This window comes from Athene noctua, chromosome 1, assembly GCF_965140245.1.
Source record: "Athene noctua chromosome 1, bAthNoc1.hap1.1, whole genome shotgun sequence".
NCBI lineage: Eukaryota > Metazoa > Chordata > Aves > Strigiformes > Strigidae > Athene > Athene noctua.
This window is the reverse complement of record NC_134037.1, coordinates 122,947,224-123,019,312: the sequence shown is the minus strand read 5'-3', so window position 1 is coordinate 123,019,312 and position 72,089 is coordinate 122,947,224.

Genomic DNA, 72,089 nt, shown 5'->3' with positions numbered 1-72,089 from the left:
CAGTTACTTTCAGACACAACTGCAAACAATCACAAAAAACTTAATAGTTCTTTTAACCGGAGAATAATTGATTTATACAGGTCATGATTCAGCCAAGCATTTAACTACACAGTTAACTTTAAGTGTATATTGAAATCAACTGCAACTGGTTATTAGCACATATGTTAAATTAAGTTATGTTTCCGAATTTTGTGAAATCAGTGCCTACCATGTGAAGGAGAAAATATATCTGTGATGTATAGATAGCTGCTGGACTGTAAGTCTGAGCCTATTTGGTCTCAAGTAGGTTTGAGCTGGGATTTAAATTAGGTTTGAATAAACTGGGACAGTGCTAAGCTGAAGTATCCTAGATCCCACTTAATAAAAAAAGCATTTCTACTAAATATGGTTAAAAAAAGTCATTTTTCCCCCAGAAAAGAAGTCATTTTCCCCCCAGGAAAACAGAAACTAAATTAAAAAAAAAAAAAAAAAAAGTAGAAGGAAAAAAAAAATCAGGACATATTTAAAATTAAACATCAACTTCAGTGTTTTTCCAAGCACCTCCACTCGGTGGTGAGGGCAACTCTCCAATCTGAGAAACAAGTATGTTTGCAAAGGCCTTGAATTCTTTGAATTCTGGCAACTGAAGTTCAGAGGTGATGTCTTCAGTCAAACAGAATACTCTCATGTGCCCTTCTATCTTGCAAGACACTTCGCACCTCTATTAAAAATTTCTGTGATTGATTCTGGCCTTCTCTAGTGCCTGGAGTCATATTTTTCCTTTTCTCAGTGTCTCCTGCCAGGGTCAGGCTGGAGCAAGAAAATGATGGCAGCATTTACAAGTTTCTTCAGGCTCCCTGGATTTAGGGCACTTCCCCTATAATCCAAAGGGCTGTTCTGATGAATGCCAGACATCCACAATCCCCTCTTTTGTAGTGCTCCTTACATACGAACTCCTACGCTGACCAGTGCAGCTCAGTGAGGTGCATCTGATACATATTTGAGAAATGCATTAGGATGTTGGGCCATATGCATACTATATGGTCACCCGGGGCCGAAAGGGGCACAGTCCCCCCTGTTTGTCAGATTACTCAAAGTCATTGCTATCACTAGAAAAATATTAGGCGTAAAAATTTACTTATTTAGAAAGCACAGATCTGCAATAAGAGGACCAAGTTGGAGAAGAACATTATTCAGTGTATTATTTAGATCCTTAACAATAATGATCCTCTTTAGCCGTTCTTGCATCTCAGCTTGGGAGTTTGTCTAATTGCTCTCTCCTAGTCACTTGGTGCTGGCTTTCCCTTGGGGCGTTCATAGCATGATGTGTTTCTTAGACTTATGTGTTAGAGACGTACTGGGAGCTCATCAGGCTGTGATCATTAACGAAGGCTTTTAAACCTGCTCAAAGCTGCCGGCTTCAGCTTAAATCCAACCACCTCTTTTTTCCTGCTTTCCTGACTTTTTCTCTGAATGGGCACAGGGTTATCACATGATAACATGAGGCACAGAGCTTTGCCCTCCCTTTTCTCTCCTTAGAGTGTTTTAATTAACATTTCTATTATACACATTCATTACCACATTCCTGGCTTCAGCTTTAAACTGGTCATTCTTGTTACAAGCCCTCTAGGACACAGTGGTAAAACTTTACACATCTTATATTATAGCAATTATTAATCACAGGTACATTTTAGTGATTGAACTACAGCAATTGCTACCAGTCTAAACATAATACTTAAACAGAAACAAATGACAACACTGGGAATGGCAATACCTGCATAGGGCAACACTCTCTTGACCCCATTAGTTTTACAGGGCCCTTTGGGGGCTTTATCACAGCTGCAACTATTCCACAGCCCCACTGTGTCTGGGCAAGTAAAGTGCTTCTGTGGCAGAGCAGGTGTGTTGGATGCACTTATTAAGGAGAGCTACTAAATCAGCTGATGACCAAAGTCTACAATTTGGGTGCTGGTTGTTAGGAAATGCTCCTCTCAAAAGCATGAAGCAAATCAGAAAATATCTATTGGCAGAGGTGGAGATGGCCAGCGTGATTTCTCTTTAAAGCCTACAAGACTAACACCTGCAATAGATTTTGAACATGCAAAAGAGGAGCTGAACTTGAGTAAATCCTTGCGGTGGGTTTCCACTGGTGGTTTTAGCCAAGAAAAAACCACAAGCAGCCACTAAAAAGAGGGATTATATCATCCAGCGGGACTTTGGCTCCTCTGCCCACCTCCTGCACCAACCTGGTGCAGCCAGAAAAGCTATCTGGCTAGAAAGTATCTGTGTTGGTATTACTGGCTAGCTTTCAGCTGGATCCATTCCCTCTCCAAACCTGTGTGGGTGGAAGAAAGGCCTTTTCTGTACTTCCATCAGCTGGAAGCGACTGTAGGAACATATCACTAGCCTAACTATATGCTGGTGGTGTTTCAATATTTTTTTCTGATAGCACTTCACCCTTTGTTTGCCTGAGCTTAGAGGGTGATTAGTAGGCGTTTCATAAGAATGTGGAACAACAGAAATAGGAAGCTGAAAGGGAGGCTTTATATGCAGGCTTAGCCTAGTGGGAATAAGTTCTTTCTTAGATCCCTCTAATTGCTTTAATAATTAAGAAACAATTTTGCTAAGCTATATTATACTTGATTTTCATAAAATCACTCATGTGGAGCCAAGAATTTAAGCAGCACTTCATGTGCATACAAAGAAAAAACACATCCCTCTTCAGTTGTGCCTTCAGGAGAAGCTAATAAAATGTGTGTGAATATCTAAACTGAGTTTTAAAATTTTTTTCTGTGTTTATGAATTCCTTCTATCCTGACAAAATGAATGACATTGGTCAATAAGTGCCTGACACATGCTCCTTTAGGCACTCAGGGCTTTGATGCAGAAAAACACTTGACTGCCTACTTCACTTTAAACAGTTAAGTGATCACATTAAATCTACACTACATTTAGACCTAAACTAAAGCATGTTCTCAAGCAGTTCTCTTCTGGGGGCCTCTACTTTCCATTGTTTATATGTCAATAAATTTTCACTCTAAGTTAAAATTAGCCAGGATTTTCAAATTCAAGACAATAGGAGATCTCTGTTTTGCAAGGGGTGGAGGCTTGGCAGCTTTGTGTCTCAGACTTGACAATCTAGAAATAAGGCTTGAAAACCACCCATATGTATCTTGAAATGAAAGGGAAAAACTCTGATCTCAGTCTGGCTGCCATGAAAACCCAGGGTGGCTCCACTGAAAAAAACCTTAATCCTCTCAACTGATCCCACTGAATTTTCTATGCTTTGGGCTATTTTTTTACATTTCATTTTCTCCATACATTCCTGGGGTCAGCAATACCCACCAGTGCATTCCAGACCTGGTTCAGTTAGGAAGCCTTTATGGAATACAAGATGTTTTCGTGATGAAAGTGACCACTTGAAAAGCATCTACTAAGGCAAAAAATGAAGTGCTATTTATCTAAAGTCTGATGCAGAGAGGTACCCATCCTGGAATACTTGGGTATCCCAGCCACAACTAAGGAAGCAAAGAATATGTATATGAAAAGCATAGGGTTTAATTTTTTGTTTTAAACCTTCATGCTTAAAAAGCATTTTAAAAGCATTAAGTTTTTTAAAAGGACTATTAAGAGTTTCTTCATCAACCTACATGTGGGAAGACTTCCTTTCAGCTGCATGATAGCTCAGACAATAAACTCATTCTCTGAGTCTAGTTATCCAGTTGCCAGGGGTAAAGCAACATCAGAAATAATTGGGGGAAAAAAAGCCCAACAAATGCTGCCACAAATGGCACCTGGAATAAAAAAATACCTTTTGCACCACATCAAGGTAAGAGTGTGAAGTTAGTCTCTATATTTGCAGCCAGCTGCTAGAAGGTTAAACATTAACCTGACAAGGTAGGAATTTCTATGCCTTTGAAAAAAACAAAAAAAACAAAACAAAAAAAACCCCACACTAGTGTCAGGGAACTGCCAAAGTCAAGAATATTTGTACTGTAGCTGTAACTACAGCAGTTTAGATGACTGCCGGGCAAAACGTCCTGCAGACAGCTTTCCACTTTATATTTTCTTTGTCACTAGATGTCACTGTACTCACAAGCGTGTGCCTGGGACTCCAGGCGATCTGGGCATTGATGGCCCCGGGACATGGGAAGAAGGAACATCATATCTGAGCACTGCTGTTTGGCTTTACCTTTGTCATCTGGACTTGCATCCATTTCAGTTTTCACTTAATTTTGGAGCAGAATCAGATTTATTCACTTTTGTAGCAAATGTTTCAGAGTCGATTTGATTTTTTTTTTTTTCATTTAACCTTGAAAATTCCATTAAGGAAAGACTTCAGTATATTCCAGCTCAAGCTTGACAAGCAGAGGAGCTGGCGTTTGAACTGCTGCAGAAAGGGTGTTCCTGCTCACGCCCAGATGGGCCAAACAGGCTGTGTTTAAAAGACACCTTTCCATGAGCTACTGCTTAGCGTGCAGCCAATGAGCAAAACCTAAATTACAGCTTGAGTTAATAATGATCATAACTGAACCAAGGATGCAGTGAAGATACCCACAGCAGCCTCCCAAGCTTGGATGCGCTCACTAGGGCGCCCATTCCCTCCACGTGGAGGTAGTCAGTGACTGGGGTTCACCCTGATAAAACACACATCTTCCCACAAGACTGAAACTCAGCCTAAAGAGAAAGTCAGCTTAAGACCCATCTATCAAGGTGTATCATCAAAGCCCTTTACCCTTAATGAATTATCGAGCAACAGATAGATTCATATCTATCGTCCTTATGTGCATTAGAAAGTAGTTGACAATGTCATAAATGTCTTTCAAACAGTGACTTTTCTGTAAGTATCCTGTGAGATTTTTGACTAAGTCATGTAATTTGTGCACTCTCTGACTGGAGACTGAAGCAATAATAAGAAGAATGTGAAAATCAAAGTGATTTCAAGACAGCTCCACTAATTTCTCATTAAAAGATACTTGAAAATAGCTGTGTGATTTTTACTTTTTGGCAAAATTCCTTTTGGACAAAATTCATTTACTTAAACATCCACAGATATTAAATTACACGAGTCACACAAGGAATTAAAGTGAACACACAGGGACAGATACTAGCTGTTGTAAAGCAACCCTACTCCAGAGACTTCTGATTTACATCAGCTAGGAATTTGGCGAGCAGGTTTTATTTGGTTCTATGTTCATAGATGATTTCCCATTCATCCAGATTTACTACAGCTTGTTAAAATTCTATTTAACAATTTTAGATAGGAAGCTCTATAAACCACTGACTTTATTTTTTTGTAAAAGAGATGACACATTTGCAAAGAGGTTTTTTTATGACTTCAGGATAGGCTCAAGTGTGGGAAAGACTGAATGGCTAAAGGTAGATTAAAGTATCCTGATCCTCGGCATCCACTCAATGTAAGAGGAATAAAGGACTATTTTACAGGTCCACATCCTTTGCTCTAAGAGGTACTTATGGTATCATATTGGATTTGGTAAATAACTAAAATCAAGGTTCACAAGGGATAGAGGACTGCAGGAAAAAAAACCAAACAGTGTCTTCTCTTCACAAGGAAAATTCCCAGTGATAAAATCTGAATTTGCAGTTTGTTTGCACTAAGAAAAAAAATTGGCAATATCTCCATACTGTGACTGGAGGAGTGTCTGAGCATTTCCAGCTTCCTGCAAATACATGTAAATTTACAATGTGGTCTACAAAAACATTTATGCATGTGATTTTGACATTCCCTTTTAAGAAATATTTACACACAGTTAATTTGAAATATTGAGTACTCAGAATATGAATGAGAAGCAGTCATTGCAAAAGTCATTCATGTAGAAATTCCAACATAATACCAATATTTATGCATTACTTGCCCAGATACAGAGTACCAGATCACTGGCTAGGATGAACCAATGTCATCTTATTATTTATGGCAGAAGATGTGATAGAGGCCATCTTTCATCTCTCTCTATCTCTACATATTCCATAGTTTTTATTTTTAAAAGATCTTTATAAACTTTTGGTGGAGAGAGAGAAGTCCACAGTGCCTATCAAGGCTTACCCAGCTTCCCACCGACAAATTGCTTCACATACTTTGCAGGTTTCTTTTTAGCACAATTCACTAGTGACTTTTTGCAATGCTCATCCTGTTCTCCTTAGCAGTCATTTGAATAATCTGTTTTGTTCTACTACAGCTAGAGTCAGCATCTGACATAGTCTACTCTCTTCCTTCCACACCAACTTCGCTCTACCATGGCTTAGTTCAGAAAGCAATTAAATTTCCTGTGACGGCCGATCACATCAGTTCAGCAAGAAAATAATTCCAATTTCAGCAGTATGTAAAATCAAATGAGAACAGTGAAGCAGAATAAATTCTTCAGCAAATCAGATCTTGTTTGAGTATTACTAAAAAGTGTCAGAGGTTTTATCTAATATCTGATGCCTCATAGTAGGCTAGCACTTCTGCTCAGCTACAAAATGATATGGGCAACTCTGTCATGTTAATTTTCTAACTACTTAATTACCAACAGAGATAACAGCAATGGAAAGAAACATACCTAACAAGCCACTTGCAAAAACATTATAGTTCTTCTAGAAATATGAAAACCCTTCAAAATTCGTCTTCATTTGAAAAGAGCGCTGTATAATTACAAATTTAGTGATTTATAAAAAAGGCTTTGAAAATAATTTGTGAAACAGTGAAAAAAACATGAAATGGTGAGAAGGCTGCCCTGGGCTCTCTCCCTGGCAGTCTCCACATCTCAGTCCTGTCTTGTGGCAGGTACCTACCCACAAGTGACATCCAGTCCCTCAGCAGATCAGCCCTAGCACAGTGTGTCTACAGCTTTTGGGGAGCTGACTCTCGGCTGGCCAGATGGTTAAACAGTAATTGGGCTTTGGAAGCTGACTGCCTCCACTCCCCAGTGTCTCATAACTGAGGCACATGCAGCTCCACAGAAAAATGGTCCCACTGGAGATCCTTAAGAGACTTTCGTTACAAAATGTCCGCATATAATATATAATCACACATCCAACAGCAAAGTGCTGGATGGACTCATGAAAGGACAAATCCTAACTTATCCTTTCCCTCTAGGGCACTGCAAAGCCCTCCACAAGTGTTACCCTAGAAGTCCCACCATGGGAAGGCAGGCCAGGGAGACACATGTATAAAGGTCTGCATCGGACACTATGGAGCAACACGCACTAGAGGTGTAATTAAGACTGGCAAGGAACGGGGATTCAGTGGCAGGGTGAGGACAGGAAGGCTCCAGCTGTGGAACCAAAGAGATATCCACGTCCAGATCTTGCACATAGAACATATAACTGAGGTGTGTACTAATTGTACATGGTGCTAGAGCCTAGTAACTAAGGTATTGGTTCTAACAGTAATCAGACAGTTGCTGATACCAGTGCTCCATTCTGATAATGTTGACTGTTGCCCACACAAGACTCCAGCCATTTAAAAGCCTATTTTGGAGGTTACAGGTTGTTATTTTTCTACCTGGGAAGACTGTCAAATTCCATTGCTATTCACAACCCTCAACAAGGAGAGAGAAATTAGGGGTACACGCAGACAGACCAGCTTTCTCCCTCTACCGCATCTGAGGTTTATTTGTCCAGTGCTCTTGTCATGACCTCAGGGTCTAATGCAAATGCAAACGATGAACGGACATCGACCTGTTCCTTGATACTGGGACCTGTTTTGTGTATGAAAGCCTTCTTTCCTCCCCTGTAGTGATTTTTAAGCTAATGTTTTTCACGATCCAAGTCTGGAAATTCAAGTATCCCTTCAGCAGTCAGTTGGCAGCTGTACTGGGGAAAAAAATTAAAGGTGAGCATACTGAACCAGGACTTTGTATGGATGCTTCAAAGGCTGGGAAATCTCTTCCATTAACCAACTTTTAAAAGAAATTTGCTTTCTCCTGTTTGAAGACATCTCCTTTAGCACATTTGCTGATGATTGCTGATGAGTAACCAAGGCAGTAGCTTGTGTTTAGGCCTCAGGGAAGGAAATAAAGGGTTGGGAACCAGAAATAGAAGAAGAGAGGAATAAGACTTCTGATGTTGCTCTGAGTAGTGGCAGTCTCACAGAAGTCAGAATCTGGCCCTACAATGTTATCTTTACTAGAAAATATCATGACACAGGGATCCCAGATATTTTTGCATAGTTTGTTGAATTCACATGATCAGGCAGTGACTGCTTACTTGTCCAGCAAATCAGCAGAAAGATTTCTCAGCTGGTTTGGATAAGCCTTCATCAGGCCCAAGGTCAGCTCTTCTAAGACTGAGTTTAGTTTGCTGGGACATCCTTGGATTTTGTCATAGACGTTACTGGGATCTTGCTGAAGCTGTTAGCCATGTTCCACTGAGTAATACTCTTACAACTGCTTTTCTCAGAAATCAAAAAAGCTCACATTATCTTTAAAACAGGTGCCAGTAAAGCCTATTTTTGACAACTGTTTTTCCCATCTAGGCATGCTGTAGGCTAGGTGACGGTTCACCTGCCATCAACACATCAGGAACTCATTCAGCTGTTACACTGCTTTCTTTTATTGTACTGTAACTGCCCTGTGGTGCATATAATCATCTCCAAGCAGTTGGCCTGAGGCAATTAGTGGAATCCCTGCCCTTCAGGTAGGGAATAAATAATCTGTCACCACCAAATAAGGTGTGAAACAAAGCTCCAAGGATGTTTGCCGAAGCAGGTGACCAAGAAACCAAAGTTGCTGAGCCACTAATGTACTGTGATGGAAATAAGTGTATGATACAACTTGGCTGCCAGCATCCTTAATTACAGGACATGGCATCATTTGATTCACAATGGAATAAATGGATATATTTATATATTTGGAGGTTTGAATGAGGATTTCCTGATTTCCTGATGAAGTCATTCCTTTATTACAGCAGCACCTTTCATGGCACTCTACAGCTAAGGTCAAGTCAGCATTTCCATTAAAAATATCAAACCTATTTTCAGGGCTTTATTATTACTCATTTATAGAAAAACTGTACCGGATGAGACTTGGCATACAAAGCCTCAGTCCACAGCAGAGAAAGGCAGAAGGGAAGATTTTTCTCCATTCTTTGCTTTAATTACACAAATAAATACACAAATGCTAAGTAGTAGCAAATGATGTCTTTTAAAGACTAATAAATCCTGCATAAGCTTTTTCCTATAAATCCTAAACACAGACTTCTCCTCTGGAGTACATGGTGGGAGAATATTAAAAACTATTAAGTGTTTTTGTCTGGGAAAGTAACTGCTTCCCATGTGCAGCAACTTCTTTTCCAAGAGTAATTTTACAATGCATTTGATTAACTGAAGACTCTGCACAATTAACACGAGAGACTGCAGACAAGGACTCAGCACAGTAAACAAACTGAGAGTTTTGTTCCAACATTGCCCTTGTACTGATGTAAATGCAGATAGCTCTCCCAGAAGCATCAGACACACATGGGTGTAAGACATCTGCCAGGGAGAGGAGTCAGGCCTTGTTTGCTTTGCCCTGGGAGCCTTCTAACAGGAGGCTGTAGTGACCTCAAAGGAGCTGTTGTGGTCTTTCATAGGAACAATCAGTGTACAGTGCAACCTTGTTTATCCAAACGGCTCAGGTGACACTTAGGACCTCCTGATAAAAGGTGGTGGGGATGAAGGAGGGAAAGGTCTAGACGAGTGTGACAAGATCACCCTCCAGGGATCAGGAATCACCTCTGATGAAAAGTGGGAGGACATGTCCCCAAATCCCTTTGGCCAGCCCTCTCTCTGCAGCAGACACTTTCTAGAACTCAGTCTAGTCTCAAATGAAAGCTCACAGCCTCCATGCAGAGACAGCATCACAATGATGAGGCTTACTCCCGACGCACACAGCATCAATGCGAAGAGCATGCTTGTCCAGCACTCCGGCAATGTGGCACTGATCCTGCCATGCCCTGTGTGCCCGATAGCACCCACCAACACAGAATCATAGAATCACAGAATAATTCAGGTGGGAAAAGACCCTTGGGATCATTGAGTCCAACCACCAGCCTGACTCTACAAAGTTCTCCCTTACACCATATCCCCCAACATCTCAACCAAATGACCCTTAAACACATCCAGGGATGGTGACGCCACCCCCTCCCTGGGCAGCCTATTCCACTGTCTGACCACTCTTGCTATGAAAAATTTTTTCCTGATGTCCAGTCCAAACCTCCCCTGTTGCAGTTTAAAGCCATTCCCTCTCGTTCTGTCACTGATTACCTGTGAGGAGAGACCAGCACCAACCTCTCTACAATGTCCTTGCAGGTAGCTGTAGAGAGTGATGAGGTCTCCCCTCAGCCGCCTTCTCAAACTGAGCAGTCCCATCTCGTTCAATCGCTCCTCACAGGATTTATTCTCCAGGCCCTTCACCAGCTTCGTTGCCCTCCTCTGCACTCGCTCCAGCACCTGGATATCTCTCTCGTATTTGGCCTCTTCCATTTTGTGGAAGGAGGCTGCATAAGGAACCTCTCTACAGCCTGCCACACCCTCAGCCTTGTTCAAAATGCCATGCTTTGAGAGCCAGAGTCCTGCGCTTGAAATATCCAGGAAGGGTGGAGGAAGTTGAGCTGTCAGAAGGCTTGCACGTTGATTATTTGCTTTCTTTCTGTTTTGTGCTTTCTTCTATCTGCCACTCTTGGGACCAGAGCTCCGGGTCAGACTCAAGCTTGGTTACAATGGTGCTCTGCAAACACCTCCTAAGAGCTTTTTCACAAAAGGCAGACCACCTGAAAAGAGACCTACTTGGCTGAAATTGCATACCCACACACTGGTATTTTAGATTTCCTAATGTCTTGCCCATTGCCTGATCATCCTGTGCACACTGCTGGTAATGGTTTGGCCCCATGTTCACCTGTACCATATTCCTTTTGGTATCTCCTCATGGCTCTTCTGATGTTTCCATCAATTCAAATTGACAGGTAAATCCTGAGCAATAGACTGTTCCTGGAAGGTTGCAGATGGGGTGGAGTTTAGATTGTAGTGTAGCTGTATAAAAGGGGAATGAAGGAGCAGAGATGACAAAGAATTTATCTATGGACAGGGTGAGAATAAATTTGCCACCTATACTTTAAATTTTGGCACTGTTCTGTTTTTACATTTTGCAGAGCCCATGAAAATGGAAGGTGCTGCAGCAACTGGATCTTTGGTCTTATGATGACATAGAGATCACTGTAATTTGAGACTCCGTGTTTGAGTATTTTGCTTTGTAGAGTGAGACTTCTGAAATAGGAAAAAAACCACACAACAACAGGAAAGAAAAAAACAAAACAAAACAACAGAAACCCCCCAGTGAAATATATTATGTTTTTCTCTACTTATTTAGTGACGTGAAGGTGGTATGATGTTTGGCATTAAGGAGCCAGGTGGAGGAAGGATTAGATGAACACTGACTCGTCTTCTGTGTTGCTGTCATTCACAAAGATGAGCTCACAGGCATTTCACTCACAAAAGGAGAAGCTTTCTAATATGACTCTCCTTTTGGCATTAAGGCTGCATCCACTAGACCTAACATACTCCCAGGGCGTGATGAGCTCAGACTTACTGAAAACTGGTCTAATGGAAATCGTGGTTTCAAACTCTGCACATCAATGGGGACCATTTCAGAATGTCTCCAGGACATGAAGTACAGATGTGCCAGAAGAAACTACATGATGACTAACCTCCAAAATGTTTCTAATACAAGCAGAGTCTAGGGTAATTCCTTTCCTTGTGGCATGTTCAGTACTCCTGGCTAGGGATACTGTCTTTCCATCCAGAGCAGTCCCATATAGCACAACCAAACATGAGAAACAAGAACGGCTAAAACAGCTGTTATATCCCCCCAAACTCTACTAAAGTCTTAAATATTGTATCTGTTGCTTATTCAGAACCCCGTATTTAACAGAAGAAACCAAAGCCAACGGAGTTACTACAAAATGGGTTCGCATAGCAATATCAGGCTCACAGTGAAGTGGGATCATCCCTAATCTGCCCAGGTTTGAAATGGTGCTCTGTGCTGTCAGAGCCACTTCCATGGCCAGCATCAGAAGCCAGTGATCATCTACCCTTAGGTCATCACCTAATACTCTGGAAGATTTTGTGCTCTAGCTCTAATGCACAGAATTCCTTGGTTATTTTTTTTTTTTTGCACAAATCTGATAGTCTAAGTGGAAGGGAAGACTGTAAAGCATTGAGTGTCTGTAACAAATGTTTCATGCTCACTAACATGGACCAGAAGCCAACAATTGACACACTCAGTAGCATCCTTGCATTACACTAACCATTTATGAATGCAAATTGATTACTGCAGCCCCTTCTACCTCAAACACACACACTGCTAAGTACACGACCCCTCTAGAAAAGAGTCTTTTAAGAGCCACGCTGGATCAAGATCCCACCCAGCTCCAGAACTGATCCTGTCTCCAACAACAACCAGTAGCACAGACCTAGGGACAGAGTTTGAAAAATAGGCCGATAACCTGAGTACACTCTATCAATAAAATGCTCTGCCTGATATATGCAGACTTGAGGTAGACAGACAAGACTGACGATGCTGTTTGCTATTTGCACTTTGGAAACTTTATGTGCCCTTGGTGCAGTGACCTACAGAGTAAGGAATCCCTAAGAACTCATTAATAGGTGGTGTCTCATATAGCTCCACTGAGACTGAAAATGAGAAATAAAACACAGACTATTTGGGAGAGTTGCCTGTATATTTCACTGAAACATTTTAGATTTCCAAATGTTTTCTATTATTTATCATTTTATATATTTGCTCTTTTGAATTCCAAGGTAATGGGCCAAGTCTAGGAAGACTAGAACAAGATCCAACCAAACCAGAAAAGAAAATTAAATTGTCACTTTGCTAAACATGACTCAAGCCCACAAAAGCAAGAAAAATCAGCATTAAGGCTCAAATGCTACCCTTGCCTCTGTCTGCTGCCTTTCAGGGAGTCTCCAAAGTAGGGGTGATTTCAGAGGTCACACGCAATGCCCAGGCACCACAAGATAGGTTAAGGAGGGAGTCCCAGCCTTAGCTCTGCATGTCGGTCCTTCTGTGGTTTCAAGTCAGATTCTCAATGTTAGTACAACCTATTTTTTGTGGTTTAATAAATCACATACTTTAGCTTATGTAATGACTCAGAGTGAGTGATTGTATTCTCTTCTGGCCCAGAGGTGGTGTGATCATATCCCAGCTCTGTAAGGCAATGGAAATCAATGGTTGCTGCTGGATTCATTTCAGGCAGGCTGGGGTGTGTGGAGGTGGTGAGGGGCTGGCTCAAACTTTGAAAGTTTACTAGTTCCAGATGGAGTTGTTTACAAAAAATAAAACATTTTTGAATCAGCTTGTGGTTCAAATCTCCTTCCTGACTTTCCCTTACCAAAACAGACTGAAAAAACATGGCTGAGTCCTGCTGACTGACAGCCCATTATACACGATCTAGTTTTCTCCTTGTTTTAAAATATTTTGCAAGTCCAACTACCTGCCGAAGTTTAAACATCCTTAAGAGCTGCACGGGGATGTGAAGTCACATGCTGCTCAGTGCCAAGGTTTGCTCTCCTGCACATCAAGCAGTGAAATCTGAAGCTGTTCACTGCTGCACACATCCTCCTCATTAAAAGGCTTTCCCATTACACAGAACTCTCTTGCATGAAGCTCTTTGGCACCCTGATTGATTAAATCCCTTTGAAATCGTCTCTGTTACAACACATCTATGTTGCTGAGACCAAAGGGGAGGAGTCAGGGAGACTTGCCTGCATTATAAAATTTTGGTCTGCCCTGCAAAGCAGCAGAAGGAGCAGAGAATAAACAGAGGGCAGTCATGGATGGGGCCTGACTCTGCTGGTACAAATGGCAACAGCCAAACTGTTGCTCAGCTCCAGCTCACCCCTGACACCCAAGGGCCAGACCTTGCCCATCTGGAGAGTGAGGCCAGCTGGAGTATCACACGGGTAAGGGCATGAAAAGCAGCAGAGCGAGATGCCTGCCAGCAGAAAGCCCAGGCAGAGTGGTGGCACCCCTCATTGTTGTTATTCCAGCCGCCACTCTGCCATTGGCCCCATGGTCTTCAAGTGCTGGGGTCAGCAACTGAGTAAGGAACCTGCTTTGACAGATGTATGACACATTTCCTCTACAATTAATTGGTATAAGGGACAACCCATTGCCACAGCAACTTTGTTGAAAGCTCTTTCTCCCAGCAAACCTCGAGGACTTGGGACTCAGCCACATGCATTTACAGAAGTCACTAGTTTCTCATAAATAAGACTGAGGAGAATTTGTTGCAGGAACTGTGTCTGAAAAATGTAACCTAGTTTACAATTTGAAGGGATTTTATTACTTTTTTTTTTTTTTTAAATGAATCAAATCCATACATCATGTGTCTGGTATTGTTTGTACTCTGTGGGCAGCTTATAAGAAGTCAGCAAAATGGCTGGTTTTCCATATACTGTTGCCCTGCTGTGATCCACAGAAACCCCCCTGCCCTCTTCAGAAGGCATTCTTCCCCTTTGAAAATGTGGCACACACAGTTTCCTCTCACGTAACACAGTCAAACAGACCCTCATCACATCCATTTTCAGGGGGGTCTATTCAGAACATGTGCAAAGATGATGGAAAGAAAACTGGTTTGGAGGGGTCAAAAGCAAAGAAGTATGATAGCTGCCTATAAGCATTTTTGGGGGGACTGAGGCCTGTATGGCAAATGTAATGCACTTATGTTGCATACAGCAGCACTTTCTGAGAAAAAATCCCCAACCAAACAACAATATTTGGAAGAGTCTTTTGAAGAGGAAAAGGAATTAATGTATTTTCCCCATGTAGTTTGTGTCAAATTTCCCACTTGTAAACATGTGACTTTTCTGCCTGAAGACAGAGAGAAATACAGGGTGAAAGCCGTTTCCTTATCCAAATCCCATGTCTCACGAGTCCAAGAAACAAACACTCCAAGAAATAAAGTTTTAAAGTGAAAATAGTTCTCTTCAACTTCACAGCATACGAAAATGCAGCTCTAAGTGCTCAGAGACTCTGCATGAAATAAAATTGAGAGTTCATTCTTTTGGAGAATAATGAGAAGACAAAAAAAAAAGAAAACTTCTAAGCTGTCTTTGCTCCAGCATTCTCTAACCAGCACTTCACATATATCTTTTAGCTATGGTGTTTCACACATCTGATTTTGAAGAGCATTTTCATATTTCCCTTTGAATTATTATGTTTTTCTTGGTTTTCATTACAGCGATGAAGGGACCCAACACCCCTCATAATGAAAGGCAGAGCAAGGATGAACAATAAGAATTAGAACTTCCCACCAAAGTCTGTGAAAAAACAATTATGCTTCTATCTGAGAAATCAGAGCGCGGCATGGGGGGGCCAGCAGCCACACCAGCTTACGGAGCTTGTGCCCACCCCACATGCTGGTTCCCAGCGCTGAACTCAGCCTGCAGCCTCTTGGCTGTGACAAGCCAGCAGTTTGTGGGGCCACGCTGTAAACTGTGGCAGTGAACAGATCCAGGTTTAAAAGTAAACTTGGAAAAATAATAAACCCAGATCAATTTGCTTATTTGATTTAAATAGGGCCATGTGAATGGCTATCAGGACAACACTGAGGGGCTCAGTAGGGTGGGAATGAGCACCTGGAAGAGAAGCTCCTTAAACCAGTATTGCTGCACAGCCTGGTAAGCTGGGTTTCATTTTGGGTCACATTTGGGGTCAGGAATGAAGGATCTGCAGTGCAAAACCTCTAAAATGCCTCCAGTGGGAGCAGTAAGAGAACGGCTGAGCTTCCTCCAGCTCTAACCATTGCTTTGCCTTTCCAAGCATGGTAACTTGATTGAAGGACTCTGTACACAGTATGGACCCTCCACTACTCTCTGTGTCCTGGGCTGAGGCTCTGCTTCCCTACTTGCATCAATTATTCTCCAGCTTTCCTCCCTGTCACCCCCTGGACTCCTCTGTATTTCAACATTCTCTCTCTTAATTTTCTTTTGGAGTTAAAATAAACCTTTTGAAGAGATATTTCCTTTCCAGTGTCATACTACAATGTAGACCAGGTCTGCATTTGATTAGTCAATTCATCCCATGCTGGTGTTTTTGTATCCTCAGTGTCACGTACATTTAATAAAATGCTATTCCCCTCTCTGTCCCCACTTTGTTTTTTAAAGGAAAGACGTGTGTTAAAGTGATAGGAATATTCTTGATGGAGAAAGGAAAAGCAAAAGCAATTCCAGAGTGGTTAAAGTTAATAACCAGAAGATTCCAAAAGAGCCAGCAGAAGTGGCAGGCGGCAAGCACGTGGGTCACGGAGCACTTCTGCGTCTTCCAGCCATGATTGAAGGCAAGAAGCACCTTTGAAAACAGCCAGGATGCTTCCAGCTGCCTCTGAAACTTTGGAAGAGTGCCTCCACTCCAGAAGCCTTTCTTAGGGCCCAGACCCACCAGTAACCCAGAAGCTGCTGGACAAGAGCAGGAGGGAAGCCAGGAGTCAACACTGGTATCAAAGAAGGGAAATGGATAGCAAAGTGGCATATCCAGAGGTGCAAGATGTAGTAAGAACCATACGCTTGGACAACATGTGCAGAAGATGAGAAAAAGAAGTAAAGAAAGCACAGAAATAAGTGCTCAAAAGTAAGGCTAAGTGCTGGGCAAAGACTGAGGCCTTGTGGGTGTGAAAGGCAGTGAGAAAAGATGTATGGATGCCAAGGGTAGGAGCTGACAGAGAGGCAGAAATAGGAAGAGGTTTCTAGGTTAAAGCTAGTGAACCTGCCTCTAAAAGCAGGGAGGAAAGAGGATGGAGAGTCACCTCTGACATACCCCTTTTAGCTGCTGTTGGGATATGTTCACAATAAAGGTGGCATTGCAAAAAAGGGAGAAAGTGCTTTTTGCCTTCTGCTGGTAACACGACTGCTACCTGCTACCCTCAGAAAACAGCACTGAGGAGCCCCGGACAGGGACTAAAGCATCTTACACCTCATGTGAAATGCAGCTCACTAGTCCCTCCCTTCAGACTGGGTTGTGTCCATCCTTCTGCACTTGTGTCCTTCTGGCATAGAGGAAGATTAGCACAAATCTTAACAGGACCATAAGTGTCACCAGCACAAATTCAGAAATATCCAGACCCTACTTAGAGTAAAATGCTTCACAGATATGTTTGCAAATACTGGGGCAGACAGGAACAGAAGCTGTATGTCCCAAAGGATAAAAACACTGGGGGGGGTCCTTAGTTCAGCCAAATTAGATATTCTATCAGGGTCTGTCAGCATCCTTTCCTCACGTTTCCCTCAGCTCCCAGAATCAGCCCAGAGCTCAGACATGAACAATGAAATGTTAATCTGATCCATTGCAGCCAGCAATTTAAAAAAACCCCCAACATCCCAGAAGTCACCTCTTCTACAAACATACCCATCTAAAAGGGATATTAGTTGATGCTTTTGCAAAGAAACGCTAAGACAAGGCTGCTTTTGTTATAAGAAAGATCTCCCAGCGACAGGCAGCTGCCGTGCCACGCCACGCACAAGACTACAGATAGGAATTACCTTGCAGTGAAACATCTCAGGCACCAGTATTTTGAATATTTATCATCAGCTGGTGAAATGAAAGGGGTCTCCAGCATTTCAGAGAGGATAACCAGGAATAATTCCTGACACAACATCTTAGCTGGCACATTCTGGAAGGTGGCCTCATTAAAAGTAAAAGAAGAGGAAAGCTTACTAGAGTGCTTGCAGAGACGGCTTACGTGAAGGAACTGAAAATGAGCAGAAGGGTTGATAAAAGGCCTAGAGGTTTTGAACAATAGCATATTCTCCTATAAACCACCTAATTCTTCTACTTGGTATTCATCACTGTCAGAACCCTTTATAGCAGTGAATGAAGGCTTTATGCTTAGCCTCATTATCAGCTCAATGATAGAGGGCAAGCCATGCACATGAAGTTCACTACCAGAGATATGTTGTTAAAATACTGCAATTTGTCAGCATTTAGATAAACAAATGAGGGGCAGACTGGGTGTGTGAAGTGACCTCTGCAGCATTCACGGGATATTTTGCCACTTGTTCTGAAAAATTTATTCAAGTCGCTCTAGATTTGCTTGAGTGGAATAGGAAAACATTGATTAAAAAAAAAAATCTCTTTGAGCAAGACGGAGGTATACTCTCATTTTCTTTTAAGTTGTTTCTCCCTCTGTAACATCCTTCTTTGTTTACTATCGTGCTTCCCATAGACCCCAACATTCCAGTAAGGCTTCCTGGGCTTGATCCTGAGCAACTGGACTCGCCAGCACATTCCTGGTGGCTTATTTGCCAGGACAGGCTCAGTGGCCTGTCATTCTGCAGTGTGAAGAGTTCAAAACCAACTAATAACCCATGTGAAATGATAACATATCACAGTGATGCAACTGAAGGAATACGCTCTTCCCTACTTCATCTATAATAAATAGAAAACCAAAGCATAAAAGAAAAAAGGAAAAGAAAAAAAAATCTTTAAAAATCTGACATCTTTATTCTCTCCCATTGGGAAAATGGATCTTTTAGTTTTTATTTTCAGTAACATTTACTCTGAGGCTTACGTTTGCCTGTTTTCTGTCAATTCTTTCTTACAGTGCTTGAGTGAAACATGCTTGAAGAGCAGACAATGCTCCTTTGCAGAGGACTTCATTTCTTGGTTTCTTGCAGAGTTTTAAATGATACTGTGAAAGCCAGGCACCTGAGAAATCAAATCAAATGAATTGTAACACTTTCTGAAAAGCGAGATTATGCTACAATGGGGTTTCAATCACCTCCGGGAGAATGTTTGTCTGAAATCAGGCTTTCCTCAGATTATACACAGCTGTTGATCTGCCTAATGCTTTCACAGTTTTCCTATGTTGAAGGAAAACCTTGGTGGCATGGGATCACCATCAATCTCAATACCTCATACAAAGTGGAGTCACTAAAGTCTCATTTGCAACCCCTTTTCTTTTTGGCCTATACACAAACTTTTCTGCTCATTTGAAGAGAATTATGTGGGCTTAATTAAGTGTAGTAACTTATTGGTAGCACAGTGCCCAATCAATGAAATGTGCAGATGTGATGTGAAATGATGGGGCGATGCTGTTGTGAAGAATACAAATCAGGGTGACGGCTATTATTTGTACCCAAAAGAAGTTATTTGGGACTCAATTATCCCATTCATAGTAATTGTGGCGCACCAGATGGTTACAATGCATAAGAGTCTTCCGTGACCATAACATTTCTTCTGAGCACCTTTTCTTCTTCTCTAATTCACCATACGACGATTAGTTTCTTATTGGGTGTTTATTGAAATGAGGGGGGCTAAGGAACAGATTTAGTGTATCAAGGAACAAAAGGAGGGGAGACCCATGAATCAAAATAAGAGACTGCAGCTTGCTCTGTTGTTTTTCAGAGGCCTTGAAATAGTCGCCTTGCAGCTTATCTGCAGTGACCTTCCCTCCCCTCCTTTCTCTTGCCTTCTTCTCTCCCCAAGTCCAGGAGATGTAAAGTTTTTCAAATCTGACCGGCTGCTGTGCCGTCTGTCAAAGCCTTTCCAGCCAAGTGAGCAGTTTTTCATTTAATTCACTGAGTTGTCCTCAATAAAATTAATTCCTTCTCATCGGCACCATTGAAGCAGCGAATAAGAACAAAACCAAACGAAGTTGTGAATATAGTGTTGGTCATTAACTAGGGGCACTGACTCTATCATCTGTTCAACCCTTCGTCTCACTGAGGTGTTTGCAATATAAAAGGCAAAGCAAAGCGGGTGGGGAGAAAGTGAGAACAGAAAAGCCTAAGGAGCCATGTTCTCAGCTAGACAAAATCAGCTTATTTCCACCACAACCAAGGGAGAAACAGCCGTTTATACCAGAAGGATCTGGCACTTGCATTGGCAATATTCTAAAGATCTTGCCCATTGCCTGTATGAATCAGTTGGTGTGAGGTTAGGCAAAGGTGTTTGAACTTGCACGCTTTGCATGTGCAGAGAAAAAGGAGCCACTAGGCACGTTGCGGCCACATGCCACCAATTTTTATGTTTCAGTCTTCCTCTTTGGGAAATAAACTTTCTGCCTGGGCTCAGGTGAAAGTCCTCCAGACAGCAGCTGTCTTGGGCTTGTACTCCATGACTGGCAGCACTGTGCAGAGCTCTCTGCTTACAGCAGAATGGGAAGTGTGTTGAAAATGAGGTAGCCTTTTCCCCTTGGCAATCATCCCTTTCTAACATCTTTTACTGCCTGAGCCCAGCAGTGCTGTGGCACTCCCGGACTGTCCTGGTGCAGGATAAGGAGCATGTCTGCTTTAATTTTAGCGTACCTGTTGTTATGGTTACATTTGTTTGTTAAACATAATGATGGTGTTGGGAGTAACGCATTCGTGACTTTCCTGATTAAGACAACGGCATAGCTCTGGTGGCGTCTATTTGAAACTTGATCATGTGGCTTCAAAGTCTGGCAACCACATCCTACTTTGGGGTTAGCCAAATAAAACGATATTTTGGTTTAGTGCTGCTAGCTTTGAGGAAATGATGGCTATGAAATTTGGGCCAGAGTTTATGTTTACTTAAACTACAGCTGCCACGAGACAGAGTCCATCTCTCCTAACAAAGGAAAGCAGTATATGAAATATGACTGTTTTAATAACATTTTTCAAAGGTGCTTTCCAACTTAAAGACACGGATACTACATTGCCACTTGTCTTCTGAAACTTATATTAAAATGACACTAATCTGCAACCCACAAGCTCAAGTCACACTTTGCAAAGTGTTTATTAGTTGCAAATACAGAAAGCTTGATGACATGTATCACATAGATCTAATTTCAACCATGTCTTTTCTTTAACAAATAAAATATGCAGTACCAGCAGAGCTATAACCAAGTGATGATAACATTTGGTTTTCAGACCATGTACGAATCAGAAAGATAATTTTTTTCTCCCAAAACAACAAGAAAATGGAAAAAAAGTATAATCCCAGACCTGGCTTTTTGACCCCTACTGAATAAGCAGGGGCAGATTTTCAAAGACAAGTAAGGTTTCACCATTCCTACATACTATTTTTTCAAGCAGTATGCTTAACACTGATCTAGGAATTGAGTGCTTCTCTAAAACATCTAGATTCAAAAGGACCATACATGCGCTAAGACATTTCATGCCTATTTTACAAGAAAGATGAGGAAACAGAAGGCTGAGATGAATGGCTTCAGATTCCATTTTTTCCTTTTCTTGGTACAGGCCTGCTATGGTGACTTTGTGTCCCCATAATCCTGTTTTCCGTCTCAGTTACATTCTTTACTGAATGAGATAGACCTCTGTTCTGCACAGAATCGGAGCCTTTCTTTTCTAGTTTTTCTAGCTCAGGAATAATACTTTGCACTGTCAGACCATGTTTCAATAGCCTGTTGGGAAAAGATCAGAGCCAGAGACCCTCTCCTCTACCATCCCTGATCTGGACAGGCAGAGGACCAGGGTTATGGGAAATCTACCTCACAACTTAGATGCACACCTGCTTTGACACCAGCAGAAATGAGCATAAAAACTAGAAGCCCTGATTCAAGCCATCTCTGCATTACCATCCTTTCACTAAGTAAATCAAATTATCATAGTATCTCTATCATACTTTCTGAGCTGATCCCTTCAAGGTGAGCAGAGAGGCAGCTAAAGAAAAACACAACATCAGTGACCTCAAGAAGTAGAATGCAACTTTTCTCCAGGGGTGAGTAGGTTAGAAACAATATAATCTGTTTTATTAGGTGGGGAACAAAACTCTGGCTTCAGTTGAATGTAAGTCTTCCATTGACCTCCAGGGGCACACTATTTCACATAGTGCTTTCTATTCTGTAGTTTAATATCATCGCAATCTAGGGGCGAAATAGTGGGAGTTCAGATTCTTCTTCAAAAACCAGACTGCAACTAACTGAATTTTGGCACAGCTTTCCCGACCAGTTTTTAGAATGGGAATAATGTTAGTCAAAGTGAATTACAGTCTATACCCTCTTTGGTAAACTCTAGAATAATTCCACATTTTGGATCATAGACTTGCAAAACCCCAATCAGAACTCATCTCATTGCAACTGGGAGACAGTTATCCAATACGGCTCAAACCATAAAACTTTGTTCCCACAGTGTTTTTGCATTATGTTTTAACCAGGATCCAGACCCTGTTTTGCAAAATTAAGAAATTAAGCTAAGGTCTGTTCTGGTTTCCTACATAACTGCTCTGACTAATTCTGTGCTAATCCATCTAAGGAAATTTCAACCCAGCTGCCAGCAGGTGTGCTGGAAGCTTTCAAGGCTATAGTGAAGTCAAATGCAAAGGGACAGCTGCTACCCAGGACACTACACATGTTAAATCCTCAAAGATTTGTCTTCCCCTACAGTTATTTTTACTGACTCTCATTCATCTTCCTGTACCAGAGGGCTCAGGCAAGTCAGTGTGCTACTGGACTACATCTTTTCTAACACATGATAAAAGTGATTCTCTGTTGTCAGGGTTTCAGAGAGATGTAGACTGCTTCTCATGAGAGGTGCCTAAATATCTCTGAAAAGCTCAGTCTTACAGAGTAAGAGATAAAACAAGGCAAACAGAGGACACCCAGAGGGCCAAAGGCCAGGAAGATCATGGGACCTCTCAGCATGAGAACCCCAATGGGTGTGTACCCACAGGCTTCCACCAGCTTTGGCTTTCCCAGTGATGCCAGTGGGCAGCTGGGCTCGAGTGTGCACAAAGTTGATATCAGACTTCATCACGGGTTTGTGACTGCTCATCTTATGCTTCAGTTCCTTTGATGTTTTAACTTTTTTGCCGAAATTGTTCTGGTGACATTGTTGTTTCAGATTTCCACTCAGACTGGCCTTATTACAGCAAAATACAAACCCCCAATATTTATGATGTTGCTTTATCTCCCAAGTAAGCAGAGAATTTTTTTCCCATACATTTTGTTTTGATCTTATCTGTTAAAGGCTATAGCCCCTTCATTCTATGCAGGTCTCTTATTTTAGTTCTTTAGTAAGAATACAACTTTAGTAAGAATACAAGAATGAAAAAATATGTGTGATGAAGCCTTGAACCCCCAGAGACCTATTCAGTGTGGAACTTTGCTATGAACTTGAATATACAATGGAATGTCTCTCATTAATGAACATTTATATAGAATCTGCATAATGACTCTTTTTCTATTCCCTCTCCCCTTTTTATGCCTTTTATCATTTGACATTGGCCATACATTAGCTGTCAGAGGTCAGTTACAAGACCAAGTTTTGGATGAGAATACTACAGCACATTCAATGGAGAATGTAAAATATATAGTTGCCTTTGACTCTGTCAAAAGCCTTTTTCCATATTTAAGGAATGAGTTGAAATGAGGATTAGATTTAATGTTGATGCAGGTTAAGGTCAATACCAGTCATATCTTTTTATATCTATTGAACTAATTATAAATTCTAACTGGTTAGGTAGAGTTATTTCAGTTACAGTGGCTACTATGCCTTTGAAAAACTATTTTCAAAATAGCTGGAAATAATTCTTTTTATTGATTTATACATTATATTGTATGTACCTATCTGTTTTCTTCAGGTAAAATTTAGAGTATAACTACTCTGATAGTCAACTTAAAAGAAAGTCAAGTATGTTTTTGTTCAAAATCGCATACTCTTCAAACCAAGAAATAAGCAGATATTCCTTTTACAATATCACCTTTCCTCAAACAAATGGATTTTTCAAAGCCACAAAAATGTGGCATCCCAAAGACAGAAGCTTGAATTTTTAATATATTTTTTTAGCTTATCCACTCTTAGGAGTGGAATTTGTGAACAAAATGCAGACCTCAATTCTGCTGGAAATCTGTAGTTCTGAACAAAACCTGTCATTCATTTAGAACCATTGTGTCTCAGCAGGGCTAAAGTATTAGATGAGATATTTAAGTAGCAAAGTAGACAGAGTAGCACTTTGAGGACCAAAGTACACATCCTGCATGTTTGTATATTTTCACCAAAGTCGTACAAATATCTTTGAGGCCAGATATTCATTTAGGATGTTTTTTTAACTGCAAGACATGAAACTGACTTGCACCTACTACTTCTAACTATAAAGCCCAGGTTGCTACGACTTTCACTAACACATGCAGGAGGCAAAAAAAGACCTCCGAGTAGACTGGCAGAAGTTCCCACAACAGAAGTGAGTAATGAGATCTGAAGTAGAACTAGCCAGGAAAATGGCGCTAAACCAGCTTCAATTGCCTCCCCCGACAGTTTGACACAAATTATTAAAAATAAAAGTCTTGAAAAAAATCATATTATGACTTTGGAGCTGAAAACTTGATATTTCCTTTTTAAAATTAATTTTCTTTTCAAAATATACTTGTCTACATACTGAACAAATAAATCAACAGATATAATCTCTCTCAGGTTGCCCAGAGAAGCTGTGGCTGCCCCCTCCCTGGCAGGGTTCAAGGCCAGACTGGACGGGGCTTTGGGCAACCTGGGCTAGTGCAAGATGTCCCTGCCCATGGCAGGGGGTTAGAGCTAGGTGACCTTTAAGGTCCCTTCCAACCCAAACCATTCTATGATTCTATGATAACAACAGTGTGCCTGAAGACATGCAGACTTGCAGTCCCCACACCCCTGGGATCAAGCTCCTTCCGTCACTGTGTGTAGTTGAAGTCACACTTTGATATGGTAGGACACCCCCATAAGCAAACTTAGTACACCCTGCAGTGTGTATCTCCCAGTGTTGTAGCTAGTCTGCATAGGAAATAGTGATGCAGGAATGGGAAGGTTGACAGGGACAGCCCTTCTGAGCTCAGTCCCACCACACAATGCTTGAAAGGGAACTATGTATATCATCTTCCTCTCCTCCAGGCGTGGGAAGGAAGGCTGCAGTCTGAATTGACATTCCCACCTCTTTTAATTAAATATATTTGGTTAGTTGCAGTTGAGCCCTTAGAATTAGGCCGTGTTTCCTTGAGGACTGCTTGGAGACCAAGAATTTCCCCAAGTTTCAAAATTCCATATGATGTGAGAAACTTCTTCAGTGGCTGATAAAGTTGTTTGTTGAGATTGGAAACAACTAACTTCTCCAATCCTTTGAGCTGCCCTTTCCTCTCCTCTCTCCACTCCTCAAGTCTCCCCTACCCTTTTTTTGGCATCCTCTGCTCCCAGACTCCAGCTACTGCCCCCATGCCACTTGATGTTTTTCAGCAGAGCTAAGTGGGGGGACACTTCTTGATGCACTGCAGATGTGGGCTGTTAGTAGTACTCTCACATGGAACTCAAATTGTTTGAAAAGGTTTAACCCTGTGACTAAATTCTCAAACCTGCAAACTGTAAGCAAAGCCCATGCTCCCATCTAGGCTGAAAAGGGCAAGTTAATGAAAGAAACCCCCACCCTAGCAATTCACAGGATGAATGAAAAGAAACCTAAACCCCCCACATTCTCAATGCTAATTAAGCAATAATGATCAAGGCACAGAGTATTTCCTGGGGATTAATAACTAACTGGGAGGAGATGATGACCCCAGACAGTCATTAATCCTCAGGAAATGCCCTGCATCGAAGTTGTTATTGCTAGTTCAGGCTAAATATGTGAGAAAATAGATTTTTTTGGTCGATCTTGCTGGAGGTTTTCAGTATGTTTTCTCTTTGCTTGTGATTATAAGCCCCCTGGAGCAGGACCTCGCAGGTCCACCAGCCAACCAGATAGCATGAAATGTTCCGCCAGACCCCACTACAGTCAGAATTAAAACTGAAATCAGAGTTCCTTGCATAGAATCTTCTCCAGATGTATCTTGCTGTTCTCTAGACATTTAAAGCTTGATCCTGAACAGTGTGAAGGTTTGTCAGCTCCCAATTAACTCAGTGAGGAGCTCAGTTGGACGCCAAATCTGTGTAAGCTCTGACACTCTCTTCATCTGACCAGCACCAAGCCCATGGAGCTTACTGCTTCTTAATACAGATCCCGACTCCAGGGTGTGCTTGATTTCAAGTGCGTGCTTAACGTCAGGCAAATGTATGCTCAACTGACTGGAATAACTTAATAAGTGATGTGTAGTAACCAGGAACCCTTTGCATCTGAGATCTCATTCTTAGGTCTTTAACTCCCAGCAACTCATAGCCAGTAACATGATACATGTGATGAAATTCAAGCATAGATAAAATTTTCAGGAAATGAAACTGCGTTTAATGGCAACAGTGGCAATCACCATGCTGTAGGCATCACAGAAGTGCAGCATAAGGCCTGAGCTTTGTGATCTCATTGAGACACTCTCACTTTAAATCTCCCTTGTCTCACGTGTGTGTGTTTCTGCAGGGAACACACACTGGGATCTTCAAAACAAACAACAATTTCTATCTCACTTTTTTAAAGGAGAAATGACCAGATCATCCTAACAGTACAACTATATATTGCAAACTGTTGCTTGAAATTAAGTCCCCAAGACACACACACATATTCATGAATTTATATGCAAAAGAAAAGGAAGATAAAACTGTCATCACAAGTCCCACACACACTGACATTTTCTGGTCCGCTTAAGAAAGAATTTAGCTTCTGAAAACGAAAAATGGAAGTTAAAAAAACCCTTCCTCATTATCATTGGTAGTCTTTAAATTTTACTGAAAAAAGAGCTTTTTGTATGCCATTAAATACTTCCATCAGCTTAGAAAGAAAAACTAAGAAAAGAGAAAAAATTTTAAAAGTTTAATCTACATAAATCTTTCCAGCTGGGTTTAAAAAAATGTAAACACAGTAGTATAAGTAATAAAAGGTAAACTGTCTTTTCTAAAATATTTACTGTTTAAATAATATAAAGGTTAATAATGGTACAGGGAAACAAATGTGTGGGACATATTTACATATGTATAGATGTGATGTGCTCTTATTAAGAATGGTTTCAGATCTAAGCATCATTCTCTCAGCTCTTCTGTGTTACTCCTTGTCAAAAAAAAACCCTAAAGGGAGAAAAAAAAAGGTCTGATAACAATAAGCCCTGCCTGAGTTCAGCTCCTACGTTAGTTTGAAACCATGGAAAGCATTCAGCATCTAATAGGATTAAGCTAAAGGAAAATAATTAAAAGAGGATAGTTAAAATTCAGCTCCAACTACTGGGAAAATTTAAAAGTGATTTTGTTTTTCCCTAACTATAGTATCTCTAATCAGAAGAAGAAAAAAACATTAGTCAATGCAATATACAAACTACAGAAAGTTCTTAAACTAACTAATAGCTAGATGAATTAGCAAACTCCACTTTCACAGGATCCCTGCTTTATCCTCCACATAAATCTCTTCACTTTGCAACAATACCAGCCCTTAGTGTTAATAACAAAATGTCAGCAATTTTGGTAAGATTTATATAGGAAAACTACACTGAAAATTGCCTGATCATTATACATTCATTTGGAATCAATGAAATACTATAAATCTTTAAATACATTTGTGCTCACATGATTCAGACATACTCCCTAAATGTACCCTGCCATTCATTAGGGGATACTTAAGCGTGGTGTTACAGAGGAAAAAAAAAAAAAAAAGTCACTGTGTTAATTATCTTTTTTAAAATGGGGGTACCTACAGAGAATATTGCAAGAGTAGGGTTGGGAGATCTATTTTTCAGATGGAAATTAATAACTGTTCTAAACCAGAACCAACCCTACTGCTCCTCCATACCATGAGAGCAGTCACTTGGTCTAAAGTTTCACGTTGGCCTATTTCTTATTACCTGGGTTAAGCTGGCATCAAGGGGCTATCATCTGTCAAAATATCAGCAGGAGAAACAATTGACAAAGCCACCACTTGAGAATGTTGAGTAAACTAGGTAAAAAGCAGTGAAAGAAGTTAATGTGCAACCTGGCACACAGTACCAGCCCAAGCCGTGAGAACCACTTATGTGATAATTGGTCCCTCACAATATCTTCTGCTCTGTAAAACATTGTCTTGGGCTTGTCTTTCAGCACAGGAACGGATCTCTTTGAGACGCAATGAAACAAACACCCACCTGAAAGCCCCCTCCAGCTGACAGGGGAGGAATTCAGGTGGGAAAGCTTGCAATTTCTGAACAGTTACAAACAGTTTCAGGTAACTCCAGACTCACCCAGGGTCAGTAGAAAAAAGCAAACCGTTTTTTGAAAGAAGAAGAAACACATTTATATGCAGCCATTTATTCACTTCGGACAGAAATTAGTAACCTCTGGGATTCAAAGAATCTCTCTCTCTCCATTTTTATCCTTCTTGTTGTCCAGCCTTTAAAAAAAAAAAACTTTATTGCACTGACTGAGCATTACCAGGGGGAGAAATATAAAACCGGGAATCAGAAACAGAGAAAATTAACAAAGCTTGTCTGTCTACCAAGTAGGAATCTAGGCAGCAGAAATATTGGAATATATGAATAGGCTATGAAACATCTTGCAATACAAGTGTTTCTTAGGGCATCCAAGCTTTTCTCAGCCTTTCTTTATGTATTTACATATGTATGTACATATATATACACAGAGATGTATACACAAGTTTTTCAAACTTGGGGGAGTGGGGGCCAGAGTTCATGAAGTATCACCACATTAACACTCATATACATATGCACTTGAAAAGAACACTGCTGTGCAGAGGCAAGATACAAGTCATCATCTGAAACCTATCCTTAAAGGATAAGTGCTGCAAAAGCTTTAAGTGGATGGGTGAAATTCACCCTATAAGGCAAATTATTTTACTTTCTAAAGTTGGTTCACTTTGAGCTTGTAAAGTGACCTAGGAGACTGTTCTAAAATGGGATCTTCTTGAGAGAAAGGATCTGATTTGTAGCTCCTGGAAAATATGAAATCTGTGTATGTTTTGGCACATCTTTAGATTCTCAAGAGTCAAGAAATGGGCCTCTTTGTTTTTTAATGATTCAGAGAGTGGCAGCAGTCCTTAAAAAGTGGGAGAACTCAATGTTTGTAGAGCAAATATAATTTCCTTTATGACAGAAAAGTTCCCATAGCAGAATCTGTTATTTCTTGTGTTGTTTTAAAAAATAGTGATCCATGTTCAGGCTTGTTGCTAGAGCAACAAAGATGTGGGCAAATGCTGTTCGCAAGAGATACACTCAATAGCAGGCCAGGTGTTCTTTTGTATGGATCTGGGCCTTGTCATATTAACTGTGGATGAGTCATGACAAATTTCCTTCAGATTCCCAAACCTTACGATAGCCATAATTTACTACTCAGTTCGTACTAAATCAACCGCTGTTCCATCAAAAGCAACATCCTTTTCATAAGTAGTCATATACTGACTGGTCTCTCAATATGTCAATGGAAAAGTAAAAGGACAAAACAAATGCTTGGTGTCCAAGATTAATAATAACCATTATGGGATTTCCTTTGATGAGATCACCTAGTGTCTCACAAAAACAGCAATACCACAGCCAGAACAACTACATGGAAATAAAAGAGATAAAAAGAAAGCAGAGAGATGACTAAAACTAGCTCCCAGTGAAATAATGCTCGTAGATCCTGCTCTTGTGCTTGATAACGAAGCCAGAGTTGTGCAAATAACATTGTAAAGTCTGCTATACCTGGACTCTGTTCAGCCCCTGGGAGGGAATGAGAAGGCTCTCATCTGAGGACCCATGACCACATGCAGATGGAGAGGGCTCCCTGGGGAAAGAGTGCTGCAGCACTGCACAGATTCCAGGTCAAGGATGCAGCTGTAGACTGGCAACCCCCTTCTGTACTGTCTTTAGGCAGATATTTATTCAGATGAATAAAAGAGGTCCTATAAGTGAGCTCAAACACTAGAACCATGAACATCCATAATACGTAACTGCCAGTTCACTCCCAGATCATACCCACACTCCTCCAAATAGCTCCCTCTAGCACTGTGTCCACGCACAGGCTACCAATATTTCTCTTTGGGGACTGCTCCCAAAGCAGCAGATAGAAGACATAGTTTGACTACCTCAACAATTCTGCAATGCTACCCCAGCGGGCTTTACACCCTCAGACACTCCCACATGCCCTTGTGCCATACCCTTGTGCACATATCACCAGTTTCATGCTATACAAGCAACATGCTTGAGAGTTGAAACACAGCAGCACTATGTTTCAGGCACTTGATACTGGGGATAAAAACACTCATGGTAATTCTGTAGGACTGTCCAGACACCCCACAGGGGTCAGATAAATGCCACGAAGCAGGAACATGACCCTGCTCTAGTATGGGGATAACATGAATCAGTCTGTGCCACTTTGCTTTGGGAACGGGGACTGTTCTCTGTGTCTCTTTGATTTAGAGATATAGACACAGCTAAGGAGACCTGAGACCTCTGAAGTAAAAAAGCTGTGATTTTAGTCTCCATAACCTGCTTTTATTTGTCTTCAGCTGCCATGTTGGGGATTTCCTTTGTTCTGCCTTTCGCTCACCCTCCTTTTAACTGAACTAGGAAAGACTGACAAGAAAAACAGGCAACTTTCTGTTTAAAGGAACTCAACTCTTGTAAGCAGAACATTGCTACAGCAGAATCATGTTGATCCTCAGTCAAGGCCTGACTGATCTTGCCCCACTGTTTTCTGGACAGTCTTACTCCATCGACTTACTCCTGATTTAACATGGCCTAAGAGAAAACCTGACCCTCCTTTTCTTGCCAGAGGAATATTGTTAGTAAACTAGGAATTCAAGATTGTTTTGGTCTTTGCCTGTAGGTCAAAGAAGGCTGAGGTGGTCCAATGTTGTAATCTCCAGTAAGAAAACCATGACTTTCTAAACCAGTACTAGCATATGGAGTGCTCAGCAGATGGAGTGGTACAGAGATACACATCTGGAATGCAGGTGCTCCACCAGATACTTGGTGGCATTCCAGCAGCTGGATTTCTCTGTAGGCACCCTCCACTGTTTATTGCCAAGAAAGAGGTTTGTCCTAATCACCATTAACAATAACAACAATATCTCCTCCTCTCTCAAGCTAAAGGCTCGAGTCAGTCATACATGTCACTCTGCTCCCCTTTAACTCTCTTACGATTAGACCACCCTCCTCTTCATCTGCTTTGCAGACTGCTACACTGAGGTGGATATCAGGGCCACCACCAGCTGCAAGTCCTTTATTGCTTGTCAATTCTTCAGCTGAGCACATTTTTTATTCCCCAGCAGCTGGGAAAAAACAGAGGAGAGCAACAGCTACTTCTTGAAACTGGAATTTATTCGGTTTTACTGGTAGCTTTCAAAGTCTGACCATTGTCTGCTGTGCTAATGAAGGGTCATGTTTCTCCAGTGGAGAATTTACTAGAGGACCTTTCAGACAGGATAGCTCTAAATATAGCCGCACTAAATAAACACATCTCTTCAGAGATAGGCTCTGTTGGCTACACCAGACAGTGCTTAAATGCATGTTCCCCTGAAAGTATGCCTCAGTATTGCAAAAAAAGTGCAAGGAAAAACAGAATTGAGGAGTTTAACTGAAACATCACTTTAGCTGATTGCTAATCCATATTTCAGAATGTCTTTTTTTCATGCCAGTTAAATTTTCATTCTCAAAGGTTTTAAGAACCATAGATATTTAAAACTCAGTTTTTTATTTTAAAACCTTAAACAAGCTACGTAAAATCTGCCACAAATATCTGAAATGCTCCATCTGAAGATGTCGCTCCAAATAACAGAGACTTGCCTCAAGCAAAGAGAGGTGTATTTGATATAAAAGGATTTGTGGAATCCTGCTACGGCTTTACTTCTTTAACACCTTTTAGAATCTAGATGGATACAAAAGCTAATTCATTACAAAGTCAGTAAAGTTTTAATATTAGGATCTTGATTAATCTTCTCAAAATGTTGTGCTATTACAAAATATATAACTAAGTAAAAATATTTTTGATAACAGACCTATAGAAAGCAAAATATTTTTAAAAATGTGGTTGTTCAAGAGCAGTTATTAGAAAGAATCACTTTGCACTCCCTCAGCACATGAAAGTTTGTAAAGTCCCTCTATTGTGCAAATCCTGAAGCTTTCTTGCTGGTTGAACTTGTGGCCATCTGTGACAGAGATAAGATGAATAGCCATTTCTGAACATACCCTTTAGTCTGAATTACTATACTACTTATTTCCACTATCGTTTACCTTCTTTCATCCACTGCATCTTGACTGATAGGTGGACTGCGATCTTACTGGGCATGGCCTTGATTTCTGACTCAGAACTGCTCACATTAGAGTACCAATGTATACAAGCATTAGTGGTCATTGGTATAGGTTTTTTTCTCTGTTGGATGAAGTTTTAGTTCCTTCTTACACACCTTACTCCAGCTGTCCAGCTCTTGAATATAGGGAAAAAAGGGTAGGCAGAGTTGCTCATTGATTTTTTTTTCTTTTCAGCTCGAAAGCTTTGGACTGGAAAAGATTGCTGCCTTCTCTCTTCCACCCTCAAGCTTCTGAGCACCATGGTCTGTGAGTAGTTAGTAACATACAATGTGCACCAGAGGCAATCATTTACTAACCCACCGTTGTAAAAGGAAAGCCTAAAATTCCCAGGCGAGCCTCAGACACAGAGCAATTCTGGACACGATTACTGTGTTGGTGCTATGCACACACTTAGTGCTGTGATGAAGGTCCCAGCCTGGCCAAATAGGAAGAATAATGGAGCTTTTAGGGCGTTCATCCAAGCGTTAGGAAACCATGTCAGATATATTCTGCATTACACAGTTTTAAAACACCAACTACAGGTGCCTAAGTTACTTGTCACAGTTACTACAGTGTGAAGTCAAAAGACCATTAAGTGATTAAAATATCCCTACACAGTCATGAAGGAAAGGTAGTTAAGGTACCCAATTTCAGCATCATAGCAGAGAGATCTTACTCAATTTTTCTTTCTTCCAAAAAATAGTTGTTGCCATAGTGGTAAACGCTCTAAATGAACAAGATTTTATCCTCATAAAATTGTGAAAGCATCGAGTATCAGTGGTCCCAGACTGTCTTATAGAACAAAAAGATGGAGACCTTAACATCAAAGTAAATTACATTTAGAATAAATGAAAAGCTACAGGATGATCCCACTGAAAGCTTGTTAAAAGCAGAAAGCAGAGCCCAAACGGTTTGATGTTTGGGTTTTTTGGTTGGGTTTTGTTTGTTTGTTTTGTTTTGTTTTGTTTTGGTTTTTTGTGGGTTTTGTTTTGTTTTGTTTTTTGTTTTGTTTTTTAAAGAAGTTATAAACCTAAGTTAAGTTCCCAAGTTATGATTTAGTTCCTCAAATTCCCAAGGAATCTCAGTTTTTACCCCATGGCTTATACTACTTCAGGCATCCATGAGAGGTCTGCAACTCCTTAACTCTCTTGCCAGGCTGGAGGTTGCAATGGGGAGAAAGGATGCTGTTTTAATTTTTGCCAGTTAGAAAAGATCCTTTGAAGAATTTCAGCCAGATTAGCATTGCTAGATCATAGCTGATCACTTCTGTTAATCCAGGGTGACATCAGTAACTACATCATCACGGTACCCAATAGAAAAATAATTTTTTATATATATATATAAAAGGAGAGAGAATCAAACAATTTTCTCAGGGATCTGAACAAAAGGATTGTCTGTCTTCTGAGACTAATAGTTGAAATACTGAGGGTTGAAAGCAGTTTATTTCACCACATAGCATTAATGATGGGATGCTTTGACTGTGCTATCCCTTGACCCATTCTATTAGTGGAAAGTTTCTTAAGACTTTCGTATTCTCCAAGGCCTCCCTTTTTCTTGACCTGGATTGAAACCACATACCATACCACAAACGTATGCTATTTCAGGCACTTAGATAGAGTTTTACAATTCCAGGCTGTGATCAATTACTGACTATTTGATATTTATAACAAGTGCCTTTTCCACAGAACTGAAATCTGATGGTGACTTCAGCTAGGAGCTGAAGAACTGATATTTAAAGAAGAGGCCCCAAACTGAAACCCCATTTCAAGATTGATCAGACTCAGAATTAGCAACTTTTGTGCCAGATTTAATCAAAGAAATACTGTTAAAGACTAAATCAATTACAATGGGACTTGTGTAGGTAAAACATTACATGAATATAAAGGTATAATGTGAAACCAGTTACACTGCAGATAGACTGGTATGGTTGCACATATGTAAACATTTATTCTACCCTCTTTTTCAGATTTTTTTTACCCCTGTGGAAATAGCTTAAACTAAGTCAATCATCTTCTGGAAGAAGAGGCCTGGGTCAGTGACTAACTGCTACCTTTAAATTAGAAGGGTCGTGGTCTCTATGGTCAAGAGAACCCAACAGTCAGTTCTAGAGGATACATCTACTTGCATAGAACACTTTGCCAGGCTACCTATGAATTCAGTTCCTAACTTTGGCACAACAGTTAGGCACCTGAAGTTGGACAGGATGAACACAGACCTAGGGAGGGCATTATAATAATGACTCAGAGAGAGCATTATAATAATGTAGGACTACAGTTCTATAATCTCTTTATGCACTGCAGAAAGGGACTTAATGTAGAGGTAAAATCTATTGTACTTCAGGTTCGTGCAAAGGACCAAGTATTTAAGCCCTCACTGTGCAACACCACATCACATGGAAATGTTCAAGCTAGCTTGAAATAATGTCTACAGAGCCAGAAGTGGTATATTTTTATATCAGTGTGATATTTCTAACACAGTAAATAGCCATTATAAGACACAGATCCAAAGCATCACATTAATGTGAATTTTCTTCCTCTGAAAGCCATATGCAGGGTATTTGCACTGAACTGTGAAGGTAACACCATCTCACTGGGAACTTCCTGCTCTAACAGCATGAGGATGTGGTCATGCCCTTAGTGAAGGCTTTCATTACTCAACCAAGTCATATTTTAACGTAGCACACAATGAGAACTGCATGAAGAGAATGCTATACGATGCCAGACTCAAAAGTTGGGACTGCAATCCCCTTAGCAATAGTGCAGGAAGAGGGAGGAGGTGTTATTTCTCTTTTAGAGCAGATATGTGTTATTCCTTCTGTAGAAATAAGCAAGAATGCCTGTAGCAACTCTTCCAATGACAAGAGATACCCCACATTCAGGAGAGGCTCAGCACCATATTTCTTTCAGAATTATCTATTTCAGAAATACAGGATTCCAGTTAAAGACTCCTTTAATCAATAAGCACTGATAATCATTGTTAGGCACTTTGAAAGCTCTCCTATTGAGTATTTCATTAAAATTTAGTAATGAGTTACACCTCACATGACCACAATGAAAAAAGAACCCTTTTCCCCGATTAAGAAAAGACACAGAGAAATCATCTGGGGTCAGGATGCAGGCTAGGGTGTGGGTAAAACAAGCTGTGTTTCTATTAAGTAGGTAAACATGGGTTCAACTGAGAGGCCCATGGTCACATGGGAAGCTTGTCCTGAAGCTGGAATTGAAGTCAAATGCCTCAACTGCCTGCTCTGTATTCTTCCTACCCAGCCTACCTTCTGATTGGCCCTCAGATACCTTAATGATTATGTGTAAGTTACTCTAAAAGAACAAACTACTCATATAGCCTTGAGGATTACAGCGATTCTCAGGAATATATATATTTCCTTCTCACCTCCTCCCCCCCCACCCCCAACCTTTAAAAGCATTGTAAAGAATTTTTAAGAGAATGCTCTGCAAAAGACCAAGTGAATTGCCTTGTTTTTCTGAAGTACATCTGTAACCCATCTTGCTAATTCCCAACACAAACAATTTTGTGCACAAAGATACTGAAATTTCCTTTTTCCATGACTGCACTGGTTTTATGTGCCTCCACCATTATGTCTCAGTAGTTCTAGGACCAAACCTGTCACATTGCAAATACAGCACATCTTGATAGGCCATACAGATGTATTCCAAGTGTTCAGGATACAACTCAAAGTCATACACAGCTGGCTTTCTTGGCTAACTCTCACCCTCTTGGAGTTTTATTTTCTATGTTTGCAATGCTCTTCAGCACATGTAGGTAACAGACCATGTAAATATAAAGCATTTTTGTAAGAACAGATCTGGATGTCCTCAATTACAATGCTTTCATCCATGCATTCCTAGTGATTTCCTTGAAACCAAGTATTGTTTTTCACAGGTATTTCCAAATCTGGTCCATAATGGGGCATGAAGAGTAGAGCCAGTAAAATTTTTCAGCTGGAAAAATTTCCCATAAAAAGTCAAGGCTTCCTTGAAAATGAAATTTTTCATAGCACTCAAGAGTTACATTTATCAGAGTTGAAGGCCCAGAATTTTCTATTAACTTCACAAACACTCACTTCGGTGTGATTCTATCCAGGCTTTTAAAAATATCGCAAGCACAGTGCAGACATTCATAGTAAGAAGTAAATCGGACAGGAAAGGCTATATTTTATATCACATTAAAAATGGAAGAATGTTCTTTTCTTCCTTCCTATTCCTTTCCATTTTTCTAACTCAGTATGTATAAAGACAGCGTTCAGAATGCTTAAAGGATATTTAGTAATTATTATCAAAGTCTTTTCATTAAGGAAGCATATAGGGGTTCTGAATGGGTTTGAGATCTTTGTATCCAAAAGATTAACTTTCTGATCCCATCACACTGCTGTGGAAAGGCCTAAGTTGTTTTACAGGATGGCCCGCAAAGGGACTCTCTCATCTCTATGACCTATAGAGACTCCCGGACAAGAAAGAGCTGATGATTTTTGGTGATTTTTGATGATTTTGACGATTTTGATGATTCTTGATGATATTTGATGGTAACTGTCTTACTGAACTTTTCTGTTACATGAAATATGATGTTATTCTGTAATCGCATAGCTTTCTTTTTGCCCAGAGATAGTGGATTTTCTTCTTTTTTTTCCTCTCACACCAGTAAAGGTCAAGGATGTTTAGGTATTTCAACACAGATCTCAATGATTTTTCAGTTCTTCCTTCCCAATTTCCTAACATTCAGCTGTTGTCAGTTTGCAGGTGGATGGGTTGCCCAGTTGTCATTCTATACAGTGGTTTTGTACAGTAACTGGAGTCAGGTTTTTCTTGCCTTTTTTAAGTCATTGAATTTTCATGGATGGTACTTGCCAAGGCTTGAGACTCAGTAATTCATTGAATAAAGTCCTATTGCATCTACCCATCAGCATCTGTGCTGAAGAAGCCAAGCCTTCTCTGGATGCATTCCCATATTTCATCAGGCTAGATACAAACGTGCACTGTTTTACTGCTTGGCTTATTAGTTCTAAAATCTCCAGATTCTTTACCTCATTCTGGCAGTGAAAAGCTGAGAGGAGGGCTTTTAACTGGACATATATTACAAAACCCACTACATTTAAGCCTCCTTTATACTGGAATGGAGAACTAACCCCAAATTCTTCAGAGCCATAGTGAATAAAAGTTTCACTACATGACTCAATGTGCCACACTCTCTCTACATTTGGTCTGGTGCTTCACCTTTATTGCCTATGTTATAATGTTTTTAAATTTAGAGCATGCACTCCACACCAAGACCTAATCTTGCTCATTCTTTCATTACTTACCTATTTAATACTAAGATGAATACTTTATGTGGTCTACTTTTTTTTAAAACAAAACTAAACTAAACTAAAAAAACAACACACATTTTTCTTGCTACTAGAACAGTTGGGCAAACTGATCATTCTCATTTTTCTAAAAATTGTTCTTTTAATAATATTTCTGTTTAATAGTATGATCTCAGACTAGAGTTTTATTGCACTACTTTTTTCTTTTCTTTACAAGATTTCTTTTAAACTTCTTATTTTAAGCACATATAAATAGCTGTTTTTCATCTCAGTTTGATATTTGCTAATCCTGAGCAAGTAAGAATCCTATACTTCATTCATATTTGTCAATACATGGAAGTATTAATAAAGATACCTTTTCACATTCAGTATCCTATACTGGTTTCCAGTTTACTCTAAAAGTTTTAACATCAGGTAATTCAAAGCTTCTAAGATCAAAAAGGCCAGCCATAATTATTAACAGGTACTCAGGAGACTACTAGGAATTATGAGTTAATGTCTTTCATGTGTCTTGAATTCTGGAGAATCCTGCTTTAGGATGAAGCTGGCCACTTATTAAAGAAGTCTCACAAATTGATGAGGTGTCTTAGGTTTCACAGTTGCATTCAAACCACGTGCTCCCTAAGCTTCACACTACTGACCTTCTGCCTCTTCCATCCTATCAGCCATCCTTCAATTTGTAGGCAGGGTCCCACACAGCATGTATTATTCATTATCCTAGCCTCCTGCTCAGCTGGAATCTACATAGCCTCCTGGCTATAGTTCGTTTTTGGATGCCAGCTTTTACGACACAAACCGAACAAAGTCAGAGGCTTTATGCCAAGCCTATTCTGAGCTTGCCACATCATTCTGATCAGATCCCCTGCACGGACTCTGCAAATCTACTTTTGATGCATTGCTCTATAGATCTTGACGGAGGAGTTGCAGGATCTGACCTATTTCTAAGCTGTCTTCACAGGAAGAACCTAGCAGCATGCAGTTATAAGATACCCAATAGCTGATGTAAGCTTCTTCCCAAATCTGCTTACCATTTACTTTATAAGATTGGAAACGGAGAAGTAGTTATTGTTGCTGTGCCAGAGGCTCTCATCAGATTAAAGATTTCATTGCACAAGGTGCCATACAGAACCATATAAAAATATGGTCCTTATTCAGCCTAAGTTACTTTTGGGGATGAGGATAACTTTAATTTAAGAAATAATAGCACACAGAATATCAGGAAGCATGCTCATGGATCTGGATTCATTTCCACGTGCTTTTTTGGCAAAATTGAGTTTGGAAGTAGAATTCAGCTGATCAGACTGTGCTGAGTAAACTGCCATCCTTCCTAGTCAGTAGAAAAAGTTATGCAGCTGTTTCAAGGGCAGCTGTATAAATTCAACTTAATCACAGAAAAAGCTTTTTATTCATTATAATATGGCTTGGGGCAAAATAAAGATGAAGTTATTAAACTGTAACTAAAAGCTAGCCACAATAAAATATATTGAAGTCAAGATTAAAAGCACATACAGAGTATGAACTCCTAGTGTGGAGGGTGGAAGTTAAGAGAGGAAAAAACCTAATTCCTCAGTGAAAAACAGAAATTCCTGAAATCCCTATTCCTGTAGCCAAAGTGGATTCTGGGATTTGAAAACTGATATTGAATGTCTGATCACTCAAAAGAAGAGAGAATCAATCCAATAAATTTCATTTATAAAACCAATAATAATAACAAGTTCTTTCAATTGTGACCTCGACAACTTTTTTAAGAGCTTCAGACAGCACCCTATGTCAAACTGTATTTTTTTCATGGCAGGGTTGAACTGTTTTGAAAATGCAACAGTTGGCCAGGATAAACCTTTATCTTCATTTACCCATTGTTACTTGTATTTTTGTAGCCTTCTGGTAGCAAGAGGTCACATTTCCATGAAGATAAATTCCTTATTAGACCCAACTGTGGTCTGAGGTCATTGCATATCTGTGCCAGGACAGACTTAGAAGTGATGGTGAATAGGAAGTTTTTGTGTTGTATTGTCCTGGCTTACTGCAGCTGGAGCCAGACAGTGTTAGGACCAATATCAGCATGGGCTAAAGCAGGCATATCTTTCTAGTTGCTCATCACACAACAATGAGTAAATAAACAATGTCCTCCATCCAGTCTGAGCTGTCAGCCCAATTAGGCATGAGAATGTCCTAACGCACCATATTTCCTATATCTTCACCTACCGTTTCCACTGCTCAGATGCCTGGGGTGATTTCAGATAGACATGGCTGTATTTAAACACAGCTAGGCTTCTGGCAGGGGTCAGGTCTGCTGTGTCAACACTAATCCTTCCTGTCTACTATCAGCTAGTTTGACGTCTGATTTGTGTCAAGTTTCTGTGTCCACTGGAAGCCAAATATCGCAGCTCTGAGATAACACTTTGCTCCACTTTCCTCCATCACTGAAAAAGTTTGTATTTTCTCTCCTCGAACTCTGAATCAAGGACAGCATGAGTTACTAAGGCAAAGTCGTGTATGCCTGAGAAATTATACAAGAATGGACACCATTTCACTTCATATCATCCAGTTGCAATTACAAAATATTTAAACAGAATGTCCTCAAGTACAAGAATTTTATGCCTGACATTTTGAACATCTCATTGAAGTCTGCTCTTTTGTTTTATCTAGTGCAATGGAAAAGGTCTAATATAACACTGATTTTTATATACATCTTAAAATTTGACATAAAAAAAGACCAGCCACACAAAGTACAGAATATCTCAATGTTCACATCAGACTTGTTCTAAACGAAGCCGAAGACTTCTCTCACCCCCTCCAACTCCACTGAACAGTTTGTTATGACTCTGTGATAAAGATCAGTATCTACTGAAAGATAAGCCCAGACCACCACCAATTTGGACCTTCAAAGCATGCTGAACTGCATTATACCACAGTGTGAAAGGATATGCCTGTCATGAAGGTGCCAGTTCTTGTCAGAAGGCTGTTCCTCCTATTTTTGCACCAGAGAAGGACTTTCCCATGAGCCCCTGTAGCTGTAGGCTGAGTCTGATTGCATGCTGTACATGATGCATATGGTGCACAGTTCTGGCACACATGGCGATCAGCTACATCATGTAGATGGCTTCAAACAGAGACTGGGATCATTCTGAACTGTAAAATCTCCATATACAGAGTTTTCAAAGCAAGACAGTATTTTGTGCATGGGAACATTTTATTCTTCATGTGCACACACAGAAGTAAATATGGGACAGGTAAATTTGGGTAAAACTTGCCTAACAAACAGCACCTAAATAAGTTCCTTGACTCAGTGGCATGTCTATGGTACAGATATAAGTCTGTGTAAGAGAAAGCAACATAACATTTCTGAAAACTACGCCATTTATTCCCAAAAATAAAAAAAAGAAGAAGAAAAAGGTAGAGAATATACACATCTAGATACCTATTTATACCAGCCTAACCAGGCATCTAAGTCAAGAGTGTTGTACAGAGTACAACAACCCTCTTCTGTTTTGGCACTTACACTGTTAGACACTTCCAAAATCAAAACTTTCCCCTCAAGGAAATGACATAATAAAACTTAATATTTTTGGTAAAAAATAAAACATCTCATCTGCATTATCAAAGCCGTCAAATTTGTAAATGTTTTAGTCTTAGTTCCAGAATATGAGCAAAAATAACACTACAAAGTGCATGTGTATGTGATGCAGTCACTATGAATGCAATTGTATACTATATACAATTCAAAGTTTAAATACATTTCAACAGACATTTAGTGTTTTGTTTGGTAAACAGTATATTAGTGCCAACAGTAAACAGTAAGACTCTTGTTGAATGGGTCTGTCTTCATAACATGTGTTAATTACCCTTTATTCTAAATGTTTTAGCTCTTTTAAATTTAAAAAGTAGCTTATAAAATAAGAGCTCCTCCCTTATACAAAAGTGACTAAATTACTCCAGTATTTGACACTCATCAAACCACTTAAGACTTCTGTGGCTGAGGCACACTAGGAAAGAAATGTGCCCTCTCCATCTTTGGTGACAAAATCTGACCTTGATCTCATTTGACTCTCGGGGAAAGATTAATCTTGGGATAGAGAAATCCAAAAGGCAAACATTTCTTTTAAATTCTCAACTGGTAGCAAAATACAAATATGCACTCAGAAAAAAAAAAAAAGGCTAGAGTTTCAAAAACATACAAAACCCCCAATAATTAAAAAAACCCAAAGAAAATACAAAAGTTGAACATAAACACTTAGGATAAAAAGATGTTTTAAGATACAACAGAAATTTAAAACCATTCAACAACAACACTTATCAATCTTATTGATGAGTTATAAACTCATTGCTATCTCACCAGTAGCAGTAGATAACATTATGCTAATTCCCTGATATATTTCCATTTTCCTGACAGTGTTCTTGCACATCCTATGCTCAATCTTTCAAAGTCCTTAGCCTTCTAAAGCCACAGGGAGAGTTGTCAACTCAGTTTCCTTGCTACTCAAAATAGACCTTGACATCTGTGGGAATTTAATAGCTACCCCCCACCACCACAAAAAAAAAAAAAAAAAAAAAAAGGCGGAAAAAAAATAGTTGGAAGAACACTTCAGCAATTAAAATCTAGGTCTCATAAAAATAATCACACTATTTTTCCTTTCCATAAAAATTGAGATTATATTAGAACATATGTATGTGACATGATAGATTTTTTTTTGGTTCTGTAGGCTAAACAGTCCTCAGGTGAGAACATTATCTGCATACCCTGCTTCAAAAAGGAGGCTGGTCTAATGAGATCCTGGGATCTCTGAGGTCCTTGAGGTCCCTGAGGCCCTCCAACCTGAACCCGTTTCCAGTTCTATACATATGAAGACCAAGATCTTTATCTGGACAGACCAGGACTGCATGTGACTGTAGAATTGGAACCCATGGAAACATAATCCAAACTTTGTTTTTGCTTTGTTATCAGTAGTTTTGAGTTCTTCATCTACTGGTTTGGTGTAATTTCTATCTTAATTCTTCTGGTCACAGGTTGTTTCCCTTTTACTCATCAAACCTTTGAAAATCTTGATGTCAATAGTTTCTAGCTTAGCATAGTTTACCACAACTCACAAACGAGTTATTTATAAGGAAAGCTCAAATATTGTTAACTTATTGTAGCCTGGTCCTTTTTGAGTAGATTTACTGTTTCTCTTTGTTTTGAAGTGTGGTTTCCAAGGTCTCCTTGGCATTTTGCTCAGTGCTGGACCATTGCAATGACAAACCAGAAAGTTTGTGGAGGAAAGGATTTGTTGTGGACCGTGACATGAAAGGACAAGAAACTGAAATTGCTCATAAAGCCTGCAAGAAAATGACGGACTAAAAGAATTAGAAGGAAACTTCTGACTGATAGAAAATTTTATATACACTGACCTGTACTGTGTCTGGGCTACACATACAACGCCAAACACAATGAGGATGAAACTCTAGTATGTAAACATGGTACAATACTGATGCTCAGATGATAACTTACACTTTACTCATCATGTCTTAATCATAGGTGAGCCATCTTAAAATCAGTCTACTGGAGTTTAGGCCTTCCAAACCAATACTTGATAATGCTCATTTTTAATCACTTCTCTATTATTAACCACTAAGATGTGCATAAGCAAATGTGGTATGTTATTAAACACTGCAGGAAAGAAGAGATCCACAGCAAAGCCTGAACCAAAGCAAAAGAAGTTTACATGATACCTTTTCCTCCATACCACCCATAGCAGCTCAGCTACTCACTTTTCAAAATAGACACCTAAAATGAGAAACTTCCCTTGAACAATTAAGCATATCAACACTTCTCTTTCTAAATTTTCATTTCTCCCTTTTCCTTGTTGTGTGGAAAATTGTTCCTCCTCATATCTGTTGGTCAAGAGGTGGATACGGACCATAAAAAAATACCTCCATCTCTATCTAGGATACTGCATCAAAGGTATTAGCTGAGGGCAGGCAAGAAGCTTGGTTTTCTAGGAGTGGCTGGAGAAGAGGGAGGACCAGAGGGAACTTCAAGTCTGTCATACATCCTTAGCGTATAAAATAAAATTATCTGTGTCGTCTAAGGGACAGGAACATGTTTCTCTTCACTCCTCTTGAAACCAAGAAGGGAAAGGAGGAGCTGAAGTAGGAGTTTGCCTCTTTTCTGGATTACTCCTCGGGCAGGATGGTTGTTACCTACTGCTTGCAGCCTGAGCACGAGGTAGCTTGATCAGTGTTGTTTTTTAAGAATTTATATTGTCCACTCAGATGGACATCTCTTTCAAGAGCCATCCCAAAAGAATGGTGCTGTTCCAAGAAAAGAGAACATATAAGACAGTGAGCAAAAACTGTCAGTAAAAATGCTGTGAATCCTGACTCAACTCCACAGGGCCACAGCTGCTATGATAGAAAGTGTAAGCTTCAGCATTATCTATATGAAGTACACCTCCTATGTACTTTGACAAGAGTGATTGTTGTCAGACGTTTCACACAAGTCACTGCTGTGTTAACATTGAACATACACACTTGGGTGGACTATGAATCCAATCATTTTAAGGCATAAGCTTTCATTGAAAATATTTTGTCCACTTGATCTTCAGCTGCTGATGTCATTCATTACAGCTGTTAATACATAACAGGGAACACAACGACATGACCAGAATGGACTTGTCCCTGTGCTGAGTGGTTTACAAACAATGTTCCTTGGCTCTTTTATGAGCAATTCAGATTTTCTTGGGGTTTGCCAGCTGCTTCTAGATCACTGGTTCAACTAAGTCACAACATGGCCTAACCAGCCTTTTTTTCCCAGACAGGAACTGGAACACATGGGTTGTGGTTGCGGTAAATTAATAAGGGGGTGAAAAAAAAATAAACAGAAGAGATTTTTCCCATGTGTTTTACAACACTGCAAATCTGTCCACCATCCAGTTCATATGTAGTGTACCATTCTCCTGCCAGTCATTCCTGTGCTCACTTGCTATTTAACACTGTTCTCCCCCCCCCCCCCCCCGAATTTTATTTTTAATGAGTTCTCTGAATTTCAAAAGGCCAGATACTGATGATGTAAGCTGGTGTCACTCCACTGTAGATTTTTAAATCAGATCCAGATTTGCTTCTAAAATATGTATTTAAATGTATGAGGAATTCCCTACTTGCATATAGCCTTAAGCCATAATTATTGCCTTTATCTGCATAAGAATATTTACATAGCTATGTAATAAAAATGCTCAGGAAAGAAGTATCTTTACAGATTGAATTTCACTCTGCATAAGTATATGACAAATTAGACCCCAAATTCGTACCTTGGGAATAGATATATAAAATTTCTTAAAATGCAGCATTTTTCAAAGGTGAAAGATTCCCACTAAAAAGCCGGATTTCCTGAAACAAGTTTTACAACAAAGAAAGCCTGTGTTGTATTTTTAAACTACATCATCATCACTATCATTTATTTTTCAGTACAAGTACCAATAGAAATTTTTTGTGTGGTGTGGTCATGAGTTTCTTTATAATTATCAGAGGAATATCCCTGGAAACCACTTTCCATTCATTTCCCCAGTCCTGAGGAGTGTGAGCAGAACTGACAAATCTCAGAAACATGCTGTGAAGAAGCACCGTGACTCTTCAGTCTTTAGCAAAGCTTGGGTCAGTCTGTGGTTTGTGTAGTCCGAGAAACCATTTAAGCATCATTCAAAATTACAGTGATCAAGAGTTGCATTTCAGCAGAGGAAACCTAAAAGGCTGTATAACTAGTTTTCCCACAGTCCATGAATGCAAAATTTAAATCTTAGTGTAGTCTTCCCTCCAGCTTTATACAGCTGATCAACATTTGTAACCAGACAATCTGTTGTTTATCAAAGGATATGGTCCTACCTCTTCCTCAGCGTGATTTTAATTAAGGGAAACAAACCACCAACTGCCTAAAGTTCACCAGAATACACTGGGGAAGTTAAATAATTTGTAAATAAAGGGTCTTGCCATGGCCCTTTACAATCACTCCAGCATTGCTAGCACCTTGGATGCTCAGGCCTGCATGTTCTCAGAAATCTCCTTTAAGCAAAGTATGAGATCAGGCACCGGGACTCAATCCAAAAGTCCACTGAAACCCATGGAAATTATCCCATTCATCCACTGCCATTAGCATAGGAAACAAAATCTCTCTGAATGCACCTGAAGTATATCCACAGTCAAGTACTTAATCTCCATGTATAGATCTTAAAACCATAGGTGTCCACTTATTCATATTCTGTGCATTTACCATAACATCACAAGATCCACTCTTCATCCAAGACGTGACTTAAGCAGATGATAATTGTTGGCAGTAAAAACATGTATTATGGTCATGCCCAAAATTCATGTTTGCTGTGCCAAGCATTACATACAATTAATTTGTTTGTGATGTGTAATTTGTCCCACAGACATTATCATGCCTCCTTCTCAACTGTTCTTCAGTGCTAGCCACTACACCATGACTAAAAATAGTATTTGTTGACAGGTTTATAATGCACAAAGGCTGGTCCAAATCTAAGCCAGCCATATACTATAGAGACTGTACCCAGACTTTACCAAATATTAGAAAATGCTTAATAAACCACAAAATATAATTCGAAGGGAAACTGTTGAAAGAACTTGCCACTAATAAGCTGTAATTTAGGCAACTGCCTAAATTACATGCATGGCTTAAATGTGTTCCACCAGCTTCTCATATACAACCTCTTCCTTCTGTTTTATCAACAAGCTGCTCTGTGCAGCCATTTAGCAGAGTAATTTCTGAGACCAAAGACAATCCATGCACAACAATGTATACTTACTATAGTGACCAAAGGAGGAAACAAAAAAAAAAGGTACAAACACGTCTAAAATAATGAAGGCAAAATTCTGATGATATAAATATGGAGGCTTCTAAAAAATAAGCCATGATGTTTAATTTATTCCTGGGAGCCAGTTTGGAAAGCTGTCTGCACAAGTAGGTGATCATCTCAGTAAGACTCCAAAAGGAGTCACAGTTTTCTGTTGGTGTTGGAAATATCCGAGTTTGCCAGAATCTGGAATGTTAAGGTGAATTTTGGAATGGTTGTTAAACCTCATGTCCTAAAGCTTAAGCCAGACAGTAACTGCAGGGTATCTCTGAAGTGATCTAACTGTAAGGAACAGATTATCCCACATTTTGCTATTATGAACCTTGAGACCTTCCACTGCAGCATTTGGTTATTAGCAGAAAAAAGTTACAGGACTGAATGAACCTTCAGTGTGATGTAGTTCTTATATTCGTAGTGCTCTGACAAAAAAAAAAAAAAAAAAAAAAAAAAAAAAAAGTAAGTCTGAGCACATTTGAGCCTAAATTATATATATAGTGTCATAAATTATCATCTGAATTGATCCTCCTTACCTGTAAATTTGTGAAACATATGTGTTATCAGCTTGCACAACTAGATGTGTAAAAACAGATGAAAAAATTATTAAAACAGACAAAAAATAAAGAAATCTCCTTTAAGAAAACATTATTTATTTTACCTCTCTCAGCATTGGATATTCTGCAGTTCACACGTGCATCTTTAATACCTTTTTTTTAGCTTTATACTTTTCACTGTAGCAGAAAATAAAAGGCTGATCAAGAAGATATCCATGCAGCAAGTTAAAAAGCGATCTGAGAAAGTTATCCCAAATTACAAACTGAGATATTATTAAAACTCTTACGGAGAGGCTGTTCCTGACTTTCTTCTTTTGCCCTCCCAAATTTTAACCAAGGACTTAAAAAAAAAAAAAAAAAAAAAAAAAAAAGTGCTAAGGAATGATGATATATGAATCTTTCATATGGGCACAATATAAGGTACTTATAGGTACAGGGATACCTTCAGTTGCCTCATGAAGGAGGTGATTAAATTGCCACAGGCTCCAAATTTAGTAATTTATGGTAATGGGAAACTATACAATATGCTCTTGAAATGCAGTTTGAAACGATTGATAAAGCTTTAGTGTGACTGAACACATACAGTAGATAGATTAAGTGCCTGGCTTATCTGTCTGGTCCTGGGTGTTCATCAGTCAACCTAACTAACAAGCAAAAACTCAGAATTGTGGTCAGCAAGTTCATATTCATCTAAAAATATGGGGTCTGCAGTGAGCTCTTTCACACAAAGAGAGCACATTGAATCTGTTTAATGCTTGCTTACCTCTACTAATGCTCTCCAGCTAGGAAAGGAAAGAGCTGCAGACTTGAGAAGCAAACTCACCCCTTGCATTTACTTCCCTCTTCATTACTTTTTAACATCACTTTAAGTAACAACTGCTGAAACCCATTAACAAAATCATTTTATGGTGCCAGAAATCTCAATAGCTCATAAAATTGTATTAGGAACCATGTTAAATTTTGCACAAGTCAAATGCGATTTAATAGCTTTTAATCAAAACACTGTTGTTTTCTGTGTGGCTAGTTGCCTTCCAGCTTGGCACACAAAACAGCTTCAAAGCAAAGACCCAGCTAATAAGGGTGAGGTGAGGTAAGAAATGTGTGGTGTAGAAGATCTAGGTACAAACTCCTAGCTGGTGTAAAGCAGTATAATGGCACAGCTCTCAGGCAATCCCAGCTGCCTTATTTAAGGAGGTAAAGGGAGTACATCTCAAATCAGTGACTTCACCAATAACTAATTTCACTAATTTAAAGGATGTGACTATCACTATTTTCACAGATCAGACAAGTGATTTAAGTTGGAAGGCGAGATAAAGAAAATATAAAGAATGTACTATGGATCATGTGAAGAATTCAGCACAAGATGAGTCTATTCTGAAAGATCAGCTTCCCCCCCGCCCCCCCAGCATTCACCACTTTGCAGGGGGATAAAAAAAAATTACAAAAAAAAAGGGATCAATGAACTCCAAACCCCTTTGCTGTTAATCCGTGCTGAGTTTCAAACAAGCCTGTGGAAGGACAAGACCTGAAAAGGTATTCGCAATAAAAGAGGCAATGGACACAAAAGTATATGCTGCTAATTAAAAACTTAAAATTATATCACAATGACTTTAAATGAGAATGATCTCAGTCTAATCACATAATACTTTCTTTTGTGCTCTAGGTCACGCCGTCACTCAGATGCAGCATTCAGGAAGCACATTTCATTAGACTAAATAAAGCTTCAATCATGTGTAAAATTTCCAACTTGAATAGGCAGCCATCATATCATTCATCAGTCTAGATGTATTTAATGGGCGTAATTTCTTCCTCATATTTCTGTGTTGATTGTTTCATTTCCATTACAGAAATCTTTCAAGATTGCTCCTTTTGCTGTTCTTTTGGTCAGGATAAATAATGCTTTTTAAGATGTGTCCCAAATACATTCTTTTTTGCTTGTCAAAAAAATTGATTGATTGAGGTAAATTTAAAACAAGACACAGAGAGAAACAACAAACCAAAACAAAACACACACACCTCCTCCCAAGAATCAGATGGTATTACCCATACTTGAGTGTCTTGCAATAAATAATTATGCTTAATCAAAACCAAATTGAGCAGTCTTGTTGAAACACAACAGTACCCTGTGGATTCTGACACTTTTTCTACAGTTGAATGCAAAGGGATTATTTTTAACATATGACTTTAAAGCAAAATACAATTCATAAGAGCCCATCTTCATCTCTGGCTTCCTTCTTCTCCCTTTTTCAGCCAGACATCTATGCATAGGTAAGTAGTATAAGAAAACCTTCTACCTTTCACATTTCAAATGAATAGCATAAATTAATAATTTGAGGGAGATTTGCAAGCTCATCAGGAAGAAACCATAGCACACAATGTAGCCTTCCAGCACTAAATCTTTGTCTTCTAGATTAATGTTGAAAAGAAAGTATTTTCTTCTAGACACACTTATCTTTCAGTTTAGATGCACAGTTGCCTTGCTTATCAGAGGCAATTTTATCCCAACTAAAATATAGTTCTGGGCTATGTACATGTTCAAAGTTTCCTCGTCAGTAATATAACTTAGTAGCTTTCTATCTAGCATACTTCCCTCCTCCCAGCCTTTTTCTTTCTTTTTTTTTTTTTTTTTTTTTTTTCCCTGTTTATTCCTTTGTCAGCCTCCATGGAGGACAGAAATGCAAAGCATCAAATTGAGACTGGACTAGATAGCCAGCCTAAACCTTCCCTCTTCTGACCAGCCTAAACCTTTCCCAGTTCTACTCCTTTTATCTTCCCACGTCTTTGTGTGCATTTCATCCATCTGTTGTTTTCTCTTGTGACCTGGGCCCCAAACCTGTAACTGAGATCTGTTCTGTCGCATCAGGCTCAGCAGAATCAAACAACTTCCATTTCAAAAACCCATGAGGCTAACTGGGTCCCAAAACCTTGCAGACTCATTCTTATTAGCAGCACAGCCAAGTTGGTAAATGAATACACACAGAACCTTACATTTACCTTTTCTGGTATGTGAACATGTTTCAGAATCCCAGATTAAGTGAACAGGATGGGATAGGGGATTGCATCAGCCTATTGCAGCTTCATCCACAGTAGTCTCCCGGCTACTGATTTGAAGCCCATGGAGCAGAATCCTGAAAAAAAGTCAAGCAGTAAAGATACTGACTTTGTAAAATTTCTTTTTGGTCACAACTTCCAACAGAGACTATTTATTTTGGATGTATGTCATGATTATTTCTGAGGGTTGGGACACCATGGGAGGGGAGTAACAGGCAGAGGCATAGAAGACATGGCCTGAGAGGCCTTGATCATCTCCTGCTGTAGGTAGAAAGCTGATAAATACAGTTGCAAAAATAAAAAACATACAACTAAGGCAGTTACTTAGTTGCATCAGAAACCAGAAGAAATTCCGCCAAGGATACTCATGACCTAATGAGAATGAAAAGTCATCTATAAAACCATAAGGACCAACCTTCTGGACAGGATAAGTAGGTACAGTTCAGATAACTTTTGTGATAATACAGCTATGCATCCTTTTGATACATGACCTCATTTTCATTCAAGCTAGTGGTAAGATTCTAGTGGCTTTGGTGGATGCTGAATTGGAGAACTTTGTTCAACACCCAGAAGAGAAAGTGAAAAGCCAGAGTCCTTCTCCAGGGACCACAGGGAGGCTGGAACCATTTTTCAGCTCTGCCAAAAGGTTTCTGTGTGACCTCCTGTCAACTGTTAATTTTGTCTGCCCAAGAAGCTCAAATATATTTTAAACACCTTATGAACATTATAGGCCAGTGCCTCTGTGCCATAATTTCCATTTTTAAAAAATGCAATAGTACCTGGGAATCTTTTTAGTGCAAGAATTTTTAAATGGTCATAGTAATCACTTTTTCCCTCCTTTGTGGCAAAGTGTGAGTAGGTATAAAATTTTCCTTGTTTATAAGATGTAGCATCAATGTGGACAAGACTGATTTTAAATTAATCCACTACTTACTGTATTTCTCTGATAAGCCTTCTTAATCAAAGAAAAAAGAAATTTCTAAATTTCATAGATGCTTACACCGTTGAGTGTAAAAAAAAAAAACCAGATAAAAACCTGCCCTGTAAAGAGAAGTCTGAATCTTCTATCTTCATTATAGGGTTGCTCTTCAGATTCATATGCACAAGTGGAACATTTAGAATGCAGATCAGCTCAGGCCAACTGCAGTCTGACAGGTACACAGGATTTCTTGCACTAGGTATCCATCTTTAATCTTGGAATCTTTCAATTCCAAATCATCACGCATTTTGAAGCATTTACTTTTTCCCTGTGTTTCCATTGTCTTTAGTGTCCATAGAGGCATCTGAAAATTCTTACCCAGAGTCCCACTCTAATTAAACTGTGGCAGAGGATTTAGGAGTTAAGACTGGGACACAATCTCAGCATTACATGGGCATTCCAGAAGGGAATACACAGGGCTAGAGAATTTACCTCTCAAGAGTTGCTCAAAAAGAGCTGCTTTCCTCCTTAACATGTATTAACATTTTTATTCCCATTAGCATTTTCTGTTAGATAACATCTACAGGCCCCAGTCATATCTGAGGTCTTGCTGCTTGCTGCCTTTGAACAACTAGAGAGATTTAGGAATTTAATTCAGAGCTACAGGTTTCTAGCTTGGACCTATCAGATAGATACTGATGTCTTTTCAGGACAGTATTTACAGAGCATAGCCATTTCCAAAAGGCTAACAAGAACTTTGTCATTTACTTCAGCAGGCACAAGATCAAATCCAGCATTACCATGGATGTATTTCCCAAAATGTTCTACCCGATAAAAATATTTCCACTCTCTAAGGGGAGTCAGGAATGAGAATGTTAGCAGCAGAGTTCATAAACAGAGTCCCAACACAAGAGAGCTCTGCTTTGGACCCAGTCTCAAATTCTCAGGTCATCTGTTTCTCTCATTACACCCAGCAGACACAAAACAGTTTTTCATGTCACAAGCAAAAAGGGTTAATACAAGCTGGAAGTTATTTACAGTTAATAGCAGTGGAAAAATTGCAGAGCAGCTTGGTCTAGCATCTAATAATAAAAAATAGTTTCTTGTAAAAAGACTTGAGGGCAGAGACTGCAAGTTCTTCACGTTTTTTAAATTTTTTCTTCAAGAAATAGCACAAAATGCCAGTAATCCCAGCATTCTGAGATAAAGTTTTCCATAGCTTTCTGGTGACCTTGACAATAAGGAAAACAATGACTGGTAATTATAAGGAAAAAAAATAAATTGTCCCAATCTGTCACCAGTTAGTCACTGTGGTATTTCCAGGTTTTTGACTAGCTTATTTAGTGAGAAATAAGTTTGGTTTATTTTAAGTGTGCAAAGACACTGGAGAGACTAGTCACATATGGTTAGATTAACTTTATTGCTTTGAAACCCTGATGGTCAACTCTAAAAATAAAAGTCAAGAAATTATACAGAGATACACATAAGGTAAGTTTCTTGACTCCAATACAGAAGAAAAAAAAAAACTCTCAAAATTCAAGTCGGTCAACAGTTGCAAGAATCCTTTCATTGAGATCATGTTATAATCATGATGATGAGGCAGCAAGTCATCGACAAAGCAGGTGCAAATTTTGTCCAAATAGGACAAAGTTCAGGTCCAAATAGCAGCGTAGTTTTCATGTGTGTACAAATTTCATTCTGCTCTAAAAGTTTCTTGACATATAGCAAGATGTCTCCAACTGCTTATACCCAATGACTGACAAAAATTATGTGGAAATTCCACATTTTGATATTTCATCTGACTGTGTAATTAACAAATGGCAGGTTTTTCTCCCCCATCTCCCAGCACCCTTTGACTGTTTTTATTTCTCTTGTTATCAAATAATTTGGAGGAAGTTAGTTTATGAAAAAGATCTAGGGTAGGCCCTTCTCTGAAAAATTCCCACTGGTCTGACTTCAAGGCTAATAAAAATGCTTTATTGTTTCTTCTGTTGATCCTCCTAACTGGTCAGCAAACCCCTAGGGCACAGTTAGTGCAACAAATTCAACTTTTGAGTGCCTGGTGTCTCATACACAGCTCTAGATAGCAGTAAGTTTACTGTTACAAAAGAACAGTCCTACTGAATAGCTGTACAATTTTTTTATTTTTTTTTTTAATTCCTCACCTGTTCTTGTCCATGTTTACATGGATAGCTCACGATGACGATGCCTATTTTCTCACAGTAAAATTTTTGCTCGGTGTCCAAAATAAGAATTCCATATCATATTGTAAAAAATACAGAGCTGGTTCCCATCACTGTTTCCTACCTCTGCCTGCACTCAAAGCATCACCTCTCAAATTTCTTCTGCATGATTCAGACAGAGATATAAACTTGACTATAATCTATATATTCTATATGGAATTATTAGACAAAACCCCAAAAAATGCAGCAAATGGAGACTGAAGACCAAAACAGTAAAAAAAAAAATAAATCTTGAATGTATTTGAGCTTTTATCACCTTCTACTATTTTACAAGAACCAGAAAAATGTGTATTTGATTGTCTGACATTAGTGCAAGAATTAAGATTGAGGTGTCCTGAAGATACCGAAGAACAAGCAGGCAGTGTACTGTTAGTACCTTATAAAGCAGGTATTCTCTCAAATGAGATAGTAAAGAGCACAGAACAAAGGAAGGTGTCTCTGACTTCTGCAATGAGCAGTCTGTTATACCACAGGTAGCCTTTCTAACATCCCTTTGACATCAGGTGGAGTAGGGAAATACTAACGTGGTTTTGATACAAGTTCATTGAGTTCAATGAGAGTGTTTCCACTCACTTCAGAGGGGTTTGGAACAGATTCAGTGTAAATAAGGATGGCATAATGGCAGAAAAAACACAAAAATGTACTATATAAAGCTGAGAAAAAAAGCCACTGTGGTTCAGTACCTCTGGAAAAAATTTCAAACCCATCCTTCTGAAACAGGCTAGAAGAAATTTTGCTTTTACCTGTAACTTTTATCTAGTATGTTTTTAATATTTTGTAAACTTCTATACATTCTACTAGACCTCTAGAGTTGTGGGAACAAGAAGTAATAACAACCTTTCTTCTTTCAGGACTGTGAACAAAATCCTGGCCTGACTGAAGGTAAAGGAAGCTTTTACTGATTTCCATGAAGCCAGAACTTCAACCCCTGAGAAGAAACTGCCACCCCCATTTAAAAGCAAAATTCTGTCAAGAAAACTGGCACAAAAACATAACTAAACAAAGTACACAAGGGATTTAAAATGAGATTAGAAGCATTGTTTTGACCTTGTGGCTTTCAGAGGGGTGTGAGAAAAACAGAGTAACAGCACAAGAAGCCTTTGCAAACCGGGCAGCCGAGACAGACAGTTTAAAGAAATTGGAAAAGAAAGTCTAAACGGAAATGGAGTGAAAGGAAAACACAACTCCATCTAGGGTGAAAGGAATGAAGACCAATAATCATTGGGATTCAGCTTTGTTTCTGTGGTAGGTGATCTAAAATCCATGTTGGAGGAGCAGACAGAAAGGTCATGGAAGTCAGAATTATTATATGAGAAAGGAAGTAAGGAACAATGGGCTCAGAGCAGTCATGACAACTGAAGGATTGGTGGTCTTCCCTGTGAAAGAATGGGTGGCCTTTATTGATAGGCTCTTTCTATAGAGATGAATTACTGTGTGCAATATCTATACAGACCAGAAGTGAACTGGTGACAGACTTGCTGAATTATTTGCTGTGGATAAACTATCTAAGTATTCTTTCCTGATTTTGATTTTGAGCAAGTCTAATTACCGCTGTACTATGTATTACAATCCCCAGCCTAACAAAGCACATACATATGTTTCCTAACTGCAGCCACATGAGAAGTCTCTTTAGCCCCAGTGGGACTATATATGTACTTAAACTGAACAGAAGGTTATGTTTTGCAAAGAACAAGATCCACTCGACTAAACACACGAGCAAAGAAGTCACATGAGAAAGACATGGAGGTAGCAGTTTCACAACCAAGACTTAGATGTCTACTGTCAATTCTTCTTTAGTGATGGTCACTACTCTGTGACTTTGTTTCCCTTGACACACCATCCTTTTTCTACTTTGCTTAATAAGATTTCCAGCTCTTTAGAACAATGTGGTCTTCCTCCTGCATCTGTATTTCACCTGTGATAAAGGAGCCCTGATAACCTATAATCATTAATTGATGGTTCCCAAATTACTGTTTTTCATTATTTGTAGCTTGTGACTGATCACTACATACATGCCCCCTTTTAATCTGGAAAAGTAAACCAAAAAAAGCAGTAAAGAGTGAGTAGAGAGAATAGGTGTTACTGATTTTTGTTGTTGTTGTTGTTGTTGTTGTACTAATTGAGTTATTCACGTGAAGGTACACTTCCAGCAGTAACGTGAGCAAAGCCTTCCACACCCCTTTTCTCAAGAACAACTGAGGCAGGCAGGCAAATAGGGCCGAAATATTTGTCATGAAATTCAGAGGTGCAATTGCAGTCAGTGTCCTGCTGCAACTAAAAGTGAAGGTGAAGGGATCTAGTAATAGTTGTTTACTTCAGATTTAGCACGAGACCCTCAGTCATAGGTGGGAACATGTTACGTCAACCTTCTTTTCAGAACAAAGCTGTTCATTGCAACAGTGAGAAAAGAAAGCACATGAAGACTGGGAGATTTCTGTTAGAGGAGACATTTTGTAGAACAAAACTGTGGGAATCTGTGGGTGTGTAGTATGCTGAGGTTTGAACTTGGGAACTGTGAATGTAATCTCGACATCCAACAGAAGGAGCCAACACCACAGACCACCTAATCTCTGAAAAGTCCGAGTTGGAGCTGTCGCCTACAGCAATACAACCCATCTGTATGCCATGAAATCTCACAGTTCTCAGTCTGGCTTATGTGCAGATTTATGATTATCTGTCCCGTATTCTGTATGGACCTATTCAGTTTCTTTCTATACCTCCAGCGACTTTGAATACATGATTAGCAATATGATGTAGACAAGTGTTTTCTTCCCTCCCAGCACCCCCCCTCTTTTTTTTGGTCAGGAAATGCCAGCCCTTGTGAGTCTCTCATAGAAAATGAATGGGAAATTTGCAAATTCCTGTAAACACCCACAAACTTTCTCATGATCTCTTGTTACTTTTCAATGGATGGTCCTTTGCAACTCCAAGAAGCCTGGGCTGCCGAACACAGCAATCATATTGTGCCCGCCTCTGAAGTGTGTTGTTGTTTCACAAGGCAAATGCCCACACTACCTGGAGCTGGGCAAGCACACAATCACTTTAGTCTAATGAAAAAACTCTAACTTTATTTAAAAAAAAAAAAAAAGAAAGAAAGAAAAAAGAACAAATCCCCAAAACAACCAACAATGCACAAATACAGATTTGTTCAACAGTAGCTTTTACAGTGTAATTCTTGTTAAGGCATGCTGAAGCACAGGCTGATCCAGGCTCGCACTGCTAGTCCTTGAGAGGGTCCTGATGGAGGTTTTCTGGAGTGCTGAGCTTAGACTTCTTCACATCAAGTCTCCAGCAATTCCTAAAAATAACATTACCAAGCCCTCTCATACTTGGCACCAAAGGAACCTAAATCATATCACTGTGGAAGAGCACTGTGATACAATTTCACCCAGTGACTCAAACATCAATCCCGCAGCTCCCAGTTCAGCCAAGTGTCCGTTTGAGAAAGACACCACATCTTGACCGGAATACAGAAGAATGAATGAAACCACAGTGGGGAAATCTAGCAGTGGATTTCATTTACAAGTCTACAAAAGCATCTAAGAGTTATTGGAAAACAGCATCTGACATACTGTCACGCTTGGAACTGTTCAAGGGAACCAGGTAAAAAGCAAGTAAATCAGTTATTTTGAGCTGTATAACAGTCTAGGCTCCCACAAACCCTCAGCCAGATGACCCCGAGATGCCCTTACAGACTCATCAGCAATTCAGCAGCAGCCAGAACAAGGAGGAAATTGGGGACCTTATTAGAGACCAGCCAAAGCAAAACAAACCAAAGACTTGGACACCACTGCCAAAAATCTGCTTTCACAAGTCAGGAATCCTGATCATGCAGCTGCCTCACTTGCCCCTCATTTGCCCACATCCGCTGAATTTACAAATGAACCTATTAGAAGGCATGATTTTCTATTTTATTTGCCAGGGGGAAAGATGGTAATAAAAGGAGGCTGTGAGTGAATGACTATGCCAATGCTCCTTTTGGTTTTACTGGCATATCATTATGTTTTAAAAATAGAACTTGATTTTTAAAATAAACAGGCATAATATGGAGGTTTCTGTGTAAACAAAGCATTGTACATGTGGTGGTATGATACAAAATTTCATGATCAAGAAATTTCTCATTCAGCTTGTCTAATCAGCCAGAACAAACTTGCAGTCAGTAGACTTTAATTATAATTGCATCTAACTGATTATTTTTCCTTTTTTTTTTTTTTTTTTTTTTTTTTTAAATCTGTGGTATTGTGGTGCTGCATCAACACTAGTTCTTGACACAAGAATGCACATTAGGGACTCTAGGGTAGGAAATGGGAAAAACCATATGAGTAACCATCTCATGCCCACTACATTGTTTACTTACTGCTTATTTCTATTAGAAATGCTCAGAGGCACCAGCAAACTGATCTCTGAACCTGAACAGTCATCTTTGTCCTGCCTTTGAGGGAAGCCCCTGTCCCTGCAGGGAACAAGAAGGGAAGCTGCACCCCAGTGACTGCAAGAGGAGCTGAGTCAGGAGTTCGTAAGTTGGTGGTAACACTGAAAGTCAAGCAGTGTTGGCCATGGACAGATACCTAGTTAATCATCTTGAGAAAATCTCCAGCAGAAATAGAGGTACCTTCAGGTGAATGTGACAAATAAACATGGATTTTCAAAAATCCAATACTGAAAATGTGGGCTCCAGTCACAAGTTCACTTCTTTTTCTCAAGATATCTCTGCATGACTTATTTAAGGCAGTACAGAGTCCCTGTGTCAGCTGAAAAATATATCCAGATTGCTTGACTCAGCCTTAGAAATATTATTTTCCCCTTAGCTAACATGTCCAGCAATAGCTAAATGAATTAGAATCCTAAGCCACTTTTTCAAAGGATTTTGTCATAACATTCCGTTAAAACAATGGAATGTAGGTTCTTAATTCACTTAGTCATTTTTGAAAATGTACAGGGTATTAACAAGGATCATGCTGCAAATGCACTTATGCTCTTGGCATATATTTAAGACTTGCTATCTGCGTATGCTGGGTCAGTCTCTTGACCTCTGTATGTATGAAGATGACACTCAGAATTCACACAACCTTCTGCTATTTCTACCGGGCCGTGTTGACTGTCCCCTAATCAGCTAACAATGCCTTTTTTAAGGAGAGTTTTCTAAAAGCCCATGAAAAACAATAGATATTGAGAGTCAGATTTTGGCTTCATCAAATGGCACTATAAAAAAACCCTCAAACCAACAGGACTCTCAACAAAGATGTCAGTGACTCAACAGCTCCCAGTAACCACTGCAAAACAAACATTAGACAGTAATTGCTATGTAGGGGTTGAGCATCTGCTAAGAGGAACCATATTTTCATTGGACTATGATTCTAGCAAAGTAATCACTCCCCAGCAGAAATATGGCTGAAGGGCAATACTTCAAATGTGGAGTGTGTTGATATACAGCAATCTCCCCTCATACGCCAAACTCAGTGTGCTCGACTATATAAATAACAGAAGGATTTTGTTTCGAAAGAGGATGCTTTACAATAGAAGATATTTTTTGAAGTCAACAGTTTTCCGGTTACTTGTGTGGTATCATGTCCCCTAAAGCACTGTTCTAGTAAATGGCTCTGAGGGTACCTTTATATGTGGGTTTGGCCTACAGTGTTCAGTGGAGATGCAGCCCAGCGCCAAACCAATACTGGAAGTCAACACTGGAAGTCCACATGCCGAAAACCCCTCTCAGCAGGAATTATTAGCCAGGATGCAGCAGTAAATGTATGCAGCCAGCCTACTTCCCCATGCAAGTGAGTTCATGCGGTCTCGTGAGACGTCTCTGTGCCACACGCTGCACTGCCTCCTGCTCTGTGGTTATTTTGAGTAAAACCAGCTTAAACGGGGTTGCACTGTTAGTGCGATCCCTGCCCCTCATCTCTGAAGCAAATGCTCATTCCTGGGAAAATATGCTCTGTTTGGTAACTCAAACTCCTAAAAGAAAGCTTCCTTTGATGGTAAATCTATGGTAAACTGGAGGAGTGTTTGCTCTCTGCCATAATCTCAGATAATAAAGCCAGTTTTCTAAACCAAGCTGAGCTTTGGGAATCAGCTATTCCTGTCAGACCCAGATTCCTCGTAGCAAGAATGCTTGCAATCCGTGCGACACTCTGTCCCAGGACAGTATGGCTGTATAAACAGAAGACTACAGTGGGATTATACTGAAATTTCACATCATGCTCTCACAGAGAGACCAGCATCCACAGCCCTGGCTATCTGCTTTTATCTGTTGTGGGACATAACAGTGTTATATCTCTGTTATATAGCTAAAAGAGAAAGAAATCATTGTACTACTACTCTGCATAATAGGAAAAAGAATGCAAGTCTAAACCAGGTTACATTAAACAGTGCATTTTCTTATTTTTATAACATGTTGTGTACAAGTATATAGCACGCTGGATACATGCAGATGCTAAGCTAAGTTTGGGAAAGCCACCCAAGATTTTACATACCTATTTGAGTACCTAGAGTAGTGCAGACTGACTTTCAGAAATGCTGAGAACTCTCAGTTCCCAGTGGAGCAAAAAGACTGAGCCACTAATACACAGGGTGTACAAGCAGCTACTGAAAACCATGTATCCTAAACGTCTTAGAAAAATCTGCTTCATGCTGCCAAAATTTAAGCATTTGGTTTTGCAGACTTCATGGCATAATTGTAGCATTTACACAACTGTATAAACAACATCAGCACTAGATTTTAAAATCAGTAGTTTACAGTCTTCTCTACATTTCTTTAATACATGTACAATTTGAAAGATTAAATTGTGCTTTCTGGCATAAACATCAGTATTACTGCATGTAAGTTCTTCTATCACATCTCTGATTAAATAATACTTTTATACCTCACTTCTAATCAGGAGTACCAAATTCTACTCTAGAATTTCAATGTAGAACAAAACCAGTATTTAGTAAACAAGGCTTTTTTAGGATGGCTATAAAATACAATTTGCTGCATATTCTAGAGAGAAAAACAGTTGAACTGAACAAAGAGAGATGATCAGGGAGAACTGATGCAACTTTTAATGCCACCTGATCAGTAATGACCCAAGTGATTTTTGTTGTAGTGATCCTCACAATTTCTCTCAGAGGCTGATAAATCCAAGTGGCTGGAGAAGTAAAAGTCCTGATCCAAAGTCCTTTAAAGAAACAGGCTTTAGAGAGTGACTTAACAAAAACTCCCACTCCAAGCTGTCTGGCAGCTGAAAGAACAGAGAAGAGAAACTCTGAAGGGCAGTTAAGCAGCCAATTCCACTGAAATTCCAAGGATTTTAATCCTTGCACCCCCTTTATAACACTGAAAAACCTCTTTGTATCTATTAAAATGTTATGAAGGAAAAGAAGGCTTTTAGATGATACCTGACTTGCCTGAAAGAAAATACCGTATAAACTTAGAGGAAGGAGGCAGTCTTCCTTTCTAAAGGAAGAAAAAACTGCGAAGTTTACAACTTAAATGAAAACAGCAGAGCTCAATATAGCACAAGGAAACAATAAGATGAGATTGACCATCATGAAGCACCGAGTCACAGTAAATCAGCTGCCTCTCATCTCTTCTGTAGGCGCTCCAGCAAAGGGCTCAGCAAATTGCCAGACCATGAAACCTCCACATTTCACCTGAGAGAAGAAAATCACAGCTTGCCAAAAACAAACCAGCCTTTAACCTTTTCAGTGTTTTAACCTTTACATAAACTGTGCTTGTTTTCCCGTATGAACAATGGCCTTATTGTTTAAGTTAAAATACAGTACATGACCTGTGATGTTAGGAAAAGAATGAATTGTTGTGTTGTCAACAGTTACTTTTTTTTCCATGCCTCCCTATATCTAGGAATTCCTTTTCATGTCTTTAGTTTTAAGGAAAGCATGATGCTTTGGAGAAGGCCACTGATATCCTAAGTTACCAAGCTAGACTAGTGAAAATTATGTGACATGGATTTTCAGTAATTCAGAAACTCCTAATGTAGGCCCACCTTTCAAAAGAATTCCCCTCCAATTTAGGCATGTAACATTATTTTTCAAGAGTTTACATTGCCCAGAAACTCTCATTTCAGACACAGAGTGGGCATTTTACAAAACCTGGCTACTTATTAAAATACCAAACGGAAGCAGAGCTTTTCTGAACATCTGGCCAGACTGTGGCTATGTGACTCAAGATGACTGCATGAGAAAACACAGGGTAGGTAAGAGAGCAACAAAAGATTCGGAAGAAAAATTCAGACAGTCATTCAACATTAGACATGAAGTCCATCTTCAAACACTCATTGCTTACTACAAGTTCATTTAAAACTGGAAAATGTCCAAAACAATTATAGCAAAGATGAAGATAAAGCAGAATTTTTACATGTAGCAGAGAAAGTATTCAAAGTACCCCTCTTCTCAAGGACAAGAGACAACAATGTGACAATTAAGGAAGAAAAACTTTTGAAAAGGGAGCCTTAGAGTCCAAATTAGTTTTTAAAAAGAAATTCATAAACTATATGAAATGTTCCTTAAGCAATTATACATAGTTTTCTAGATTAGAATACTTCCATCAACACAGGAAGGAAAAGGTTCTCACTTCTGTGACACCTACTGGACACTGAATGGACCTATGAACAAATATTTATGTAAAGGAAATATTTTCCCAGGTTGGACCAGTTCCTAAATGAAAGGGCAAATCTGGAAGGTGTAAGTATAAATGGATTTGTCTGGGCCAAAATAGTGTGTGACAAAACTGATTTCTGACTTTGTTACCCATTTCAGCTAACAGCATCACAGCCTGAGGCAGCTTTCATTTTATTATATATAGCCTTGAAAGAATTTAAATTTGGGAGAAGAATCTTTTCTGGCTGGTTTTGATCAGCAGTCTCCCTTTAGTCACTGCTTCTACAAGCCCCTGGGAAATGACCAAAAATACTCATCTGATTGCCTTTTTGTGGGATATGCTTATGTATCACAGAAATGTGAAAGGGATACCACTTCAATGATACAATGCATATTTTAATCCCAGGGTAAGGAATTACTACCCTACAGCTTTGAGATTTTAAAGTACAAAATTCTGTGTGAGTCCATCAGGGCTAGATCAAGAAGCATAAGTCACCCCTAACACTCTACCTTTAGAAACTAGTATGAATATATCACAGATTGGATAGAAACAGGAATAATCTAAAGAGAAGAGAAATAGTATCATCAGAAGAGAAGAGGTAGATCTCCCAAATAAAGATTCCTCTGAGCTAACAAGAATGACATTTTCATGGTTTTCATCAAAAAATGAAAGAAAAGGAAGGAGAGGGGAAAAAAAAAATCGTTCCACGTAATGCAACAGCTCTTCAGTTAATGTAAACTGGCGCCAGTTCATTGAAGTCAATGGAGCTACAGTGATACGTACCAGCTGAGGATGGGGTTCTGAATTTGTAGGCATTTGGCATAATGCCAGTGTCTGTCTGCATACAGAGTAGTATTGTGTATGTAAACACTGTCTGACTCTCTAAAAATCATAATTTTTAAAAAATGCTTTATAGTTCTGATGAATTTATCATGTAAAACAAATTGTGGCTTTCCTGTGTTCAGTGCTTCCATCTGAGCAGCAGTTACTTGCAATCTTGTAGAGCTCTGGTTTTGCTCATTACATTCCACCAAGCTAAAGGATGGCTCACTCTAAACACAAATCAGAACAGAGCCCAAAAGAACAGCTGCTTCCTCTGTCCTGAGTAAAGAAAATTTTAAATTTCATACTGACACTGTTGTGTGAAAGCTAGATTGTGATGCTAGAGAGTAAAGGATAGTGTTTAAGCTGCACCACACTGAGAACCAACAGGACTTTCAGATCCCCTCCCCTCCACCTTCAATCATTACTTCTTGTCTTCACAGCATAGACTAATATTTTACTGTTGTCCTAGACCAACCCAAAGTCCCTCCTTCACCATAATGAATAAGGGAAGAATGTGTCCACATCTTGCCTGCTTTCTGCACCTGTTTTGGGAAGGGAAGAGACAAGGTCTAGGTCTTAATTCCTTTAAACCTGCATTGACAGTCTGTGTTTCTGCATGTTTTCCTATGGTATGTTACATTACATATATCTTACCTCCCAATCTTCAGTTCAGGATAACTTTTGTTCCTCACCAGTGTAATACTAACTCTTAAACAAATTTGTTCAGTTAAATAGAAGCACATCTTCTGACCTTTTGGATACTCCAGAGCGACCAGTCTTGGGAGTTGATTACCTCTAGAGCTGCCATTTTACTGGTTCTGAGGGGGTCACCACAATAAAGGAATAAAAAGCTTTTGGAATTATGCATTTAACTTATAAACAGTTTTTACACAATCCATACTAAGCTAAAAGAGAACAGAATTATTCCATTGACGATATTCAATTCATTTGTATGAACACATAAACAAAAGGAAAGAAAAGCAGATCTACTTAATAATTATCTTGTCTCTAAAGGTTAAATATTTTTCCTTTTGTTTTTCATCCTGTATGGCTCAGGTGGAAAAGCTCGTCTATCTGAAGATTTGATCTAGATCAACTGCATGGCATAGGTTGATCTCTGAAATTAGATCCTTACTGATGAAGAAGTTCATTACAGGTGCTCATTTGAGATATGCTCAAGTAAGAACATGATCCGTCAGGCTTTTGACACAGGAAGCACAAATTTCATACAGTGGTCTAAGTACATATGAGTTTTATAAATTAACATAATCTGTAGAAATGTCTGAAAACAAAGATGTTAAAGCAGCAATAAAATCAGAGACAGATTCCCTGTTGGACTTGGCTTATTTTTTCTGTAACTCCTTTCAGTAGTCTGATTTCCTCTGAGGCTCAAAAAGAAAAGAAAAACTTCTGATTCATTTTATTAATATACCATAAAAGCATCAGAGATTTCCATAATGTACTAACAAAGGAGAAATAAATCAGAACAAGATCAGTAAATTTAATTCCACATTGACCATCAAGTTCTTCTACTCATTTAAGCTAAGTCATCAGGATTTATGTCCAAAACTGAGCCTTAACTTTGATGTGCATTAGTTGTTCCAAGTTTTCCAAGCTTTTTAGTTGCTTTTTAAGTCACAATACTTAGAGGGAGGAATGACTTTTTAATCCTTATCTGTGTGCCAGATTTAATAAACACATCTGTAACTGGCTGCTAACACAACCATATAAAATATTTGGGTAGAATCTATGCCCTGCCCACTTAAATATATTCTGTCATTTATCCAATAAAATGTAATTATAAAACAAAAAAAAATCATCTGATTTATGAAATATTTACATCTCATTTTAGGACCAAACCCAAATATAATTAACTATAAAAACAAGGGGTAGGAAACCACCACTGTTTTGCCATACATTTTCATTTGTTGATAGTGGTTTTAGTTAATAGAAACATGTGGCCTGTGAAGAGGAGGGGGGATTGTTTGGGGGTTTGATTTTTGGTTTTGGTTGGTTTTTGTTTTGAGATCACAGATAGTGATGAGAGAAAAAACTTAACAATAACCAACAAGAGATTTCACCAAGAACTCAAACCAACCAAAACTGAAACCTGTTTTGATTGGAAATGAGGAAAAGGAAGTGGGTATTTAGATCCAGATCTAAATTAGGTTTAGTCGGCGGTTTGGGGTTTGGTTTCTTAACCAAATCAGGGTTAGTGTTCTCATACAGACCCAATGATGATGAAATCTTCTAAGCTTGAATCACGTAACCTGAAATCTTGTAACCTGTCGTCTTGAGATTTTGGTCCCCAAGACTGGAAATCTTTTTATAGTTATGGTTGGTTGACTGACACCACTATTTTCTATGTTTCTTGTGGGATAGATTCTTGAAATTTCCTCAGTCACTGTTTTCCACAATGCATAGGAAAAACTCCACACTGAAAACCTGACATTTGCAACTGATATTCAGAATGTTTTAACTGAAAATTGAACTTTAACCATTTCGGCCCATGTGCAAAAGAAATACTTTTGAGATGTGCTAGTATATAGCAGAATTCAAGATACCAGAGAACATGAGGAAGGCAAGTAGCAGAGTATAGACCCTGAAATTCAGGAAAGCAGATGTCTGATGTAGGGAACTGGTAGGTGGCGTCCTATGGGCAACAGCTCTGAAATATAAAATCTGTCTTCGTGGACAAGCTCTTAGCACAAGAAAGCTCCACCCCTGTAGCTTAAGGAAACAAGTAGGCCTATCAGTAGACCAGCAGATCAGTAGAGCAGACTAAACTGGGAAATCTGAGGTAGAGGCAAAGTTAGGCTACAGAGGGCGAATGTAGAAACATTGCTCAGGCACACAAGGATGGTTTTAGCAAAATGAAAGCTCAGCTAGAGTCAAAACTGGCAAGATATGTTAAAAACTACCAGAGGTTCTAGAATCACATCAGCAGCAAAAGGAAAAAAAGAAGTGGGACCAATGCTGGATGGCATGGATGGCTTCTAGCAACAGCAGATACAGATACTCAATGCTTTCTATGCCTCAGGCTTCACCAACAAGTCTTTGCATCCACAGACAGGGTTCAAGGATGAGAGAAATTATAAGTAGTCAAAGAGAAGTCAGGTATCTTTTAAGAAATCCTGACCCTTATAAGTCCGTGCTACCAGAAGGGATGGAGGCAAGAATGCAGAGGCCACTGTTGGGATGGTAGGGTCACTCTCTTATCATTGATGAAGAGTCATGGAGATCAAGGGAGGTCCCCAATGACTGAAAGGCAAATGTTTTACCCATCTTCAGAAAGCTAATGGGAGATTACCTTAAATCTTTGATGCAGTAGGCACTTTACTGGAACACTTCACAGGACTCCCTATGGCAACTATTCTTCCCAGTTCATCTTTATTGTCCATGCTACAGAGCTCTCTTGACTGCACCGATTCATAACAGTAGTAATGTCAGGTTAAAAAGGGTACAAAATGTACAGCTAAGACCAGGAGCATGAGTGAAGATGGTCTGTTTTCATATCGGATGATACAAGTTCTGTACTGCTTCCACTGGCTGTTAATTCAATATTAATAGGACACAGTATCACTATAGTCCCACAGTCTACAGTACTGAATTATTTCTATAAATAGAAGCAGTTATGCTGGCAATTGTTGCCTTTGGGTTCAAACTAAGATGTGAAAAGTTGTGTTTAAAGCAAATTTCACCCCTTTATTAAAAAATGAACTCTGCCTTTGCAATAGATACAGTTCTTTTTTCTCCCTTGTGTACGTATATATACATACATAAAGACATTTATGTATACATGTATTTATATATATACACACACTCCCTCTCCATATAAGGTCTTGGTAAATACGAACTGGATTTGACTCGGAAGGGAAAGAGACAGTTTAATTTTAATAGGCCAAGCATACATATTATCAGACAAAACGAAAGACAAGAAAAATCCCAAACTAAGACCATGTAAGGTATGTATCAACCAGTTCTGAAAAAGGTTCCCACTGGAATTATTCCAGACTATAAACAATGAGTCATCCCCTAAGGAATCCTGTCCTCACAAGAAATATATAAATCATTGTCCATTTTGGAAGGATTATGACAATAGCACATATCATTAAAATGTTATTCCTTTTAAAAGTGCTAAGATAAAATCCAGTATTTCGTTCTGTAGATCCTGATTTGCAATGTGAACAGGAGTCTCATCATGTTTCCCCAGGGACAGTCACAAAAACATTTAGTTCCTACATAGACAATTCATGTTCCCGTATGCTTCTGCAAATCTGGGCAAATGTAGACATGATCACAGCTTTCAGAGGTTTCCTCCCTTTTTTCATTTTCTTTTTCTCCCCCCCCCCCCCCCCCCCCAAGAGACAGAAAAGCTCTACGAGGTGATTGTGGTAGAACAGAGAAGAATGTAACATCCTAACATGATTCTTTTAAATCTCAATACTTGAAATCTATGCAAGAGTATCTTATAACATGAGCAGTTTCATTACTTCTCAGATTAGAATACTGTGTCTGTTTTATAGACCTGTTATAGAAATTACTGAACTCCTGCTATCCCCTAAGGGAAAAAGAAATCTGTAAACTCTTACCGGAAGGCATAAGGTTAATGGCATAAAAGTTGCAGTAGACGGAACTAGCTCTTTATATGACATTCCCAAAGAACAGGTTTTACTTTCTATAAAATGTTTCCCATTAGAAATTTAGAATGACAAACACACTTTTCAATGCATGATTTTAAAGAAAGACTTCTCATGTGACACTGAAACGTCATACAGATAAATCGTTACTCTTATGAATCGTTTGTTTTTCCACAAATCCTTAAATGCTTCACTCCAAAACACAGTCTTACTGAACAGCATTATTGTATAAAGAGATGAAAGGGGCTGCTTTCTTCTTGAGCAAGTTTGACGGGGAGAACAAGACAGGCAAGAGATAAGAGAAAGGAAATCTTACAGATAGGTACACAAAATGTAGAAGGAATGACCTGATGAAGATTACTGAAGAACTCAGTGCCAAGCCAAAAACTACATCTAGCATTTGATTCATGAGGACCTACTTTCATTCCCAGCTGATCAAATAACAGAAGAAAGAGGAGAACTTGAACTTATAAATCAAACACTCTGTAGTTCGGGGGGGGGGGGGGGGGGGGGATCACAAATAAGGTCTCTCATATCTTATGTAATTATGGATAAGTTATTCACTAATAACTATTAAACAAAAAAATTTTCAACTCTTCAGATTAATTTTTAGTAAGTAACCTCTCAGCAGCAGTTTACAGAACTCTTCAGCAGCAGGTGTTCCCTCCTTCTGCTGGGAGGGCAAAGGACAACTGAGCTTTAACACCATCCTTAGTAACATCCGGTTACTTCCTACATCCCCCCTGGCAAGACAGTATCTCTGTTATATGAAAAATAAAAAATAAAACAGGTTTATTTTCCCCCACTTTATTTCATCAAACCACTCTCTGTTCCTGGCAACCCCAAATTATCATTGTAGAAACCCATTCACAGTCATGCAAGCACAGACTCAGCATATTCAAACAACTATTTAAGGAAGCACTAGCTGATCTTAAATCTGCTCTCATCTGATCTTGCTTGCACAAAGGAAGCCCACCGCCTCTCGAACTAACAATCTGACAGAGATATACTGCCTTGATAGCCTGTGAACCTACTTCAGCTGTCTCATAACTCCAGCTGGAACAACTGGTCCCTAACTTCCATGGGAAGAGAAATAAAAAAGGGATGCTCCACCTTCAAAAGGAAAGTCACAAATCCTCATACTTAATGAAGACATCTGTAGCGTTTCTTTTCTTTGTGGCTTTTTTGTCTCAAAACATTTCCTTCATGGTCTTTGCCAAGTGTTCACAATGCAACTCCACAGAAGCAGCACCATTTTATTTTGCACCCTATAGCGATAGTGGCTATTAGTCACAGTCAGAATCACATTTATACCACTTCTCAGGCATCTATGACATGAAAGAAGACAACTGACAAACACTGACAACACTGCTTAGTCACTATGACTTCATTCTGGCCTACTTTTGACCAGTTACATCATTGTTTTGAAATGTATGGTTTAGATGCTGATGTCAGCATTTTATAGGTACTCTACCACATTTCCTACGAAGCCAAAGTAACACAATCTTTCTCTTTGGTCGAGTCCGTAACATTAAACACGCATGGTACAAAGTCTGAGGGTAACAGAGGTATTTTTTTTTCTTTTTTGTGAATAAATATAATTGAACAATTGAAAAAAACATGCAAATGTTACACAGGATTATTTTTTTTTTAAAGTTACCTAGACAAACATTATAGACATGGCATGCTGGAACAGATAACTAACTTTTTCCCATGTTTATCAATGCCTCTTTGATTGTTCCAAACCAAGCTTTAATTCTATGGTACATTCAAGTATATAAAATAAATCATAGGACTCAGAGAAGGAAAAAGCTTAGTAATGAGCTTAGCAACCAAACAAATTATTCCTCATCACCATCAAAATAGTTAGCTCTCTATAATATACCCTCCGGAATATCTTCTGATTAGTTTTAACTAACTTACACATACTACTACTACTGCTTCCCCTGGGAGATCATACAATAGGCTAATAGCTTTCACCACTAGGAACCTTTTCCTGATGTACCTTCTAAATATGCCCTTTTGCTCAGTTTTACCCCATTAGTTTTAGTTAAAACTCCTCTGTATCAAGTGAAATACTTTCAGCCTGGAGAGTTTTCATTCTGTTATTACTTGTGGGCAGCTCTCCTGTACATCACTTAACACTTGCAATATAGCTGACAATGATCTAAACACAGTAAAGCTCAGTAATACAGGAAAAGATTAGAACTGCTCCAGCCCTCATCAAGGAACCACATTTCAGACTTCTGTTATAAACTTGAGTGTAAACTGTACCAGCAACATAATATTTTGTAAAGCAAATAGTTTGAGTTTCCAGTGCTGGAAAGAAAAAAAAAAAAAAAATCTATCTTCTTGCATAATATTCATGTAAATACCTTGACCAAGTATTTACTTTTCCAAAACCATTATGATGTTTATCTAAACTTATAATATACAGACAGAACACAACTGATTTTTAATTTAACCATGAGCTATCCTCAGACATCCAGGGCTTTGAGGACAGCTATCATGAAATTAATATTTCAACATTTTTCTATGCACTATATTATAAGATTGAAATACAATAAGCTATCATTCTGCTTTTTACTCTCGTTGATAGTAAATGCACTAAGAGTAAATCTGTGAGTTTAAAACACGGTTTTATATACACTATACAAAATAAGTACTGGGATATAATTTGGTGCTGGGAAAAGAAAAAAAATTATCAAAGACCGGATGAGCAGTTTGACTGAGTCATCATAACAGTTCCCTTGGGCAAGTCACTAAGGACATGATCCATGACCACTGAAATCAGTGAAAAGATTCCCACTAATGTCTATAGGCCATGGATGAAGCCTTTGAAATCCCTGTGTCTGGTGGTTTTCATCCATGAAGTGGAGACAACGTTTTACTACCAACAAAAAGAGTTCTGAGGATGAATACATTAATCTGTGATCAGTTACCAAAGTGATGGAAGCCACACATGGACCTATATGTACAAAGTCCTCAAAACAGTGAAATAGAATGATCCCCACAGTGAAAGCTATAAGGGAATTATCATTATATACTCCCATTAATATGCAAATATACACACAGTTTAGGAAGACATGATATGCGTGGATATACAAGGGTTCAGATTTATGTTCCACTTTGCATCAAATCATAGTTTGCACGAACAATATTTGACATTCCTTCTCTTTTTTTTTTTTTGTTTTAATTCCTCCCTTCTTCCTCCCTTCTTCCTCCCTTCTTCCTCCCTTCCCCCCCCCCCCCCCCCCCAGCAAGATGCTGGCAAGAGATGTGGAGCATCTGAGTTAGAAATGACAGCTGGTGGGTGAGACAGCATCAAGCTCTTTACTGGCTTTTACTTTGGTCTTCTGGGAATAAACCAAAATGAGACTTCTTCATAATAATCACCCCATCTTTTGCCCTTGAATAAACTTCAGAAGTGATCATGAGCCAAGTTCTCTTTGGGCAATCAGAAGGGGTTCTTCATAGCCCATATACCAGCGTTGGTTGGAAAACAGGATCTCTGCCCCGTGGGAAATTCCAGTGTTCCAAAACATGCTTTGTGCTCCGACTTGGAACAAGTAAATCTTTTTTCAGTATGAAGGTTTTATCAAAATAATTATTTTGGAAACTTTAAATACTAAATACAATGTTACTTAGAATTAGAACATGATATAGACATAGAACACTGAATGAGATGTGAGTATTAAATTTCATCAATACCATTTTATACAAAACATTACAGTATAAAAACAAAAAAACTGGAAAAAGTTTAAAATTAAACACAATTCTATATGGAAAAATTAAAAATGTGTCACTCAAACGAGCTTAGGCAGACCACTGTGTGAAGGTAACCGCTGTTTGCAATAACAGAGACAGCTTGGTACCACCCTGTAGCACTTCTTTTGGGACTGTAGAAAACACGTAATCAAACCGTCTTATTCTTACATGAGACGCAGGTATTCATCCAGGATTCATTACCGGAAAGCTCTCTGGCTGTAATGATCTACGCTGTATAAGGACTGGCCCTAAAGCTTTAAATTGCTACCTCGTGTGTAACACCAAAGGCTTGATATAGTAGGTTTTATTTTCCCTTCAGTAAAAGCTATCTTGTCAGTTTATTGATACTGCAGCTAAAAAGCAGTAAATACTTTTTGGTTTATTATTTTAATGGGAAATACATCCCACACCTGTATTTAAGCCCCACACCTTAGCCCTTTGTTGGGGAAAAGACACAGACAATGAGCTCTCTATGAGAGAGGCCTGCGTAATGCTAACATGGTCAAACCTACTTGTGCAACCACAGAAATATCAAAGGCAGGGAAGGAGGAAGTGGAACCTTAGAGACAGAATCCTTTTTACAGACATTTGACTAATCTGATGATGAATCCATAGCGCTATGTGCACCGGAGCAATGAACCTGCCTATACAAGCAGTAACCTTTTGCCTGTCAACAGGGTTTACCTGAAGGGAAGCAGCACCATCAGTTTTGTACAGCAAGGCTTCCCATCAGCCACAATTACATTATGAATACTTAGATTATTAGGCTATAATGTAGAAGACTAATGTGTGTGTATGTGTATGAGATCAAGACTGATTTCACCTGCACAAACGCCCCGAGTGACTGAAATGTGATTGCAGGGGAAAAAGAAAGGAGAAAACTAGACCAAGATGCCTTAAATATGTGCCAGCAGCACTACTGATACGTTCCTGATGTATCAATAGACAAGACAGACACAGGAAAGTAAATGACAGACACAGAAATTGGGGCATTCATCAAAAGGAATCTCTGTATGAGAAATGGACGGGAGTAAACATGAAAGTGTAAAGTGCTCCTTTGGGCATGTGGACTCATGTTTGCAGGTTGAGATGTAAACAGACAACCTCTGCAGGCCAGATCCAAATCTCTTTGCAGGTACTGAAAGATTTCTACTGAAGTCAATCTAACTTGGATCAAATCTGAAGCGAATAGAAGTGTTTCTTCTCCTGGTTGCACTAGACCACTCCAGTGATTTTGCTGTTGGT